The sequence below is a fragment of the Antechinus flavipes genome, chromosome 1 (genome assembly GCF_016432865.1).
Source record: "Antechinus flavipes isolate AdamAnt ecotype Samford, QLD, Australia chromosome 1, AdamAnt_v2, whole genome shotgun sequence".
NCBI classification, from domain to species: Eukaryota; Metazoa; Chordata; class Mammalia; order Dasyuromorphia; family Dasyuridae; genus Antechinus; species Antechinus flavipes.
The window spans coordinates 723,864,717-723,920,773 of NC_067398.1; the positions used below are offsets into that span (position 1 = coordinate 723,864,717).

Here is a 56,057-nt window from a genome sequence, read left to right on the forward strand (position 1 = left end):
GTCATCTCAGGGAGATGGTAAGGCAAGGGGGGAAATTGGAACACAAGGTTTTGCAAGGGTCAATGTTGAAGAATTGCCCATGCATATATTTTTAAAAGTAATGAGCTTTAATAAAGAAAAAAAAAAGAAAGAAAGAAAAAGAAATGCTATTCTATGCTCCCAAACCATCTTGAACCAAGAGCCGACTAAAGAATGAACTCACTTCAGGTTTCACAGCAAATGCTCCAAATTCCTTTAAAATGATGACAAATACATTTTAGGTGTTATTACTGAGAAAAAAAAAAGATGGACTGGAACATTTTTCTAACCTAAAACAACTTGCCATCAGGAAAGGGTTATTGTGAGGTAGGAGCTCAGGTGTGGTATAGATCAAGGCAGCAAAGTCGCAGCCCTGGATTGATGCCAGCAAACAAGGAGCCATAACTCTGAATCCGCTGCTGTCTTGGCAAAAACATAAGATATAATTCGTCCAATGGAAGCTAATGTCTTTATGAGAAATCCAAACACCATCAATCAAACTGTAAATAATGAAAAAGTAGAAAACAATGTGATATATCTCACTGAAAAAATAATGATCCAGCAGAGATCATTTTAAAATTATGGGACTTCCTAGACATCTTCTGGTTAGATATCATTGAGGAAAACTCTCGGTATTCTAGCAGGTAATAGAGAAACGGAATGAACACACTGATCACTGTCTGAAGAATTCAAAAAGGAAACGTCCAGAAATAGGGTTGTCAAATTCCAGAACTTTTAGGTAAACAGGAATTATTGCAAATATCTTTAAAGAAAGAATTCAAGTATAGTGAGAAGACAGGATACACAAGATTTTTGTCACTTTTTCTTTAAAGTATCAGAGTATTTGGAATATGAATTTCTATACAGCAAAGAGCTAGGATTGTAACCAGGAATCACCTGCCCAGTAAAACTGATGATAAACATTTAGGAAAAGGTGGGAGCTCAGGGAAATAGAGGAATTCCAAGTATTTGTTGTGAAAAGACCAGAGCTGAACAGAAAAACTGACTTTCAAATACAGAATTCGGGAGAAGCACAAGTAGTTAATCAGGAAATGGAAATCATAAGGAAATTAACCTGTTTTATCTGTTTAGATTCTTACATGAGAGGATGATCTTTGTATTTCACGAGAAATTTCCTGTTATTAGGGAAGTTAGGAGTATAAACAAACAGAGTGCATAGGTGTGAATTGAATATGGTTTGCAGCAATGGCACATTTCTTTTGAGGGTAAAAACTTTTTTCCTTAAATGTCCACCTGTGAAGATGAATTCTCCTTTTTCCTGTTCCCACTATATATCTGAATGGTGGGAGGCTTCTTTGCAAGTGCAATTTTTTAAAAAAGAATGTTAAGCACCTCTAATTGTGGTGTGACAAAGTTCCTCAAGCTTCCCTTCAGTGTTTCCTTTTGAGCAGGAAGCCCAAAATCTCTGACCAGGAACCCCTAAAGCAAGAGGTCCCCTCTCCTGCAAATCGTGGTAGCCAGCTGCATCCCTGCCCCACTGGCCCTGTACCCACTGCCGGCTGGTTCCTTCTTTCCAGGGCCAGGTCTTCAGGTACTCAGTGGCACCGCTGGGCCCGGCTGCCATCCCAGTCCTGACAGCTCTCAGACTTCAACTTGACAGAGAGTTTGGGAGATAAAACATTCTGTGCTTCTGCTGAGGCTCCAGCCCCTCCCAGCTAGACCAGGAGTCCCCACTTCTTCTGTGGATTTAGCCCGCACATGTTGACACTTCAGACACGTTCATGTCCAGCCCAGGGGCTTTCTTCACTTTTTTGGTTGGTCTGGAGGACCCCTGTGCTACCGCGAATCTTTGATTGAAAGGGGTCTCTTCACACATTTCTTCTCTTTGGGGGGGAGGGGGAAACGGGGAGAGCTGGAACTGGAGTCTAGGCTCCAAGCCCTCCCTATCGTCCTCCAGAGAATAAATTTCTCCAAAAGCCCGGAAAGCGACCTCGGTTTCTACGGCCTTGTCTCTGGGCGCTTGAAGAGGACTGCTCGGGGTCCGTCCTCGGAGATGTTTTGGACTTGGCATCCAAGGCTGGCTGGACTTTGCCTCTCCTTTTCCAGAGCCCTCTGCCTTTGGCGGGGGAAGAGGCTGGGGTCTCTTGTTGGCCTTGAGCATCTTTTCCTAGGGGCCAATTGAAGGAGGGCTCGTAGAGCATTTCCTGGCACGTGGTGCATTCTGTGGGAGGGGCTGGATGCACTTTCTTGCTGCGTGGATCACCAAAGGTCCTTTTGATCGCGATGACTCTGGTTTGTTCTTCCTCGGCTTCAGAAGCGTCCCCTTGGTCCCATTTGGAGGAGGATTCCGAGGTGATCTCGGAGGAGGATGTCTCGGATCTTGTGTCCCGCGTCCTCTTCAGAAGAGACCTGTGGCTTTTGTCAGCCCAGGCCTGGATGGCTTTCTCAGGTTCCCTGGGCAAACCAGGAGGGAATGGTTCCTCCAGAACCAGGGGAACTTCCAGCGAACTAGAAGGAGCCGCCAAAGTTGAACTTGGCCCCCAGGATGAGCCCGGTACCTCCTCCTCCTGCCTTGCTGAGGAGGCAGCCAGGATGCCGTTCTGGCCCTCCAGATCCAGCACTTGCTCATCACTGCTTGAGGAGCAGGGAGTAACACGGTGAGGGGGACCTGGCAAAAGGGATTTTGCCTTCTGGAAAAAGCTCTTCTCCTCCGGGACCAAGTCTCTGAATGAAGAAGGGACCATATGAACAAAGGGGAAGGAATCGGCAAGCAGATTTGGGTGGGGGAAAGATAGGAGCGGCTCACGGTTTATGATTTACCCCCAGTGATCCCTGGCCTTTGGAGGACAACCGGACCCTTGTCAGTGTGCTCTTGCATATGCTCTCCCTCGTTCACATACTTGGAGGAAGCCCAAGAGACAACTTCATTCCTTCCCATTTTTCTGGTAACCCTCTTCTTTGTACAGTTGTTTGTAGGGGCTCACCGCCTTAGACTGGGAGCTCCTCCGGACCAGAGCCCGGCTTGGGCCATTCTTTGCATCCCCCCAGTGCTTACTATGGAGCTTGGCCCACAGCAGATAATGTGGATTGACTCTGGCCTTCATTCATTCTTCCCCCTTTCTCACTTTTCTAAACTCTGCACTGTCATTTCTCACATTCTCATTCAGTTGAGTTTTACTAATTCAAATGCAAAATTACTCTAGAACTTCCAAAGTACAAAAGTGAAGATACTTTTGGCTTTTTATTGAATTTCTTGAATATTGTCCCCTAGTTACATTCACATTTTTTCCTTTTACATTTGTTTTTTTTTAATTTTTAAATTTAATTTTATTTAATAATAACTTTGTATTGACAGAATCCATGCCAGGATACATTTGTTTTTAAGATTTTTGCTTTCTAGCTTCTTTCCTGGATTCCCACCCACAATTAAGAAACCACATTTCAAACTATGCAAACTTTTCCATCAAAGTTGTGAATAAAAACATACATCTCCCACCTTAATGAAAAATAAACACCTCAAGAAAAATTAAGTGAAAAGTAGAGCAATAAAAAGAGAAATAGAGAATGCTTCTATCTGTATTCAGATATAATTATTCCTAATCTGTGAATCGATAGGATTTTTTGTTTGTCTAAGTCCTTCAGAGGAGTTGTAGATGATTGTGCTACTGGGAAAAACCAAATCATTTTCAAATGGTCACCCCAGAACATTGCTGTCACTTCATATATGGCATATTTCACCCTCTTCAAGGAAGACTTTGCAGGGTTTTTTTCCCCCCTGAAAACATTCTGCTCATCATTTCCCAGAGAACAATGATATCTCAACAGAGAAATGGCTTTCAAAAATGGTTTTTCCATTTACCGTTGATAATTGTATTTCCCCCCCATTTATTCTCTTTCTTTTCAGTCTCTTTCCTCAAAAGTGTTTCATTACTGATCAATGACTTGCCCAAAATGACCTGTTCTTTTATCATCTTCCCCTTCCCATATTCCATTCCCCTCCTATTTTCCTGCAGGCTAAGATAGAGTTCCATGTCCCTATTCAGTATTTATGGTGCCTCCTTTTGAACCAATACCACTAAGAATAAGGTTCACTCAACCAACTTCTCCTCTCCCTCTTCCAATCTATGAGAAAACTTTTTTCTAGCCTCTCTTTCTTATGGTAGATCATTTACACCATTCACTTCTCTTTTCCCCTCTTCCTGTACATTCCTATAGCAGTCCTTTCCATCATTTTTAAAAAAGATATTATCCCTTCCTATTCCATTCATACCCCTTACCCTCTGACTATGGATACTCCTTTTACCTATCAGAATATTGATCATGTCCTAAGCAGTTGAAAGCATCCTCCTATGTCGCAATGTTATCACATCAAGCTTAACCACTCCCAGGTGGATTGAACCTGCTTCAGTCTCTCACTTGAGCTCTCTTCCCAAATTCCCACATCATATCTCTTGGACATTTTGTCCCATTTGCCCAACTGCACCAGAAGCTCCAAGTGTCCAAAACAGAATCTGTTCTTTGTCCTGCACTCTCTGCCCTCTTCTGAAATTCCCTTTTCTGTCCACCAGGTGTGCCGGCTCAGTCAGCCACCACTCTTCCCTTTGCTTAGCCCACATAGGATCCATCGAGTTAGGCATCTTTGAATTCCTTACTCAACCTTTTTTCCGCAGAGGTCTTCTTTTCTTCCCTCACGGAGCTAGCAACCAGTTCACCCTGTTCCCCTGTCTCCTAAACTCTTCTGTTAACCTGATTGTTCCATTAGGATCATGCCTTGACACATTACTTTTCTATCCTCTAGATTGATCTGGCATATTCTTGTTTGTGAGCTTTTGGCCTTTCCTCTTAGAATGAATTTTGGGGTATCTCTTCCTCCTTTAATATAGTGACTGATAAAAGAACAAGTATGACTACATGTTTGTTGATTAATTGATTCTCACCGTGGGGCAATATCCGATTTTTCTTCCCCATGTTGAAGCCGAGGGAATTCCTGAGGGAAGAAAATGTCAACAAATTAACACTAAGCTTTGGTTCCAATAACTACCCCATCTTCCCAGCTAAAGGAGCAGCAAGCAGTACAAGAAAGCCCGGACAGCTCACTGGGCACAGCCCAGCTATTGCCTTTCATCATCCTATGTGTTTTTACAGTAGAGCCAGCCTCAACACAATTGATAAAAATCCTTTTTTTTTTTCATTTTATCCAGTTTGATCCATTCCTAAAGGTCCCTTTCCCTGTTTCCCCCTTTCTCCATCCCTTCTTTCCTCTCTCCTCATTATTCAAAGTAATCCAAAGGCAGTAACTGAGAAACTCCCTTCTATGTCAATAGAAAAACAAGAGGATGGAACCTTGTAGGCAAAGTGTCTGTCAGTAGAAAGCAGAACCTGTAAAGTTCATTGGTTTGCTGTGGCGGGTAACTTCTATCAGACTACCCAAAGCACAAAATTTCTGAGAATCATTCCAATTTTCTTTGATTTCACAACATCCTATGGACCTGTCAGGCTTACTGTCCATGGGCTCCCATCCCTGCTGCTGCTTTCCCCAAAGAGTTCTCTCCTATTTGTATTCTCAGATCCACAAGACCTAAGGCCAAAGTCCTAACTACAATGTGGGCCTATCCTGGACTAACCTTTCTTAACCCTTTCAGTGTTTTGAAGCACACAACCTCTCTAAGAAGAAATGACAGATTGGCTCCCCAACTACAGGAGAAAGGGATTTTTTACACCTACACTGGATATTTACAGGTACAATAAATAAACTTGTCCACCTCCTCTAATCAAAAGAAAATGGAAAACATAATACATTTTGAGATTGCAAAGAATTTGTTTATGAATTTGAAATATGGTTTGGAGAAAGATGGAATAGTTGTCAGAATATCAATTGTCAGAACAAGGTGAAGAACTCCTCTCCTTTCCACTCAAGGGGATGCACACGGTTCAGCTTGATTCCCCAATGGATGGAATTGTTTGAATGCTCTAACAATGAGGATTTGGAGGCAGTCTTGAGGTCATCTCAAGGAGAAAAAGAAAGAGAAGAAGCACCTCTCTTCCATTCTTTCCACTGTCCTCAACAGCCTTTCCCAATATACCATCTCGTTGGATCCTTACAACCACCCAGTGAGGAAATGGAGGCAAGCAGGTGAAATGGTTTGCCTCAGCAACACTCAACTCTGTGTGAGGTTGAATTGGAAACACAGGGCCTCCTAAGCCCCAGGCCCATGTCTTTGTTCTACATAAGAACAGAGAAGCTTCTTCAGGATAACAACAAAAGCTATTTTCTTTGGAAGTGAGTCTCTGATGCTTTGAGTTACCGCAACAGAGTCTACAGAAGAAGGTTCTCTCTTATGATCTCAGGTGTATCCTAGTTGCTCCCCCCATTGAGTACAGAGGAACAACCATGTTGTCCATCTCCTATTGCTGGTACAAGGTATGTCTCTCAGATCTCTAGAAACCACGACTTCCCACAAAATTACACACCTCCCCCCCCCAAAAAAAATACAAACTACCTCATTCTTCCTTCTATACATATTTGGCTAACCCCATCCCCAGGATAGTCTATATCGTTCGTAAATCCTCCTACCTCTGAGAGCTTCTCGAAGATGCAAAAAACAAGGCAATCCCTTAGTGGGTGAAGAATCAGGATATGGAACGAACAGACACACACAAACAAAAACACACACACAAACACACACACAGTCTCTCTCTTTCTCTCACTCTCCCTCCTTGTATTCTCTGTCTCACTCTGTCTCTATCACACTCTCTTCTATTTCTACTTTTTCTATTTCTATCTTTTCTCTCAATGTCTATCTACTATCTTCTCTATCTCTATAACTAGTATCTCTAATTTCTCTTTCTCTAAATCTGTCTCTATTTATCGCTATCTTCTCTATATATCTATCTATCTTCTCTATCTCTAGCTCTATCTACTTTATATCTATCTCTATCTATTCTATATCTAACTCTATCTTCTATCTCTATCTATTCTATATTTATCTCTATCTTCTCTATATCTATCTCTATTTCTCTATCTCTATCTCTATCTTCTCTATCTCTATCTACTCTATATCTATCTCTATCTTTGCTATATCTATCTCTATTTCTCTATCTCTATCTTCTCTATCTCTATCTCTATCTTCTCTATATCTATCTCTATCTTGTCTATTATCTATCTCTATCTTCTCTATCTCTATCTCTGTCTACTCTATATCTATCTCTATCTTCTCTATCTCTATCTACTCTATCTCTATCTCTATCTACTCTATATCTATCTCTATCTTCTCTCTATCACCCTTCTCCCTGTCCCAACCCTCTCCTTTCTTTCTCCCACAACACTCTTCCCTCCCACTCCCTCCCTCTCCCTCCCTTTCCCCACCTCCTTCCCCTTCCTCTCCCCCACCCCTCCCCCCTACTCCCTCTCTCCCTCTCTCGCTCCTACCACCTCTCTCCTTCTCTCGCTCCGACCACCTCTCTCCTTCTGTTCTCTCCTCTCCTTCTCCTTCTACCTCTCTCCTTCTCTCCTCCTTCCACCTCTCTCCCACTCGCTCTCCCTGCCTCTGGCTCTGGCGCTCTCTCACTCGCTCTCGCTCTCTCTCGCTCTCTCTCGCTCTCTCACGCTCACTCTCTCTCCCGCACAGAGCACAGCGCTTGAGATTCCTGCTCTTTTATCCTACTAACTCTTTGTGAGGTAGTGATGACCTCACATGGAACCCTTTTTCTGTTCTATCACTTGCCTTCTTCCAATCTCCTCTGTCATTGGAAGGCTGGAATAGATGTGTAGAAACAGGAACCTTGTTGGTTACATAGTTTCATCAACCTATGCCCCTCTGCCTGTATTGGGTTTCAAACTTTATTTCCCACTGATTCTCATTACATACATTGTCATCTTCCATCGAGAGTGTATCTTTACCAAAGATTCAAAAGAGCTCTCAACATTTAACTTTTTCAATCATTGTCTTTGTCTGACTGCCCATTAATAAGGAAAAAACAAAACTACATTTGTATCTGACGTGCAGAGATAAGGGGGATATGATATTCTGCTTTGTAAAACTTCTTTGATTCAGCTTTCGTTTCTTTTCTCTTTCTGGTTCAAGTCCAGAACTGATATTTGGCTGTCTTTATTGTCAGGACAACAGAACTGACTTTTACCTCCTTCTCCTCTTCTCTGTCTTCCCTAATATTCTTTACCTCCGTTCATTCCCTGTTGTCAATCTTCCTTTCATTTATTTTTATTGAAGTTTTTTATTTCCAAAACATAAACAAGGATAATTTTTTCAACATTGATCCTTGAAAAACCCTGCATTCCAATTATTCCCACCTTCCCCGCCTCACCTAGGTAGCATGCAATCCAATATGTGCTCAACATGGCTAAAATACATGTTCCTTCCAAAATAGGCCTGCCAATTTATACAATTACATTGCTGCACAAGAAAAAGGAGATCAAAAAGTAAAACAAACTGGGAAGGAAAAAATTCAAGCAAATCAGATGAAAAAGTGTGAAAAGCCTATATTGTCATCTACCCTCAGTTCCCACAGTCCTCTCCCTGGGTAAGATAACGCTCCTCATCACAAGATCATTGGCATAGGCCTGAATCCCCTCATTGTTGAAGAGAGCCACTTCCATCACATTTGGTCCTCCTACAATCTTGTGTTGCCATGTACAGTGATCTCCTGCTTCTGCTCACTTCACTTAGCACCAGTTCCTATAAGTCTCTCCAGGCTTGTCTGCTACCACCCTGCTGGTCACCAAACTTCCTCTCACACCCTGGATAGAAAGTCTGCCTCTCTTGAAATCATCTTGTGGATTTGACTTAGCCAATTTGCCAAGGCACTGCTAGCTTTGTTGTGAAAGGGTTAATTTCAGGCTCTCTAATAATTCTCCTAATAGTCCTACAAATCAACTCGAAAATAAGATGGAAAAAGGGCTTGATCGAGTGGACAATTTTCTCTAAACTAAAAGTTTGTATCTGAAAAACAAAAAACAAAAACAAAAACAAAACAAAAAAAAACAAAAACCCACACACCCCCAAGACGGATCTGGGTCAGGTTTGCACTTTAAAGCCTGGAGACCTGAGAGTATGCAGCTCTCAATTGGGACAGGTGAAAGAGAGCAAAGAAAGAGGGGATCAGTCAAACAAAGTAATCAGAAAGGGAAGAGGACTCATTTTCTGGAATTCTATAAGTTTTGTTAGGCTTCTTGAAAGTATGTTGTGAGTAAGCTTATTATCCTGACCAATAACTAGTTGCAATTACAAAGATCCCAATGAAGGATGACTTGAATGATAATCTACAGCTTTGCTAAGTAGGAATAATGTCTAGTGTTTGGCTTTTATACCTGGAATGTTGTACTTGAGGCTATCTCCTCAGATATCAAGATGAGTTTTAAATTTTAGATGATGAATCTCTATTAGAGTTGCATGAGACAATCACTAATCTCTGGTACGTGCATTTGTTTACTTTAATCACAAAATCTTCGAAATTTGTGTGCAGACATTGAAACATTACGGAAAATTTAAATCTGTATTCGATATGATTTTGTGGTAAAAAAAAAATAGGTGAATAAAACAAAGTTCTGATAACTTACCTTAATAGATCGCATATTAAATCCCCTAACTAGATGAAATATGTGGCTTTTTAAATGTTTATTGGGTAATTTGTAAAAATTTTGATCTATGCTTTAAAATTTCATTACTTTGCCTAGACATTTGTATAAGTTTTATGAAATTTATGAAATAAATTTTGAAATAACACTACACTTATTTAGATATTAGATATATTATGAATAAGAATGGTTTGAAAAAGAAGGGACAAAAAAGATTGGTTTACAAAAGCAATTGATTGATTGAATGGAACATCTTGTAAGAATACTCCAAGGTAAAATACTGATTTAAAGAAAAAACTTGTCTTAATTGGTGTGTTCCCTAAGAATGTTGCAGTGATTTATGGGCAGGGGCTCCGAAGAGAAGATTCATTTGAGACAAGGGGAAACTGCTTTGCGGATGAGGAGGCGAAATGGGCCGGAGAAGAGGAATCTGTGGATCCGGAGGAGATGAGGGTGATAATTCTGGCATTTCCACCTCCAATGCCTCCACCTTCCTTTACCCAGAAGAGAAGCAAGAAATGCAAAGCCTTGGTGCTCAGGAGGATAAAGCCTTGGCTCCTCCCTGAGGGCAGAGAGCTACTGACCACAGCAGGTATGGAACATGTACTCCCACATTTACATCAGGGCATTCACTGGGGTATCTGAAGCCTGTGTGACGCGGTGCTGACCAAGTTTGTGGCCCCGGCTCGTACACGATTGCAGGCAACTGGCCAGCGAGTGTCCTGTTTGTCAGAAGAAGAATACGGTGGTCTTCCAGCCAAGATGGTGGAGAGGAGGCACACAACTGTGTAACCTCCGTGTCTTTCTCTCACTATCCATTTCATTTCATGCCTCTGAATTAATGCTTGACTGATAAAAAAACATACAATTAGTTACCAAGAGAAACCATCCTTGAGACTCATCAGGAAAGGTCTGTTTTTGCGCAAGGGCGGGGACGGTTATTAGATCGGAAGCAGACTGCGGGCAGCAGCAGCAGCGAGAGCATGGAAGCCGCTCAGAGCTGAGCAGAGTGGAGAGGGGGTGGGGCGTGATCGCAGCCGTCTCTGCGGGGAGAGCTTTGCTACAGGATTAGATACTTTGCTCCGGCAGCGAGTCAGCAGCCCAGCAGAGAAGCTAAAAACACGAGGATGAAGAATACAGCCCCAAACAGCTGGAGTCTCTCGGGACCTGGCCACCCCTCCCCCACAGTATCTTAGCACATTCTCGGATCTTAGAGCACAGGCGCAGCATAGTAGGCACAGCCTCACGGCTACCCCCCCCCCAAAGAAAGCAGCCTCCATTCAAGGGTTTTTTTTCTTCTGTTTCTTTGATAGTTTGTCTTTGATTATTAGACAGAATGAGCAAAAAACTGAAAAAGACTTTAACCCTTGACAGCTTCTATACAGATAAAGAGCAGACTCCAAATCCTGAGGAGACTAAAAACAAACAGTCCCCAGGTGAATCCCCAAAGGAGGAGATCATCTGTTCCTCAGCACAGATGAATCTCATGGAGGAAATTAAAAAGGCTCTCACAAGGGAGCTAGAAGAAAAATGGGAAAAGGAGAGGGAGGCTTTGCAAAAGGAGAGGGAGACTTGGCAAAAGGGGAAGGAGGCTCTGCAAAAGGAGAGGAGGCTTGGCAAAAGGGGAAGGAGGCTCTGCAAAAGGAGAAGGAGTCTTGGCAAAAGGAGAGGGAGGCTTTGCAAAAGGAGAAGGAGGCTTGGCAAAAGGGGAAGGAGGCTCTGCAAAAGGAGAAGGAGGCTTGGCAAAAGGGGAAGGAGGCTCTGCAAAAGGAGAGGGAGGCTTGGCAAAAGAGTCTGGAGAAGTCATCCCACTCAGTTAAAGAGACAGTGGATAAAGAAATCAAATCCTTGAAAAATAGGATTGGTGAACTGGAAACAGAAAATAGCTCTCTAAAAACCAAAATTGGCGAAATGGAAAAAGTTCCACAGAACAAAAGAACTCAAGTGCACAATTAGAAAAAGATCTTTAAAAAGTGAGTGAAGAAAATACTTCACTGAAAATTAGGGTCGAACAAATGGAATTGGATGACTCGAGGAGACAAGAAGAATCAGTCAAGCAAAACCAAAAAAAATCAAACAATGAAAAAGAATGTGAAATACCTTCTGGGGAAGACAACAGACCTGGAAAACAGATCCAGGAGAGACAATCTGAGAATCATCGGACTCCCAGAAAAATATGATGAAAAAAAAAGCCTGGACACTATTTTCCAGGAAATTATCAAAGAGAACTGCCCAGAAGTCACAGAAACAGAGGACAAAATAGACATTGAAAGAATTCATTGATCCCCTACTGAAAGGGATCCTAAAATCAAAACACCAAGAAATACAGTGGCCAAATGCCAGAAGCCTCAGGCGAAGGAAAAAATACTGCAAGCAGCTAGAAAAACCCAATTCAAGTATTGAGGAGCCACAATAAGGATCACCCAGGATCTAGCAGCATCCACATTAAAGGATCGAAGGGCCTGGAATATGATAGTCTGAAAGGCTAAGGAACTTGGTATGCAACCAAAAATAACTTACTCAGCGAGAATGAGCATCTTTTTCCAGGAAGAAGATGGACATTCAACGAAGTAAGCGAATTTCACCTATTTTTGATGAAAAAGCCAAAACTTAACAAAAAATTTGATCTACAAGTACAGAACTCAAGAGAAATCTAAAAAGGTAAAGATTAATCTTGAGAACTATATTTCGGCTATAAAGATGTATAAAGAATACATGTATACCTTGTTCTAGAAACTAGATGTGGAAAGGACATTGTACCAGAAAAAGGGGAAAGTGGGGGTTCTACTTCTCATGAAGAGGCAAAGAAAACCTATTATATCTGAGAGAAAGAATGGAGAGGGATGAATATAATTTAATCTTTCATTTACAATATTCCAGTTCAACTGGAAGTCCAATTTCTAAGTGTCAATGACTAATAAACTGGGAGACTGAAAAGGAAGAACCTAAAAAAAAAAAAAAAAAAGAAGAAGAAGAATAGGGTGGCCCAATGACAAGTCCAGAAAGGAGAAAGGCCCCTGGTATCAGGCCCTTACAAAGAATTCAGGTGGACTTTACTGAGCTGCCATCTGTGGGCGTCTCAAATACCTGTGGGTCATAGCGGATCATCTGCCCTCATGTGTGGAGGCCTTTCCCCTTACCCGGGCAACTGCCTCAGCAGTCGTAAAGGTCCTCCCTAAGAATATCACTCCAGGGCATGGGCTGGTGGAGCAGGTAGATTCAGACCAAGGCACCCGTTTCACAGCTAAGATCCTCCCATCTGTGGCCCGAACTCTAGAAATATCACGGGATTTACACACCCCATGGCATCCACCCTCATCAGGTAAAGTGGAAAGGATGGATAACGACATTAAACAGCAACTGACTAAATTGGCTGAGACACAATTGCCCTGGACCACGGGCCTTCTCCTTGTCCTATTGAGAATTAGAACAAAACCCCAAAGGGATGTGGGATTATCACCTTATGAATTATTGTACGGTCGCCCTTATCCAAAAGGGATTCAAAATTCCTCCTTGGATCCAATATTTGAGACCAAGGATTTGTTTTTAAGGAAATGTGTCAGGTCTTTACTGCAACATCTGAAAACTTTACAGCTAAAAGGGCTTCTTGCTCAGCCTCCTTCCTCAGGATTCACGGTGCACAAGTTCTAGCCTGGAGACTGGGTCCCGGTTCGGACGTGGAAGGAGGACAAGCTGACCCCGACCTGGGAAGGACCGTTCCGGATCCTCCTGACATCAGACACAGCGGGGGAAAGGGGATGGGCTCAGCGCACCAGAATGAAAGGAGCGGGGGAGGCCCCGAGGGAGTGGACTTCCAAACTGCATCCAGAGATCGAGCTGAGACAAACATTGAAGAGGAACCGATGAACTGTGCACGTAAAATCCCGATAGTGGTATCGCTCTGGGGCACCTCCCTGGGGCACTGCCCAAATCAAACAGGGGCAGGGCCATGGATGGGAGAGAGTGAGGGGGAATGGCCTTTACTCCTCACCCAGAGAGGGCAGATATCACAGATTGTGGTGAGCACAGGAACAGAGGGAGCAAGTCAAAGATTGTTTGTGACATGGGTCAGCGCTTCACTGGGTGCACCAGCATTCATTAGGGGGTAATGAGGGATGTTTGGAGGAATTTAGCAAGAAGCCCACTTGTCAAGCAGCCCGTAATCTATTCAAACTGGGGATGCTCATGGGTGGGGAGGTGCCCGGCCCCAGCACAGATTATCAGGGAATATGGACTGGCGACAAGGGCCCAAGATGGTGGTTGGGGGTATCAGACACCAATATATATATGAATCAGAATAATTCGCCTGTAAGCAGTCTTAGAGGTAACAAGTAACCAAAGTGCTCAGGCCCTTAATCTATGAGGCGACCAGGCCCCCAGACAGGAGAAGTGGTTCTAGAACATAGGTTAGCCTTAGATTATCTGTTAGCAGAGGAAGGAGGGGTCTGGGGGGGACAAAACCTGCCCACCTGCTGTATGCACATTGAAGACAAAGGACAAGCAGTAAAAGGAATGACCAAGGGCCCTCGCAGGATAGTTCATGTGCCTGTACAGGTCTGGAAACCCCCCTTCACAAATGGCTGGTGCTCTCGGTTTGATGGTGGCTGGAGAAAACAGCTCTCGTGGTACAGACATCGCAGTCAGGAGTATCATTCTGTTCCCACCATGTTTGCCCTGTATAATTACACTGGTAACAAGAATAGTTCGAGGATCACAGTCAAGGATCTTACAGACAGAGGATGCCATTAAAATGATGATTTGACAGAGAGAGGGATGGGAGGCGGGAGCAGGGGATGGTCCAGGTGAGGAGATTAGCAAACAATGTGTGGGGATGTTAATCGAATTTGGCCACAATGTAAGCTCTTCATGAAGAAAAATCCATATATATTCATGAATAACAGGAGAGGTTGTGTGGAAAGGTGAAGAACTTGCAGATTAAGTACATATAGATCAGGGACTGTGAGCTAAAGGAGACGAGCCTATAGGCCCCCAGTCACGTGATTTTTAGAGAAGGCCTGGACTGAAATCCATCGTCCAAAGAAGGGATTTTGGGCCAAGAAGCTGGAAATCACCTTGTCTGCTGCATCCCACTGACCAAGGAGGGGAATCCAGGCTTATGTGACCAATCACAGCATACAGAGGGCGGGATTTGGGGGGCTCTTTGTCTGAAATGTATGAAAGCTGGGAACATTTCCAAGGGAGTGGCTCTGTCCTGCTGAGCATTCGGCTCACAGACCGGGGGGGATCGGCTACTCAAGATTCTAATAAAGAATTCTGCTTTCTATGAGTCATCTCTGAGGAGTCACTTTGGGTGGGTCTTTTTGTCCTAAACAATGGGTTGAGGCCCCTAAGTACCAGAGAGCCGACTTTCCTGGGATGGCTGCCCCCCTCTCCCTCCCAGGGGCTGCTTCCCCTCATGAGGCCTGGGATAGAGAAACTAGAACCAGGAGCCCCGGTCTGGGGTCTAGAGGCCTGGGGGCCCGGGGAGTCTGACCCCTGCCAGAGCCCAGGAGGGAAATGAAGGGGAAGCACTTGGTCCCCATGAAAGGCCAAAGGATGTGTAAAGAATTGGGGGTTTGGGGTGAGGGCAGGGCCAAGAGGAGGGAACGAGGAGGAGCCAGGCCTTGATGGCCAGCTGGGCCGGACCTGAGAGCTGTCCAGGCTTCCCCTCACTTTGCAGGGGACAGGCCCCGGCTGGGGGGGCTGAAGGGACTTTCTGGGCAAAGTTGCACAGCTGGGAATCCCAGCCAGCCCCCCTGGGCACAGACCACCGGAGCAGGCCCCCGAGGTGACAGGAAAGGGGGACAGGAGCCCCTATTGGGGGCCTGGGAGCTGCTGGGACCTGGGAGGGGGTGTAAGCTCCCACATCCCCAGTAATGAACTGGGACCCTGAGCAAGGAAGCTTCCCTGGGTTCCCTTTGGGGGTCCCTGGTGGGAGGCTCAGCTGCGCGTCCTTTAACTAAGAAAAATATGAAAGTGCAATTTAGGCTCAGGGTGGGAGCTCCAGAGACCCCGGGGAGCCTCCCTGCTCCCTGTTTTCCACCCCCTGCCAGGGGCTTTTTTCTACCTTCAGTCTGAAGAACAAACTTTTCCCTGCTTTGGGAAGAGCTTCTCCCCAGGCTGTTGGAGGGGCCGTTTGTCCAGGCCATCATGGGAGCTTTGGGGAATCCACAGGACCGGAGATGAGGCAGTGAGGGGGGTCAGGTCTGGGGAGGACCCTGGGGTGGAGTCCAGCCCCAGGTCAGCTGCTGACCCCAACCTGTCTCCAAGTGACCTCATCCCCTCAAAGAGAAACGTGGCCCTGGTCACCCGGGAGGGGGCAGAGCATCCACAGGACACGAGCCAGGCCAGGCCAGAGAAGGGCACACGGGCCCTGCTGCCTCCCCCTCCCCAGAGGCCTTAGGGGCAAACTGAGGGCCTGTCTGTGCCCTGTCCGGGCTGGAAGGCTTCTCTCATGGCCTGGATGGCCCCAAATCCTGAGCATTCAGTTAGACCCGTTCGGGGAGAGGGGAAGAAGGCAAAGGGGCAAGTGAAGAGAAAAGGGGGAGATGTGGAGGGCCAGGTGGGCTCCAAGGGAGCTGAGGCCCAGAGCAGGGAAGGTGCTTGTCAAGGTCACACGGGAGCCAAGGATTATCCAGTGTGAAAGCATCCCAGAAAAATGTGGGGGAGGGAGGCAGGAGGAGGGGGAGGGATGGAAAGGGCCCCCAAGGAGACCCAGAAGGGAAAGGGGAGACGGGAAGTGCAAGTGCATCATGTCACAGCCACGGAAACTGAGGCCCGGGTCCCCCAGATTATCCAAAGGTGAGTCAGGATGGGGATCCCAGGCTTCCTAACTCATTGTGCAGAGAACGGGCCGGTCCCCTCCCTGTGGAGCCCAGGGCCAGGGAAGGCCTCTCGTTGGCAAAGGAAGCGGGGCTCTCGCTGAGGGGCATCTACCAAGGAGGGAAGTGGGGGCCCCAAAATGCCCTGGGCCTTCAGCGGGCTCTTTATCCTGGAACTAAAGGAAGGCCCCCAGGGCTCCCTCACCCCCACGTTTGGGGCCTTCCCAGCTCCATTTTCTAGGCCTTCCTTCCCTTCCCAGGCATTGCCCGAGCCCCAGGTCCTGCGGGACCACCGTGTTCTCCCCCTCCTGGCTGCTCCTTCCCAGAAGCCTCTTCTCCCTCTGGTGAGGGGGATGATGGGAATGATTTCCAACCACAACAACAACAATAAATGGTGTTTTTTGGCCCTTTAAGGTGAGGAAAGTCCCCTGTGTGTATATACGTGTCCCTGTACGTGTACGTACTTGTATAAATGCACGTGGACATATGTTCTTACACACACTTTGTTTCCCTTGAGCTCCAGAGGCTTAGCTCAGGAGCCACGTGCTTCCAGGAGACCTCCTCTGCTCCCCAGGTGTGTTCTCTGTCCTGAATACAGGAGGTCCTGGCGCACAGTAGGGGCTTAACAGATGCTTCTTCCATCCCCCTTCCCCTCGTACTTCAATTCTGCTTTGGCTTTATTTTGTTTTTCTTGTTCCGCCATTTTTCAATCACGTCCCACACTTTCTGACACCTTTTCTGATTTTCTTGGCAGTAATCCTGGGGTATTTTGTCATTTCCTTCTCCAGCTCATCTTATACACGAGGAACTGAGGCAAACAGTGACTTGGCCAAGATCACACAGACAGGAAATGTCTGAGGCCGGATTTGATCTTAGAAGATGTTTCCCTGACTCCAGGGCCGGGGCTCTCACCACTGCCCCACCCGCTGCCCCTCCTTCCTTCAGTTCTGTGCATGGTCCATCTCCCCCAGGGGAATGTAACCCAGAGGGGGAGGGCTGTCACTCTTACTCGGTGTCTAATAAATGTGTGAGGGGGGATCGAAGGCCTCTCCAGCTTTGGGGGATACACAGAAGGAATGTCCCAGCCTGAGGAGGCCTCCAGGGCTGGGGAGCGGCTAGAACGAGCCCACGTCCCAGGGAGACCCCGGACCCTTGGAAACGCGAGTGTGGGGGAATGTCCTGGCGCCTCGGGCCTGCTCTCCCGCGCTGCAATAGTAACTGCCGTGTATAAAGTGCCCACTATGTGCCAGGTCCCGTGCTGAGCCATGGGCAGATATTAACTCATTTACTACTAATACTAATAACGACTGTTTATGCAGCACATCCTGTGAGCCAGGCCCTGGGCTAAGGGCTGCACAAGTGCCTCATTTGACCTCACTGCACCCCCAGGAGTTAGATGCTATTATTACCCCATTTTACATCAGGGCAAACTGAGGCAATCAGAGGGGTTTCCCAGGCTCCCACAGGGAGCAGGTGCCTAAGGCTGCAGTGGGACTCGGGTCTCCCTGGCTCCAGGCCTGAGCTCCATGTTCTGCCCCACTGAGCTGCCCCTTCCAGGCCAGGCGTCCCTGGAGCTCCTGACTCAGCCCTTGCCTCCCCCCTTAGCTTGGCTCTCTCCCTTCCCAGCTCAGGGGTCAGACAACAACAGACTTGGGCAGGACCATGGAGAGCCCTGGGCCCTCCCACAGCCCCCCCTGTTCTGCCTGAGGCTGCACCAGATCCTGGACCTGGAGCCAGGAGCCCTCAGAGGGCCTGAGTCTGACCCCTCCTGCTCCAGAAGAGGCCCAGGGAGGTCAGGGATCTCAGCCAGTCACAGGGATCAGCTGGGACCCCCCCGGGGGTAAATGATGGTGATCAAAGGAGCCTGTGCTGAGAACTCCCTCTGGGGGCTCAGTGTGGGAGCCAAAGGCCACAGCAGAGCTCTGAGAGCTCCTGGTCCCGGGTTCTAACGGCAAAGAGGCCCAGGGAGGGGATTCAGCCTCAAGGCCATGAAAAGGGGCTTAGGGAGCCCTGGCAAAGCCGGGGCAACGTGCCCTGTCCTTGTACATTATTCCCATCGATGCAGGGATCTGGGGTTCGGATACGGGCAGCCCTGAGCCCTCGGGAGTCTCCGTTTCCTTCTGTTTTAGGAGCTGGGATCACGGGGGAGGCAGCGCCCGGAAAGTCGTTCCCTGCCAGGGAGGGGGATGGGCCCTGATGAGACGCTCCCCAGATGCCTGGTTCTGAGCCCTTGCCCGCTGGGCCTTCTCTGTGGGGAAGGAAAGGAACAGCTGCCCTGCTGCCCGTCCCCCTGGGCGTCGTGTGCTCCCCTTTAGAGCCAGAATGGCCGAGGTCTCCTCACTGTTCTGGATGGGCCGCAATGGTCCCCTCAGAACCCGGAGGTTCAGTCCCACCTTGTCTCTCCCAGAAATTCATCCCAACATCCCCAGCTAAAAGGGGGGCCTGAGGAGGGTCAGAGTGAAAGGGAACAAAGTCCTGGGCAGTTCCAGGAGTTCCCTGCCAGAGGGGGAGGGCTGCCTGAAGTCTCCTTGCCCAAAGGGCTCCCAGCAGGATCCCGGATTAATCCTGGAAACAAAGTCCTTCAAAACCACTGGTCTCTGCCATAGCATCTTTATTCACAAATGTCCCAGGCAATGTTTGCTTCCTTGTGTGTGTGTGTGTCTGTGTGTCTGTGTGTGTGTGTGTGTGTCTGTGTCTGTGTGTCTGTGTGTGTGTGTGTGTCTGTGTGTCTGTGTGTCTGTGTGTCTGTGTCTGTGTGTCTGTGTGTGTGTGTGTCTGTGTGTCTGTGTGTCTGTGTGTCTGTGTGTCTGTGTGTGTGTGTGTGTGTGTGTGTGTATCTGTGTGTGTGAGTGTGTGTGTCTGTGTGTCTGTGCATCACTGTGTGTGTGTCTGTGTGTATCTGTGTGTCTGTGTGTCTGTGTGTCTCTGTGTGTGTGTCTGGGTGTGTGTGTGTGAGTGTGTGTTTGTGTGTAACTGAAGCCCCCCTCATTCCCCCAATTTCCTCTGCTGGGAGCACTTAAGGAGACCCTACTTCATAAAAAAGCTTTGTTTTAACATTCTTTTTCCCTGAGATTTATTCCAAAGTGGGAAGAATGAGCCCCTGAGAGGACCCTGACCTCCCCATGTGAGGGGCAAGTTCCCTGAAGAGCCAAAAGTGGATCTTCCATGGGAAGGGTCTCAGATGGGACAGGGACAGTCAGGAGACAGGAGGCAAGTTCGAATCTGGCCTCAGGCACTTACTGGAATCACTTTGTGACCCAAGGTAAGTCCTTCACCTTATTTACTTCAGTTACTTCATCAATCAAAGGAGGTGCAGGGGGAGCTGCAAAGCCCTCTAGGAAAACCTCAACATGGGGTCACTGAAGATTAGACCTGACTAAAATGCCTGAACCTTGTCGGGCCCATTTCCAAGATGCAGAGAAGGAAGGGACCAAACCAACATACCAAGGTCTCTGAGGTCCCTGCCAGGTCTGGCTATAGGATCCTTTGCCTTCTTGTAGTTAATCAAGGTGAGAAGATGGCCTGGGATCCAATAGGCAAAGGCAGATATACCAAAGTATTTCATGTTTGGTTCTCTTCCTTTTTCTCCCACAGCTCTGACTGGTTTTCGCTGCAAGGAGCAGCATCTCTTCCCCCAGGACTAAACTAATCTCTTCAACTGGAATCACAGTGCAAAGGGCCCCATCTCAGCCACTGGGTGCCTCTCCCTCAGACTGGAGGGCTCAAAGATGGAACTATAAGCTTTGGTCCAAAGAGTTTCTGACTGCATGAACTCTGCCTGGGAACATATCTAAGGGCAGTGGTTGGCAGTAGGAAGGGAATTAGCTTTGGGGTAAAATCTCAGGATTGTTCTGCTCTGAATAGTATAAAGGCAGAGGAGTCATTCTTATCTCCTGGGAGTCATTTCTCATCAGTAAAGTGGAGATTTCAGGAAAGATTTCCTCCAAATGTTCCTGGAACTTCATAACTCATTGCTCCCAATGCCCTGAGTACAAAGATTTATCTGTAGATCCTGTGATTTCTGCCTTCTCAGGTGGGGAAGATGGGCCTGCAGGTGTCTCTGTTCTAGTGGTTGGAGAGTGGAAATCTGTCATCAAAATCCTGGACTGAGGAAGCTCTGAGGTTCCTTTCTTCTCTAACTGATGGATGCTATAATCCTCCATAAAGAGTGAGACCCACCAGCAGAGGAAAACTGTGAGCACTGGACTTTCTCTAATGACTCTTCCAAATGGATGACACTGCGCCCTGAGCAGGAGACCTGGCTCACACGGACCCTGGTGCAGGGAACTGGATGAGCAACAAGGCCACATATTTACAGTTTTTCATGGAAATTCTCATCTGTGAAGGATTTAGTAAATCTTGTGACCTACAATAGAATATTTCAGGAGGTTTCTCCATCACAGGTGATTGATTGAATTCAGGTCACAAAACTATTTTCCTACAAAAGGCACCTCTGGGATGGAGCCTGACTTGGAACAAGGGAAAGAGAGATCAAAATATAATTTCGCACTTATGATTTCCCCTGGACGCAGGGACTCAGCTGGAGATGCCGCAGGCAGTCTGGTCCCCGGAATTCTTCTGAGACTGAGACTTCTCTGTGGAAAATGGAATAAGAGGAATGGAGCCCATCATTATCTAAAAATAAATGTACCGGGAGACAGAGAGAAAGTACATAACGGTCACTCATCTCCCACCATTGTCCTTGTCCTGCACATGGACCTGGCTAATGTCCCTGTTTCCTCCAGTGTGACCTGAGATCAGAGCCCGGGCTTCTGTAGAGAGACGGGTCGTGGCTGGTGGGGAAAAGTCCCTCCTCAGTCCCTGACTCAAGCAGCTGACTCGGCTGTAGCATGAGCAGTCGCTCCACTTCCTCAGAGTTAAAGCTCTGGTTACTGTTCAGGGGGATGTGGCCCTGTGTTGTGAGAAGCATTTCTCACCTCATTCCTTCCCTTGCTGTGTGTCTGTTGCTGCAGCTTCCAGGTTCTGGGCAGACTTGCTTCGAAGACCTTCAACACAAGGATTACATCCTTGGAGATGTGGAGATTGGCTTCTTTCTCCCCCTATCCTTACCTAAATCCAGCAACACAACAGGAGCAGCGCAATTTCAGAGACCTCCTTACAATGGTTGTAGGGCTTTTCGGTAAGTGTCTCTCTGTCTGCCTGTGCTCATTTTCACTGGGAGGATGTGGGAAAAGTCCTCATTGCTCAGTCTGAGTCGGGCCGCTCCCCTCTCCCTGTCTCTTACTGTTTGTTTCTTCTTGGCAGCTTTCATTCTGTCTCCTTAATGTCAGAGTTGAAGAAAGAAAACCCTTTCCCCTCCTTTCCCTTCCCATTCCCCATCAAACAGGCCGTGCCCAGGCTTCTCCCTCCCTACCAGGCTCAGTCTCTTGTCTCCCTCCCTTCCCGGCCATCCTGACTTCATGTAAATAGTGAAGGGTTAATGGCCTGAAGTAGCAGAAGTGCTTGGGCCTGGCTGCCTTTCTACCCTAGGACAGAGTCATTGCTGAGTGTGCAGATCCTGAGCAAAGGGAAATCTGCCCCGTTCCCAGGAAGGGAAGCTGTGTCTCCTCCCCAGCTTTGCCTATCTGCCAACAGGAGAGCAACCCTTGTTAGGAAGCCATGGGACCCCTTCTTCAGGAAATTTAGGGTTAGGGATAATTCTAGTCCGCCCACCTCATTTATGAGCGGGAAATACGATTTTATGTTTACTCCTTCCTTTGGGTAAGTGAATTTATCATTATTTTCTTTTTTTTTATTTTGCCATGAAGTAATGTCATCATGAAAATTAGCGTGTCCCAGCTTAGGGAATCTCAAAGCTACTGAGTACATTGGGACTGATGGAGCCTGGAACTGAGGGCTGGGAAATTTGACTTTATTTAGGAAAGACAGAATTGTGCAGGATGGAGCACTAGCAAGAACTCAGACTTGCAAATGGCTTTAGGAAATGCCTGTTCCCTCTCAGTGATGTCTGGAGAATTCTGTTTTCTCCAAGGGGTGTGAGAGGGGCTGCTTTTACTTTCTCAAGCTAATTCTTCCTTAACTGCATGAACCAGGGACAGGTGGGCGTGTTTACTTTCTGGGATTTTGACAAGGCATCCAGACCTTCCTGCTACTGCAAAGGTCTTAGTTTTATGGTTTGTCACTATCAACTCTCTTTGCAAAACCCTCCTTTACATGGCAGGATCTCAGTATATAGCCATGTGACACTCAAATATAACCTTTTGTAAGTCTGCGCTGTAGTAAAAAAAATTCAGTTTCCTCCACCGATTTCTGGATCATTTTCCTCCATCACATCAGAGAAGCTGATCAGCTATTTACTCTGCCCTCTGCTTGTTGAAGACACACCATGAGTTTCACTGAATGGTTCTCTGGCAGAGAAGAATTCTTTTCTGAAACTTGTTGTAGCCTTGTGTCATTATTGAATCCCTCTGGATTCTTTTTTGACTTGAATTTTTCTTTGTAGTTACAAATAAAAATTCTCTATGAATCAACACTCATAAATTATAAATATTTTATAACAATTGTGTATATTTTTGTCTAAGAAACAAGGCCATCAAATGATATGATTTACTCGTTATTCTTTTATTGCCTCAGTATGCTTCTTTTTATTCTATTTGTTGTTCATCATCTAGGAAAAGTGGGAAGTTTGACCTAAAGGGAGAAGTTTCACCAACCATTTTGAAACATTAAATTACAATCCTGTTCTAAATCAAATGCCCTTTTATCTTTTATGAATTATTTGATTTTTATCTTGAGAATGGCACTCCATGCAGAAGGTAAGGCCTCCATCTTGTCAGCACTGATGATAATTTGATGCAAATTGAATATAAGTCACAGTACCTTATTTCTTCCTCCCATCATACTCTAAAGCTTCTAGAGTCAACAACTATCCATGTCTTCTTGTGGAATGAGTGAATGGCTCAAGCAAGCAGAGTTACCTGAGGACAGAGAGCCAGTAGTCCTCACATTACAAATTACAAAAAGAAAAGAATATTGGAACAATGTGTATGGATAGAGGCTAGATTGAATTCAAATGGAAGGAGCTAAACAGCTATTAGAATCCTTCATTTTAACTAAATGTTGGGAAAGTCCCTCTTCTGAAATGAATTATTTGTGAAGGTTGTATTAATGTTTTTTAACGTTTACCATTAATTCAGCAGAACTATTGAAACCAATTACCAGCAACTCTTCATGCCCGCCTTCACTCTACATGAGATTAACAGAAATCCCAAACTGTTGCCCAACATTACCCTGGGATACAATATGTACAACATCTATTCCACTGAAGAAAGGACCTTGGAGAGCTACCTGTGGTGGCTGTCTGGAACAAACCAGAGCATCCCTAATTACAACTGCAGAAAGGGAGGAAAGGTTGTGGCTGTCATTGGAGGAGCCACGTTAGCTCTCTCTGTTCAGATGGGGACCCTGTTTGACCTCTACCATTTACCCCAGGTGAATGAGATAGAACCTAATAGATTGTCTCTTCTTCTGTACAACCTATTAGTCAGAGCAGTAGTATTGGAAGTAGATGTAGCAGGAGCAGCAGCAGTAAAATAAAATGCATCTCTGTGTACCTTTAAAAATTAAAAAATTGTTTTACATATGCATTGCTTTTGATCTTCACAATAAACTCAAAATGAAGATATTATTGTAACTCCCCTTTACAGTGGAGACTACTGTGAATGAGAAAACTTAAATTGTTATCATGTAGCTAGTGATTGACTGTGATACTAATTAATTCAGGTCTTCTTAGAACACTTTAACTCTCTAATGACTGAACAAAGCCGCTGTTTTCATCCTCAAGGAAATTGAATAACTCCTGCAATATCAACTCTATTGTAAGACAAGAAGCCAGTTAGTTTTCAACCCAAGAAAGTATCTGAAAGCAAAACTAGTTATATTTGCCCATTACACAGATAACTTCAATAATGATTGGAGAAGTTAAAGTGTTTACTCAACACTACACAATTCACTAGTGGAAAAAAACTGATTAGATCTTACCATTCTTGACTTTAAGTTGAATGATCTTTCAGGCTTTTTCATCTCATTCTAGGAGCTTCATTTTTCATAATCATAATATTATTAGTCCAGAGATTATTGAGATGAGAATTATTTATAAAAGGAAACTGAGCATGAGCACTGATGTATACAGTGCTTGTTTTGGGGGAGCCCTGGGAAGCCTGTCCACACAGCTGCCCTAAGAACTCCATGAGTACATTTATGAATGTACAAGAGTTTGAAAACATTCCTGACATTGTTCTCAAAGAGGAACCTAACAATGAATGGGCACAGAAGGAAAGCAGAAACATACGGTGGGAGGAACGACATTTCAGAAAGCACCTCATGTTTTCTAAACTGAAAAGCGACCTCTCTGAGCACTGTAGTTTCAGCTGGCTGCTTAGTGAACTTTGTCACTGGTCAGTCAGAGGAGTGACTGCTTTGTGTGTTCAGAAACAAGAAGAAAATTAGGGATGATTTCATGGAAGAGAAACAATGAAAATTTAGATCGTTTCATTTAAAGGAAACGGAGGTCCGTTTGGAATATGGAACTATGCATATAAAGGGTGAAGGACTGGAAGCCTCTCTCCATTTATATCCACATTTCTTATTTTTTTTTTGAACCTAAGATTATTTAACTACAATTTAACATTATTTAACTATAATTTGTTTAATGTCCAATATTTCAGATTCTATATGTAAGGTCTTTGGAGAAAAACCCATTGGGATCTTTGGTGTCTCACTCACATTGAAACTATAAATAGTCCTGACCATATACTTGGAGAATAGTAAAAACAAAAACTTACAGGTTCAAAGAGCATAGGAATTAACTCTAGATGTCCTTGTGGAAACATGCCTGAACTCTCTAATTGAGGGAATCATGAGAAAGAGTTCTTCTAGCATCTTTGTTGCCAGATAATAAAATAGAAGGAAGTCTGGTCTAGAGTTCCATATGGAATTATTTTCCTTTGATTCTGATCAGAGAGAACATGGCAGGATAAGTTGAATAAGTCTCCTTGGCCAAACAGGCAGCTTCTTTCCTACTGTGATGTGTGGGTATATATCTGACCTTCAGATCTGAAACACTATTTGTCATAAATAATTTGAATTTTCATCAACCTCTAATGAAGTCCATGAATATCTGTTTTTTGTCAACGAGATAAATGTTCTTGCCAAAGATTGTGGTCATGGTTAACAAATTTGGGGGCAGATGTTTTGATGTCTCGTGGAGAATAAACAATACATTTCAAGAGATAAATGGAGAGACTTTCAGAGAGAAATTGTCATCGATGATAAACTTTACAATAAAATCTAAAACTTTCTTCAAACAATAAATATGCCAGTTTGAAGAAGTATATTTTACTTTAGCTCTCTCAGCAGCAGCGTGCACCTGCTCATCCGTATTTTTTTTCTCATCCAGATTACTTATGGTCCATTTGATCCCAGTCTTGCTGACAAAGTCCAGTTTCCTTCCCTCTATCAGATGGCCCCCAAATCCTCTTCTCTTCACCGAGCAATTGTCCGCTTATTGGTATATTTTCAATGGAACTGGATAGGCCTGGTTGTCTTTGATGATATGAGAGGGGAGGAATTCCTCAGGGCAATGAGAGAAGAAATGAAAAAGAATAGAGTTTGTGTGTCCTTCACAGAGAAGATCCCTCTAAGTGACAGAAAACAGAGTGAAACCTCTGAGGCCTCCAAGTCCAGGATCCTAATTTCAGAAGTCAAAGTCATTGTCATCCATGCTGACACAGAATCATTTACGATTATGAGAACCTCACCAGGATTCTTATTTCCAACCAAGAAGGTGTGGATTGCCACATTTCATTCAGACACTACAACAAGAGCCTTGTACCATTATGGTTTTACTTTCCATGCTTCTCTCTTCTTTGCACACTTGGTTACTCCAATACCTGGGTTTGAGAGTTTTATCTCGGATTTTTTATCTCCTTTAAAGAAGAGGTTTTGTCTTCTTACAGAATATAGGCCATCACCTTTGAAATGCTCAGATCAACCAGATATCCCAGAGCAAGATTTATATTTACCAAATGCCTCCATGAAATATTCACCTTTTTACCCTGTGCGAATGTCAACATCCACCTTGAGTTACAACATCTACAATGCTTTTTATGCTGTGGCGTGGGCTCTCCATGAAATACTGATGAAAAGATCCCTGGGAAATGAAGAATCTGCATTGCCTCATCCATGGCAGGTAACAGGGAAAGTATGGTGCCTTTTTAGTGATGATTTTTTGAGTATTTATTTTAGCAAGAAGTGGGACACGGGAGACATTGAAGACTTTTCAATTTCTAAAATGATTCTGATTGTATATTCCTCAATGATTTTATTGTTGGTTTCCAATATTTGTCAAATTGCATATAAAACTAAAATTAAACTTCTTTCCTAGAGTCTTAGAGATGTAAATAAGCTTACATTTTATATTTCCAATTCAGTTCTGGACGTTTCTTTATCATAAATATTTGAAGGCCCTTTATTTCATTGGGAACCCCTTTTTTTTCCTGAAGGACTGAACTCAGGTTTTCTGGGTAGGTGATTCTTAGTTTTAAGTCAGATCCTTTTTTTTTTTTGCAAATTTATCCTATTCCAAGCATTCTGATCTTTCAATTAAGAAAATGAGGGCTCTTTTGTCATCCTGACTGTAGCTCCAACATATAGATGTGCTTCTTTCTGCATCCTTGCACTATTTGCACCTTTACTTTGGAGACCTAGAATTGGGCTAAAATGTCCCTGGTGATTTCCTCTGGGGATCTTTTTCAGTAGATGATCTGTGGCTTCTTTCATACTCTATTTTATGTTCATTTTCTAGAATACAAGAGAAATTTACTTGATATTTTCTTGAAAGATAGAATCCATGTTCTTTTTCATTGTAGAACTCATGTAATCTCATAGTGTTAAATGCTCTCTCTTCTCTCTGTTTTCCAGTTGAGCATTTTCTATGGGGATATTGCATATTGTTTTCCATTCTTTTTCTTTTTGGCTTTTTCCTTTATTTCTCAAGGTGTCATTAAGCTCTACCTTCTTAGTTCTAATTTTTAAGGAGATATTCTCTTCAGTGGTCCTCTATATTTTCTGTTCAATTTATATAATTCTGATTTTTAAAGCATTTTTCCCCTATTGTCTTATTCTGCTTTCTTTTACATCTCCCTCATTTCTCTTCATAATTATGTCTGTACCTCCCTTTTGAAAAATTTTAAGCCTTCTGTGACTTTAGACCAATTCTTACTTATGTTGCAGATTTAGTTGATAAAAGAGTTTTGACTTTGTTATTTTCTTCTGAGTGTGGATTTTTCATCTTCCTGTTCATCACAGTATTTTTCTATGATCAGACCATTTTCTGTTGTTTACCAATTTCCCCAGGCGATTATTTGACTTTACCTGTTTACTAGAGTAGTGCCCTGTTTCCAGGGTAAAAGAGCCAATGGCCCAAGCTTCAGGAGTTTGTACAGCTATTTTCAGAGATTCTTCAAGGGAGCTGGATATTTCACTTCTTCCAAGGTTGTCTGATCTTAGAAGAAATGTGTTTATTAATGTCCCGACCTCTATTCTGTTCTGTGAGTTACCAGAAGCACTTTTTCCTGCCCTGCAATTGTGAGGAGATCCATATTCCGCTGTTGCTAAATGTTGTCATGTGCTAGTTCTCTTCCTCACTCTCAAACTGTGAGCCAGGAAGGTGTGCTCGATCTGGGTCCTAGCAAAGCAACTGAGTTCTAGCCCAGTGCTTTAAAAGAGACCCTTGTAATGCCTTCTGACAAGCTCTTCAACCTCTTACCATGTGTGGTCCAAGAACTCCTGCAATGGCTGCCACTTCTGCTATTTCTTGGAGTGTTGTGTATTCAGTGGCTGCTGAATTGAGCTCCTGCTTTACACCAAGTGCCTTTAATGTCACACAAATGGTTTGATAGTTAATCCTGCAGATGGGAGAAAACCACTTCAGATTATCAAGGATGGGAGAGCCATGGTCTGGCCTGAACATCAGAACAATCTCTTCCAAGGCAGGAGGGAGGGCAGAACAGGAGAGGTTTAGTCAGAGACATCCATCAGGAGGCTGTTGCAATAATCCGGGTGTGAAGTCATAAGGATGTTCCAGGAGCAGAGAACAGGAGGGGAACATACTAGAGAGACGTCAATAAATAAAATAAAGGGGGTGAGAAACAATGAGGACTTGAGTGTGAAACTGAAACTACAAACCTAGGAGATGCAGGCAACCCTGCGGGTGTCAGAGGGTCATTTCTCTGTCCCACAAGAAATTCAGATTTGATCCCACCTGAAAATAAGAGCACGAGACTCCATAAAATCTCGTGTACAATTGCCTTTCCCTAGGGTACCGCTCATGGATGAGCATTTCTCCTCTTTTTCAGCTGCACTCCTACCTCAAGAACATCCAGTTTGAGAATATTGTTGGTGAGCAGGTGTTTGTGGATGAGAACAGACGCACAGAGGCTCACTATGCCCTTATGAACTACATATACTTCGATTATCGTAATGGTCATGTTCTCTATGTGGGGGACTTTATCCCAGAAGCTCAGCTCGGTCAAGATTTTACAATTTGTGCAAATGTCATAGTGTGGGACGCATGGAGTTCAAAGGTCAGACACATTGTTAATGTTACTTTATGCTCCTAAACAGAGGAACAATCCTTGACTTATGTGGTGTACTCTCCAGTACTGACAGGTGCAGCTGGCTGGGAAAATGGATAGACTGTAAGCCCTGGTTCTGTTTCACTTGTCATAAATTCATGCATGTTTTACCTGTTTTCTCTGTAGCTTTCCTCTTTATCATTTTTTACAGCATTATTATGCTTTATTATATTTATATATGTCTACATATGTATATTCTTAAACACAGAGAAATTTTGTTGCATATATACATATATATGTAAATTTATATCTATGTATTCACATAGATATCTATAAATATAATACCATTTTATATTCCCATTTTTTGCCATTTCCAAAGCAGGCATGAATATATTTTAATTTGTCTTTCTTTTCAACTAATATAGGAAAGAATGCAAAAGCCTTTAGCTTATATGCAGCACAATATAGAGGATTGAATATATAACCATAACTTTCCATTTCTCATTGCTTACTTTTTCCCTAAAAAATGTATCTGTGTATCTGTCTATCTGTGTGTGTGAATGTGTGTGTGTGTGTGTAAAACAAAAGTATCCATGTTCTATCTTTTTTGGGAGGTAAATTGTTTATACTTGCATCTGTCCTTTGTCATTGATTTTAGAAGTGATAGCACACAAAATGACTTAGACTTCAAAAGTGTTCTTGGAAAACCATCGCTGTTACTGTGAACAGTATTTTCCTAGTTCAACTCATTTTACTTTTTGTTATTTCATGCTATTTTTACCCTGTTTTTCTAAAACCAACCAGTTCATCATGTCTAATAGCACATCGCTATTCTCTCACTATTATATACACCACATCTTGTTTAGTCACAGTGAATAGAGCACCGATCCTGGAGCCAGGGGGAGCTGAGTTTACATCCAGTCTTAGACACTGAACACTGTGACCCTGAGCAAGTCACTTAATCTCAATTCACACACACACACAGACACACACACACACACACACACACACACACACAACCAAGACCAAAGTCTATTAGAATTATGTTCTGCCATCTCATTGTTGAAATGAAACAAGTCCATCCCAGCTGACCCTCTTATAATCTCATTACTTTGTAAAATGTTCACCGGGTTCTATTCATTAGTATTAATATTACCTCTTTATCTCTGGTACTCCTCAGTAAGAGTTTGTTTTCTTCCTTATTGCTTTAAATTGTATCTATTTTTGGTTTTACTTGATCTAAGATCAGGACCATTATTCCTGCTTTTATTTTTACTTCAGCTGAAGAATAATATATTCTGTTCTACTCTTTACCTTTAATCTGTATGTATGTTTTTGCTTCGCATTTGTTTGTTGCAAACAATATATTGAAGATTCGGGCCTTAAATCCATTCTGCTCTCTACTTTTCTTTTCTGGGAGTTCTCATCCCATTCATATTCTCACTTAAAATTACTAACTCTCTATTTCCCAGCAATTGATGTTTTTCCCATTATACTTTTCTCTCTCCTTTCACCCTTTCATTCCTCATCAGTGTTTTGCTTCTGATCCTCACATCCCGCAATATGCCCTCCCCCTTTTCAATCACTTCCCAGTTTCTTTATCCCTTCCCTTTCTACTTCTGGCTTTCCTTCTAATAACTTTCTTTTTTTTTTTCTTTCCCAGTCCCATTTCTACTTCTATAGACAGTGAAAAAAGTTTCAGTATGTAATAAAATATGTAGGATTTTCCCTCTGTGAGTCCAAACCCAGGAGATTAAGAGTCCACCAATGCTCATACTTCTCCCTCTTTTCCCTATATTGTAATAGGCCATGTGTGCCTCTTTGAATTTAGCTCATTTTACTTCCCCTTTTTCTTTTCCCATTGCAATTGTTTTCCAGCTTTAATTTCTTTCTTATATCATCACATTGATGTTAACTTATTCCTACACCTTGTGCCTAACATTCTTGCACATACAGGTCCCTTTCCCTTCTTGAAAATTTCTTGGGGATATAAGCCCAGTCGCAACACTGCTGGGTCAAAGGGTATACACAGTTTGATAGCTTTTTGAACATAATTCCTAATTGCTCTCCACAATGGCTGGATGTATCCACAATTCCACCAACAATATATCAGTGTCCCAGTTTTGCCCTCCAACATTCCGCATTATCTTTCCCTGTCATTCTAGCCAATCTGACAGGTGTGTAGTGATATATCAGAGTTGTCTTAATTTGCATTTCTCTGATGAATAATGACTTGCAGCCTCTTTTCATATGGCTAGTTTCAATTTCTTCATCTGAGAATTGTCTGTTCGTATCCTTTGACCATTTATCAATTGGAGAATGGCTTGATTTATAAATTACAGTCATATAATATTATATATTAGAGTCAATTCCCTATACATATATTGGAAATGAGGCCTCTATCAGAACTTTTGACTATTAAAATGTTTTCCCAGTTTATTGCTTCCCTTCTAATCTTATCTGCATTAGTTTTGTTTGTACAAAAACTTTTCAACTTGATATAATCAAATTTTTCTATTTTGTGATCAATAGTGATCTCTAGTTCTTCTTTGGTCATAAATTCCTTCCTCTTCCACAGGTCTGAGAAGTAAACTATCCAATGCTCTTCCAATTTCTTTATAATCTGATTCTTTATAACTAGGTCATGAACCTATTTTGATCTTATTTTGGTGTATGGTCTTAAGTGCGGGTCAATCCCTAGTTTCTGCCATATTAATTTCCAAATTTCCCAGCAATTTTTGTCAAACACTGAATTCTTCTCCCAAAAGCTGGGGTCTTTGGATTTGTCAAACACTAGATTATTAAAGTTACTGGCTATTTTGTCCTTTGAACCTAACCTATTCCATTGATCAACGAGTCTATTTCCTAACCAATACCAAATGGTTTTGGTAACCGCTGCTTTATGGTATAATTTTAGATCTGATACAGCTAGGCCACCTTCATTTGATTTTTTAAATTCCCTTGAAATTCTTGACCTTTTGTTTTTCTTATGAACTTTGTTGTTATTTTTTCTAGGTCATTAAAATAGTTTTTTTTTTGGAAGTCTAATTGGTATAGTGCTAAATAAATAGATTAGTTTAGAAAGTTTTGTCATCTTCATTATATTTGCTCGCCCAATCCAAGAGCATTTAATATTTTTCCAATTGGTTAGATCTGACTTTATTTGTGTGGAAAGAGTTTTGTACTTTTACACATATAGTTTCTGATTTTCCCTTGGCAGATAGATTCCTAAATATTTTATACTGTCAGTAGTTACTTTAAATGGAATTTCTCTTTGTAACTCTAACTGGTGAATTTTTTTTAGTACTATATAAGAATGGGACTTCCGGTTAAGATGGCGGAGAGGAGGCACACAGCTGCATAAGTTCCACGCTTTCTCTCACTAACCATTTCATTACAAGCCTCTGAATTAATGCTTGACTGAAAAAAAAACCCACAAATAGTTACCAAGAGAAGCCATCCTTGAAATTCACCAAGAAAGGTCTGTCTTTACTGGAGGGCTGGAACGGTTTTCGATGGTGGGCGCAGGCGGCGGGCAGTGGCAGTGAGAGCACGGGAGCAGACGGGAGAGGGGGTAGAGAGTGATCGCAGCCGTCTCTGCGGGGAGAGCTTTGCTACAGGTTTGGATACTTTGCCCTGGCAGCAAGTCAGCAGCCCAGCAGAGAAGCTAAAAACACCGGGGGTGAAGAATACAACCCCAAACAGCTGATTTCTCTCAGGATGTGGCCGCCCTCTCCCCTTCCACCCCACAGTGACTCAGCACGCTCTGGGATCTCAGAGCGCAGGCGCAGCACAGTCCTACTAGTGCCTCACTGCTGCCCCCTGCAGTCTGGAGAGGAAGCTCGATAACACACCCAGCCCCTCCCCCAAAGAAAGACTCCAGTTTTTTCTGTTTTTCTTTGCTAGTTTGTCTTTGATTATTAGACAGAATGAGCTAGAAACTGAAGAGGACTTTAACCCTTGACAGCTTCTATACAGATAGAGAGCAGACTCTAAATCCTGAGGAGACTAAAAACAGACTGTCTCCAGGTGAATCCCCAAAGGAGGAGATCATCTGTTCCTCAGCACAGATGAACCTCATAGAAGTAATTAAAAAGGCTCTCACAAGGGAGCTAGAAGAAAAATGGGAAAAGGAGAGGGAGGCTTGGCAAAAGAGCCTGGAGAAGTCAGTTAAAGAGAGAATGGATAAAGAAGTAAAATCCTTGAAAAATAGGATTGGTGAACTGGAAAACAAAATTGGCGAAATGGAAAAAAATTCCACAGAACAAAAGAACTCAATGGGACAACTAGAAAAAGATTTTTAAAAAGTGAGTGAAGAAAATACTTCACTGAAAATCAGAATTGAACAATTGGAATTGAATGACTCGAGGAGACAAGAAGAATCAGTCAAGCAAATCCAAAAGAATCAAACAATGGAAAAGGATGTGAAATACCTTCTGGGGAAGACAACAGACCTGGAAAACAGATCCAGGAGAGACAATCTGAGAATCATTGGACTCCCAGAAAAATATGATGAAAAAAAGAGCCAGGACACTATTTTCCAGGAAATTATCAAAGAGAACTGCCCAGAAGTCCCATAGGAACAGAGGAAAAAATAAACATTGAAAGGATTCATCAATCACCCACTGAAAGGGATTCTAAAATCAAAACACCAAGGAATATAGTGGCCAAATGCCAGAACCCTCAGACGAAGGAAAAAATATTGCAAGCGGCTAGAAAAACCCAAATCAAGTATCAAGGAGCCACAATAAGGATCCCCCAGGATCTGGCAGCATCCACATTAAAAGATCGAAGGTCCTGGAATATGATATTCCGAAAGGCTAAGGAACTTGGTATGCAACCAAAAATAACTTACCCAGCGAGAATGAGCATCTTTTTCCAGGGAAGAAGATGGACATTCAACGAAGTAAGCAAATTTCATCTATTCCTGATGAAAAAGCCAGAACTTAACAAAAAGGTGATCTACAAATATAGAACTCAAGAGAAATTTAAAAAGGTAAAGATTAATCTTGGGAAGTATATTTCGACTATATAGATGTATAAAGAATACATGTATACCTTGTTCTAGAAATTGATGTGGAAAGGACATTGTACCAGAAAACGGGTAAAGTGGGGGTACTACATCTCATGAAGAGGCATAGAAAACCTATTATATCTGAGAGAAAGAATGGAGGGGGATGAATATAGTGGGTATCTTACTGCCTTCAGAATTGGCTTTAAGTGAAAAATCTTAAGACATATTCAATCTATGGTGAAACTTCTCCCACCTCATTGAAAAGTGAGAAGGGAAAAGTGAAAAGGGAAGGAATAAGCTAAGAGGAAGGGAATACGGAAACTGGGAGGGAAAGGGGTAAGATAGGGGGAGGAACTCTAAGGCGGGGGGAGGGATACTAAAAAGGGAGAGCTGTGAGAAGCAAGTGGTGCTCACAAGCTTAATACTGGGAAGGGGGGAAAGGGGAAAGAAGGGAGAAAAGCATAAACAGGGGTTAACAAGATGGCAAGTAATACAGAACTGGTCATTCTAACCATAAATGTGAACGGGGTAAACTCCCCCATAAAGAGGAAGCGGTTAGCAGAATGGATTAAAAGCCAGAATCCTACAATATGTTGTTTACAGGAAACACACCTGAAGCGGGGAGATACATGCAGGTTAAAGGTAAAAGGTTGGAGCAAAATCTACTATGCTTCAGGTGAAGTCAAAAAAGCACGGGTAGCCATCCTGATCTCAGATCAAGCTAAAGCAAAAATTGATCTAATTAAAAGAGATAAGGAAGGGCACTATATCTTGCTAAAGGGTAGCATGGATAATGAAGCACTATCTATATTAAACATATATGCACCAAGTGGGGTAGCATCTAAATTCTTAAAAGAGAAATTAAGAGAGCTGCAAGAAGAAATAGACAGCAAAACTATAATAGTGGGAGATCTCAACCTTGCACTCTCAGAATTAGATAAATCAAACCACAAAATAAATAAGAAAGAAGTCAAAGAGGTAAATAGAATACTAGAAAAGTTAGATATGATAGATCTCTGGAGAAAATGTAATGGAGACAGAAAGGAATACACTTTCTTTTCAGCAGTTCATGGAACCTATACAAAAATTGACCATATATTAGGACATAAAAACCTCAAACTCAAATGCAGTAAGGCAGAAATAGTAAATGCATCCTTCTCAGACCACGATGCAATGAAAATTACATTCAACAAAAAACCAGGGAGAAGTAGACCAAAAAATAATTGGAAACTAAATAATCTCATACTAAAGAATGATTGGGTGAAACAGCAAATCATAGACATAATTAATAACTTCACCCAAGAAAACGATAATAATGAGACATCATACCAAAATGTATGGGATGCAGCCAAAGCGGTAATAAGGGGAAATTTCATATCTCTAGAGGCCTATTTGTATAAAATAGAGAAAGAGAAGGTCAATGAATTGGGTTTGCAACTAAAAATGCTAGAAAAGGAACAAATTAAAAACCCCCAGTCAAACACTAAACTTGAAATTCTAAAAATAAAAGGAGAGTTCAATAAAATTGAAAGTAAAAAAACTATTGAATTAATTAATAAAACTAAGAGTTGGTTCTATGAAAAAACCAACAAAATAGACAAACCCTTAGTAAATCTGATTTAAAAAAGGAAAGAGGAAAATCAAATTGTTAGTCTTAAAAATGAAAAGGGAGAACTCGCCACTAACAAAGAGGAAATTAGAGCAATAATTAGGAGTTACTTTGCCCAACTTTATGCCAATAAATTCGACAACTTAAATGAAATAGAAAAATACCTCCAAAAATATAGCTTGCCCAAACTAACAGAGGAAGAAGTAAATATCCTAAACAGTCCCATCTCAGAAAAAGAAATAGAACAAACTATCAATCAACTCCCTAAGAAAAAATCCCCAGGACCAGATGGATTTACATGTGAATTCTATCAAACATTTAAAGAACAATTAACTCCAATGCTAAATAAACTATTTGAAAAAATAGGGATTGAAGGAGTCCTACCAAACTCCTTTTATGACACACACATGGTACTGAAAACTAAACCAGGTAGGCTGAAAACAGAGAAAGAAAATTATAGACCAATCTCCCTAATGAATATTGATGCTAAAATCTTAAATAAAATATTAGCAAAAAGATTACAGAAAATCGTCACCAGGATAATACACTATGACCAAGTAGGATTTATACCAGGAATGCAGGGCTGGTTCAATATTAGGAAAACTATTAGCATAATTGACTATATCAATAACCAAACAAACAAAAACCATATGATCATCTCAATAGATGCAGAAAAAGCATTTGATAAAATCCAACATCCATTCCTAATAAAAACACTTGAGAGCATAGGAATAAATGGACTTTTCCTTAAAATAGTCAGGAGCACATATTTAAAACCATCAGTAAGCATCATATGCAATGGGGAATAATTGGAACCTTTCCCAGTAAGATCTGGAGTGAAGCAAGGTTGCCCACTATCACCATTATTATTTAATATCGTATTAGAAACACTAGCCTCGGCAATAAGAGTCGAGAAAGATATTAAAGGAATTAGAGTAGGCAATGAGGAAACCAAACTATCACTCTTTGCAGATGATATGATGGTATACCTAGAGAACCCCAGAGATTCTACTAAAAAGCTATTAGAAATAATTCATAATTTTAGCAAAGTAGCTGGCTACAAAATAAATCCCCATAAATCCTCAGCATTTTTATACATCACCAACAAAACCCAACAGCAAGAGATACAAAGAGAAATTCCATTCAGAATAACTGTTGATACCATAAAATATTTGGGAATCTATCTACCAAAGGAAAGTCAGGAATTATATGAGCAAAATTATAAAAAAGTCTCCACACAAATAAAGTCAGACTTAAATAATTGAAAAAATATTAAGTGCTCTTGGATCGGCCGAGCGAACATAATAAAGATGACAATACTCCCTAAACTAATCAATTTATTTAGTGCTATACCAATCAGACTTCCAAGAAAATATTTTAATGATCTAGAAAAAATAACAACAAAATTCATATGGAACAATAAAAAGTCGAGAATCTCAAGAAAATTAATGAAAAAAAAATCAAATGAAGGTGGCCTAGCTGTACCTGATCTAAAATTATATTATAAAGCAGCAGTCACCAAAACCATTTGGTATTGACTAAGAAATAGATTAGTGGATCAGTGGAAAAGGTTAGGTTCACAAGACAGAATAATCAACTATAGCAATCTAGTGTTTGACAAACCCAAAGCCCCTAACTTCTGGGAAAAGAATTCATTATTTGATAAAAACTGCTGGGATAATTGGAAATTAGTATGGCAGAAATTAGGCATGGACCCACACTTAACACCATATACCAAGATAAGATCAAAATGGGTCCAAGACCTAGGCATAAAGAACGAGATTATAAATAAATTAGAGGAACATAGAATAGTTTATCTCTCAGACTTGTGGAGGAGAAAGAAATTTGTGACCAAAGATGAACTAGAGACCATTACTGTTCACAAAATAGAAAATTTTGATTACATCAAATTAAAAAGCCTTTGTACAAACAAAACTAATGCAAACAAGATTAGAAGGGAAGCAACAAACTGGGAAAACATCTTCACAGTTAAAGGTTCTGATAAAGGCCTCATTTCCAAAATATATAGAGAACTGACTCAAATTTATAAGAAATCAAGCCATTCTCCAATTGATCAATGGTCAAAGGATATGAACAGACAATTTTCAGAGGATGAAATTGAAACTATTACCACTCATATGAAAGAGTGTTCCAAATCATTATTGCTCAGAGAAATGCAAATTAAGACAACTCTGAGATACCACTACACACCTGTCAGATTGGCTAAGATGACAGGAAAAAATAATGATGAATGTTGGAGGGGATGCGGGAAAACTGGGACACTAATGCATTGTTGGTGGAGTTGTGAACGAATCCAACCATTCTGGAGAGCAATCTGGAATTATGCCCAAAAAATTATCAAATTGTGCATACCCTTTGATCCAGCAGTGTTTCTATTGGGCTTATATCCCAAAGAAATACTAAAGAAGGGAAAGGGACCTGTATGTGCCAAAATGTTTGTAGCAGCCCCGTTTGTAGTGGCTAGAAACTGGAAAATGAATGGATGCCCATCAATTGGAGAATGGCTGGGTAAACTGTGGTATACGAATGTTAGGGAATAGTATTGTTCTGTAAGAAATGACCAGCAGGATGAATACAGAGAGGACTGGCGAGACTTACATGAACTGATGCTGAGTGAAATGAGCAGAACCAGGAGATCATTATACACTTCGACAACGATATTGTATGAGGACATATTTTGATGGAAGTGGATTTCTTTGACAAAGAGACCTAACTGAGTTTCAATTGATAAATGACGGACAAAAGCAGCTACACCCAGAGAAAGAACACTGGGAAACGAATGTGAACTATCTGCATTTTTGTTTTTCTTAACGGGTTATTTATACCTTCTGAATCCAATTCTCCCTATTCAACAAGAGAACTGTTCGGTTCTGCAAACATATATTGTATCTAGGATATACTGCAACATATCCAACATATAAAGGACTGCTTGCCATCTAGGGGAGGGGGTAGAGGGAGGGAAGGGAAAAAAATTGGAACAGAAACGAGTGCAAGGGATAATGTTATAAAAAAAATTACCCTGGCATGGATTCTGTCAATATAAAGTAATTATTAAATAAAAATTTAAAATTAAAAAAAAAGTAATATATAAGAATGCTGAGGACTTATGTGGGCTTGTTTTGTATCCTGCAACTTGCTCAAGGTGTGGATTATTGGTAATAGCTTTTAAGTAGAATCTCTGGGATTTTCTAAGTATACTATCATATCATCAGCAAAGAGTGATAGTTTGGTTTCCTCATTACCTACTCTAATTCCATTAATCTCTTTCTCAGCTCTTATGGCCAAAGTGACTGAGTGTTACAGAAGAGTGGGTGACAAATGGAAAGAATAAGTTGGAAAGAATGACATAAAAGACATAAGTTGGAAAGAATGTGATCATTCATATATATTCCTAATTATGTACCTGTGGAGGTGGTTATCCAAACCAGAATGTCAAAAAACAAACATAAATAGCTGTCAGTTAAAAATGTTTATTCCAGTCTCCTGTCACTGTCTTAGGTACCCTCTGCCGTATGTAGTGCCAGTTGTCCTGCTGGATTCAGGAAGTTGCCTTTGGAGGGGAAGCCTCCTTGTTGCTTTAGTTGCTCCCCATGCTCAGAAGGAGAAATCTCCAATTATATAGGTGAGTTACTGCAAGGAGGTCGCATCTCATGGTTCCTGCTAGTAAAAAAAAAAAAAAGAAAAAAGAAAAAAACTAAGAGCATATTCTTTGTCTCAATTTTACAGAAATGTCGTGGCCTCTGTAAATAATTATATGAGCCTGAGAAAGAGCAGAAACTAGAAACTTTTCCAATAAGATAAAGAGTGAAAACAAGATTCCTATTATCACCACTATTAAGAATCTCTGTACTAGAAATGTTACTTTTAACAATAAGAGACCAAAGTGAAATGAAAATAATTCATGTATGCAATGAAAAACACTAGTATCACTCTTTGCAGGAGATATGGTATGTTTAGAGAATCCTTGAAAATGAACTAAAACTACTTGAAATAATGAACATTTTCAAGACAATTGGTGGATAGAAAACAAACCCACATATATCACTGCCATTTGCATGTTATCAACAAAGTGCCAGGCATGAGAAATAGAAAGAGAAATCCCAGGTAAGTGTAAACAAGACAAAATATATGGAAGTCTCCTTGCCAAGAAAAAGCCAAGAACTGTACAAACACAATGACATGGCAAAATTTTCCTGCTGCATAATGAGAAAAATAATATATAGGAAGAAATTATTCATCATCTTATTTCTTTGACGAACTGCAATCACTTGCCCTTTTACTCCAAGATAGTGTGTCATGGATATACACAAAGGTAAAAATTAAAAACAATATATACAAGTGTCTATATATTTATATGTATATATGTAGAAGTAGAGGTGTCCATATTTATGTATGCACATACATGTAAATATATATGTTTATAGATTAGGGAGTAAGACAGATGTCTTTGCAAGAAATAGAAAGGGAGAAACAGATAGATATTGAGAGACAAAGGCAGAGATAGAAATAAAAAGAAATGAATAGACAGGAATAAAAACAAAAATATTGAAATGGAGAAGGCAAAAGTAAAGAAAGTTACCTAATGGGGAGTTGTATTCCATACATTAGAGACTGCAGACCTTTCTCTAACTTAGGGGTCTGGTTTCAGTGGAAAATTTCCCCAACACTGACCAAGAGCTGAAAAGTAGCAGGGTCTTTCAGAGATCGTGGTTCATGTCCCATAAGAAACCCAGAGCCATGACCTGACTCTGTAAGCTCCATAGGAGCCATCCAAATGCTGTTGTCCCTTTCTACTGATGATCCAGTATTGCCTTTCCCTATTTCATTGTTCTAATGCTTCATGGTATTGAACAATATAGAAACAAAAAAGTCAGACATAGTGAGGAATGCTAACCAAACTGGCCTTTTCCCCCTGACATTGTAACCAACACAGTTGAAAGCAGAGATAGCCCTGAGACTGAACCTGTGTCTTGACTGTTAGAGGGAACTCCTGCCGCAGGATCAATCTCTACTAAGAAGGTCAGGTATTTAGCTGGGCCTTGTTTTCTGGGAGATACCAAAACCATTGTGGAGCAGAGTGACTTCCACAGTATTAAAAGTGCATCTGCCCCTTCATGGCCATCACCTGTTTTCATCACACTGCACATGGAGTGACATCAGATAATTAATCGGCTCAGGAGGTTAAGAAATGAGACATGGGATAAGGAAATCACCACGTGGGTCACAGGGTTTGAGGAGTCAACACTGCATCCCAAGCTCCAAGCAGAATGGATGCTGCCATAGCTTATTCTAGCATTGCATTTGAGCCTGGCTTTACGTGGTTTGGAATCTAAGAGAGAAAGCAAAAGAGGAAACCAGAGAACAGGCTGCTTCTATGAGAAGATCCTCCAATTTGTACAAAATTTAGATGATCCCTTAATCTCATCTGCTGCTTTAGTGGGGCACACATGGTTCTCTCCCCTGCAATGAGGGCAAACTCTTGATTTAGTGATGAGAAGGATGAGGATGATGGTGATAAAGTTATAAGAATCCTGTAAATCGAGGGTCAATTGTTTGCTACATATGTTCTCTCTCATTTGATGCTCATAAAGATGGTGTAATTATTTTCCTTATTTTTCTGAAAGGAAGAAAAAGACAGATTCAAGGATATTATTTGCCCAGTAAACTCTGACTTCAAGTCCTATTCGCATTCAAGTAGCCATTTACTTCCTGATAGAGCACAGTCAGATTGAAACAGTTGAGGGTAATTTGTGACATAGCTGGCATGTCACTTCGGGTTTTCACTGCAAATGTGTCAGGGGCAATAAAAGATTTGTGAAGATTACAGAGAATGTGGGAGAATAAATGAGGAGGAAAAAATAATTTTTAGGCATCAGAGAGACTGCTGATAGCAAGAATGGTTCTAGTGTGTCATTGAAGAATTCTAGATGCTAAATTCAGGTCTCATGGATCTGAAAGCCAGGGTTAAAATAAGGTCAATCCAATATTCCAAATATAGTGAAAAAATCCAACTGAGCATCCAAAGAGAATTTTTCTTTAAATTAATTGATAAAATGAAGGTATTAACGGGTTATCATTGAACATATTGAACATTGAACATTGAACACTATTGAACATATCTAGGAAAGGCTTCATTTCTCTTGGGATGAATAAAAGCAACACTTCCAAAATAAAAGAAACAGGTTTTCTATAAGAAACTTGCCATTATTTAATAAGTCATTAATCAGTCAATCAATAGTCATTTAGTGTGAGAAGAACTTGGTCATAAATAAAGGGGTAGAGTAATAAAAAGAAAATGAATCCTTCATTCAGGGAGATTCTATTCCAACAGAGGAGACAAGAATACACACATTCCCTGTATCTACCAAGGAAATGTTTAAAATTCATATAAATCGGTTGTGGAAAGGTATAAACAGGAACCTAGAAAGAATGAGGAAGTATTGATACAGGTAGCTCTTAAATTTGAGTTGTTGCCCAACACAACACAGAAATAATCTGGATATTTGATACAAAAAGGCTCTGCTGTCTAAGCTTATTGTCCTTAGTGATTAGGTTAAGAAGAAAAGGTGACATCACTTACATAAAAGGAATAAAGAGAACTTGAACCAAAGCCAACAGTGATCAAGGGCATGAATACATTTGATCTGGCCAGTGTAGCAAGTAACTTACCAGTGACTATGTCATTCAGTAAAGAGTGAATGGGGTTTTGCATCCTGTGGAAGCAGAAGGAATTGCTGCAGGTCTCATGACTATTTCCTACCGTGGGAATGAAGAGAAATATTTTAATCTAAATGTTAAGTCCTTGTTTGTCTTCTGCAGATGCTGAGCAGTGTAAGAAGTGCCCAGAGGATGAATATCCCAATGAGCAGAGAGATCGCTGCCTCCCCAAGACTGTGACCTTCCTGGATGTGAATGAACCTTGGGGGAAGGCAGTGATAGCTGTAGCTGTTTCACTCTCATTGCTCACGGCCCTGGTTCTGTGGGTCTTTGTGAAGTTCCAAGACACTCCCATAGTCCAAGCCAATAACAGGAACCTCAGCTACCTGCTCCTCACCTCCCTTTCCTCCTGCTTCTTCTGCTCCTTGCTCTTCGTAGGCCGTCCTACCACTGCTTCCTGCCTTTTCCGACAAACAGTATTTGCAATTGTGTTCACAGTGGCTGTTTCCTGCATTTTGGCCAAAACCATCATCGTGGTTCTGGCTTTCAGGGTGACAGGGCCAGGGAGCAAGATGCGGATGTTCCTTCATCCCAGAGTGCCCTACTGTGTGGTTCTCATCTGCTCCGGAATCCAAGCGCTTTTCTGTGCCATCTGGTTGGGGACCCATCCCCCCTTTCCAGAGGCAGACACACGCTCTGAATCCAGGCACATTATCCTCACGTGTAACGAGGGCTCCGCCTTTGCATTTTACTGTGTCCTGGGCTACATGGGCTTTCTGGCCCTGGGCAGCTTCACCATAGCCTTCCTGGCCAGGAACCTGCCCGATGCCTTCAACGAAGCCAAGCTCATCACGTTCAGCATGCTGGTGTTTTGTAGCGTCTGGGTCTCTTTCCTCCCCACATATCAGAGCTCCAAAGGGAAAGCCGTGATGATCGTGGAGATCTTCTCCATCTTGGCCTCCAGCGCCGGGTTACTGGGCTGCATTTTTATTCCCAAATGTTTTGGGATTCTCCTGACATCGTGGGAAAATAACACAAAACAGAAGAAGAATCAAAGGAGTTCCAGGAGCATGAATTCTTCTTCTTCTTTTTTTTTAATGTGATATCTTTATTTTCCCCTTTCCATGTAAAACAATATTTGTAACTTTTTTAAAAGTTTTGCCTTCCACATTCTCTCCCTTCTTCCCCAACCCCAGAACCACTGAGATACCACATGTGCAGTTACACAAAATATTTATATAAATGCCTTCTTGAGAAATATACATGCATCATTCCTTGGGTTAATAAAAAGAACTCCTAAAAATAAAATTTTTACAAACTGTGTAGCATCCAATTGTTTCATCATAAAGACCTTCAGAGCAGTTTTGGACCATTTTGTTGTTGAAAAAGCAAAGTTATTCACAGGTGACCAATCCACTCTATTGCTTGACTTTGTACACATTACATTTCAGTTTTCATATGTTCATGTATCTTTCCAGATTTTTCTGGTCATCGTAGTTACGAATCATCAAAGTATTCCATCATAATTACATAGCAAAATTTCTTCAGCCATTCTGCATTTCATGAGAATTCCCTCAATTTCCAATTCTTTCCCCAAGAACAGAGGTCACATCAATATTTTTGTACGTATATTTCCTTTTCCTTTTTTTCTTTTTTTATTATTTTATTTTATTTTTTGGTCTCTTTATTATTTTTTTTACAAAATATGCATATTTTATACAAAAACACATATATACATACATATATGCAAAATACAAAATAAAAATTACAAAATATGCACATTGCAAATAGAGAAACTCAAACAATAGAATCTCTGTTCCCATTTTTTCCCCTCCCTCTCTCCACCCCCTCCCCTAGATGGCAAGCAGTCCTTTATATGTTGGATATGTTGCAGTATATCCTAGATACAATATATGTTTGCAGAACCGAACAGTTCTCTTGTTGCATAGGGAGAATTGGATTCAGAAGGTAAAAATAACCCATGAAGAAAAACAAAAATGCAGATAGTTCACATTCGTTTCCCAGTGTTCTTTCTTTGGGTGTAGCTGCTTTTGTCTGTCATTTATCAATTGAAACTCAATTAGGTCTCTTTGTCAAAGAAATCCACTTCCATCAAAATATGTCCTCATACAATATCGTTGTTGAAGTGTATAATGATCTCCTGGTTCTGCTCATTTCACTTAGCATCAGTTCATGTAAGTCTCGCCAGTCCTCTCTGTATTCATCCTGCTGGTCATTTCTTACAGAACAATAATATTCCATAACATTCATATACCACAATTTACCCAGCCATTCTCCAATTGATGGGCATCCATTCATTTTCCAGTTTCTAGCCACTACAAATAGGGCTGCTACAAACATTTTGGCACATACAGGTCCCTTTCCCTTCTTTAGTATTTCTTTGGGATATAAGCCCAATAGAAACACTGCTGGATTAAAGGGTATGCACAATTTGATAATTTTTTGGGCATAATTCCAGATTGCTCTCCAGAATGGTTGGATTCGTTCACAACTCCACCAACAATGCATTAGTGTCCCAGTTTTCCCGCATCCCCTCCAACATTCATCATTTTTTCCTGTCATCTTAGCCAATCTGACAAGTGTGTAGTGGTATCTCAGAGTTGTCTTAATTTGCATTTCTCTGATCAATAATGATTTGGAACACTCTTTCATATGAGTGGTAATAGTTTCAATTTCATCCTCTGAAAATTGTCTGTTCATATCCTTTGACCATTTATCAATTGGAGAATGGCTTGATGTCTTATAAATTTGAGTCAGTTCTCTATATATTTTGGAAATGAGGCCTTTATCAGAACCTTTAACTGTGAAGATGTTTTCCCAGTTTGTTGCTTCCCTTCTAATCTTGTTTGCATTAGTTTTGTTTGTACAAAGGCTTTTTAATTTGATGTAATCAAAATTTTCTATTTTGTGATCAATAATGGTCTCTAGTTCATCTTTGGTCACAAATTTCTTTCTCCTCCACAAGTCTGAGAGATAAACTATTCTATGTTCCTGTAATTTATTTATAATCTCTTTCTTTATGCCTAGGTCTTGGACCCATTTTGATCTTATCTTGGTATATGGTGTTAAGTGTGGGTCTATGCCTAATTTCTGCCATACTAATTTCCAATTATCCCAGCAGTTTTTATCAAATAATGAATTTTTTCCCAGAAGTTAGGGGCTTTGGGTTTGTCAAACACTAGATTGCTATAGTTGACTATTCGGTCTTGTGAACCTAACCTTTTCCACTGATCCACTAATCTATTTCTTAGCCAATACCAAATGGTTTTGGTGACTGCTGCTTTATAATATAATTTTAGATCAGGTACAGCTAGGCCACCTTCATTTGATTTTTTTTTTTCATTAATTCCCTTGAGATTCTCTACTTTTTATTGTTCCATATGAATTTTGTTGTTATTTTTTCTAGATCATTAAAATATTTTCTTGGAAGTCTGATTGGTATAGCACTAAATAAATTGATTAGTTTAGGGAGTATTGTCATCTTTATTATGTTCGCTCGGCCGATCCAAGAACACTTAATATTTTTCCAATGATTTAAGTCTGACTTTGTGTGGAGACTTTTTTTATAATTTTGCTCATATAATTCCTGACTTTCCTTTAGTAGATAGATTCCCAAATATTTTATGGTATCAACAGTTATTCTGAATGGAATTTCTCTTTGTATCTCTTGCTGTTGGGTTTTGTTGGTGATGTATAAAAATGCTGAGGATTTATGGGGATTTATTTTGTAGCCAGCTACTTTGCTAAAATTATGAATTATTTCTAATAGCTTTTTAGTAGAATCTCTGGGGTTCTCTAGGTATACTATCCTATCATCTGCAAAGAGTGATAGTTTGGTTTCCTCATTGCCTACTCTAATTCCTTTAATATCTTTCTCGACTCTTATTGCCGAGGCTAGTGTTTCTAATACGATATTAAATAATAATGGTGATAGTGGGCAACCTTGCTTCACTCCAGATCTTACTGGGAAAGGTTCCAGTTTTTCCCCATTGCATATGATGCTTACTGATGGTTTTGAATATATGCTCCTGACTATTTTAAGGAAAAGTCCATTTATTCCTATGCTCTCAAGTGTTTTTATTAGGAATGGATGTTGGATTTTATCAAATGCTTTTTCTGCATCTATTGAGATGATCATATGGTTTTTGTTTGTTTGGTTATTGATATAGTCAATTATGCTAATAGTTTTCCTAATATTGAACCAGTCCTGCATTCCTGGTATAAATCCTAATTGGTCATAGTGTATTATCCTGGTGACGATTTTCTGTAATCTTTTTACTAATATTTTATTTAAGATTTTAGCATCAATATTCATTAGGGAGATTGGTCTATAATTTTCTTTCTCTGTTTTCAGCCTACCTGGTTTAGGTATCAGTACCATGTCTGTGTCATAAAAGGAGTTTGGTAGGACTCCTTCAATCCCTATTTTTTCAAATAGTTTATTTAGCATTGGAGTTAATTGTTCTTTAAATGTTTGATAGAATTCACATGTAAATCCATCTGGTCCTGGGGATTTTTTCTTAGGGAGTTGATTGATAGTTTGTTCTATTTCTTTTTCTGAGATGGGACTGTTTAGGATATTTACTTCTTCCTCTGTTAGTTTGGGCAAGCTATAATTTTGGAGGTATTTTTCTATTTCATTTAAGTTGTCGAATTTATTGGCATAAAGTTGGGCAAAGTAACTCCTAATTATTGCTCTAATTTCCTCTTCGTTAGTGGCAAGTTCTCCCTTTTCATTTTTAAGACTAACAATTTGATTTTCCTCTTTCCTTTTTTTAATCAGATTTACTAAGGGTTTGTCTATTTTGTTGGTTTTTTCATAGAACCAACTCTTAGTTTTATTAATCAATTCAATAGTTTTTTTTACTTTCAATTTTATTGATCACTCCTTTTATTTTTAGAATTTCAAGTTTAGTGTTTGACTGGGGGTTTTTAATTTGTTCCTTTTCTAGCATTTTTAGTTGCAAACCCAATTCATTGACCTTCTCTTTCTCTATTTTATACAAATAGGCCTCTAGAGATATGAAATTTCCCCTTATTACCGCTTTGGCTGCATCCCATACATTTTGGTATGATGTCTCATTATTATCGTTTTCTTGGGTGAAGTTATTAATTATGTCTATGATTTGCTGTTTCACCCAATCATTCTTTAGTATGAGATTATTTAGTTTCCAATTATTTTTTGGTCTACTTCCCCCTGGTTTTTTGTTGAATGTAATTTTCATTGCATCGTGGTCTGAGAAGGATGCATTTACTATTTCTGCCTTACTGCATTTGAGTTTGAGGTTTTTATGTCCTAATATATGGTCAATTTTTGTATAGGTTCCATGAACTGCTGAAAAGAAAGTGTATTCCTTTCTGTCTCCATTACATTTTCTCCAGAGATCTATCATATCTAACTTTTCTAGTATTCTATTTACCTCTTTGACTTCTTTCTTATTTATTTTGTGGTTTGATTTATCTAATTCTGAGAGTGCAAGGTTAAGATCTCCCACTATTATAGTTTTACTGTCTATTTCTTCTTGCAGCTCTCTTAATTTCTCTTTTAAGAATTTAGATGCTACCCCACTTGGTGCATATATGTTTAATATAGATAGTGCTTCATTATCCATGCTACCCTTTAGCAAGATATAGTGCCCTTCCTTATCTCTTTTAATTAGATCAATTTTTGCTTTAGCTTGATCTGAGATCAGGATGGCTACCCGTGCTTTTTTGACTTCACCTGAAGCATAGTAGATTTTGCTCCAACCTTTTACCTTTAACCTGCATGTATCTCCCCGCTTCAGGTGTGTTTCCTGTAAACAACATATTGTAGGATTCTGGCTTTTAATCCATTCTGCTAACCGCTTCCTCTTTATGGGGGAGTTTACCCCGTTCACATTTATGGTTAGAATGACCAATTCTGTATTACTTGCCATCTTGTTAACCCCTGTTTATGCTTTTCTCCCTTCTTTCCCCTTTACCCCCCTTCCCAGTATTAAGCTTGTGAGCACCACTTGCTTCTCACAGCCTTCCCTTTTTAGTATCCCTCCCCCCGCCTTAGAGTCCCTCCCCCTATCTTACCCCTTTCCCTCCCAGTTTCCGTATTCCCTTCCTCTTAGCTTATTCCTTCCCTTTTCACTTTTCCTTTCTCACTTTTCAATGAGGTGGGAGAAGTTTCACAATAGATTGAATATGTCTTAAGATTTTTCACGTAAAGCCAATTCTGAAGGCAGTAAGATACCCACTATATTCATCCCCCTCCATTCTTTCTCTCAGATATAATAGGTTTCCTATGCCTCTTCATGAGATGTAGTACCCCCACTTTACCCTTTTTCTGGTACAATGTCCTTTCCACATCAGTTTCTAGAACAAGGTATACATGTATTCTTTATACATCTATATAGCCGAAATATAGTTCCCAAGATTAATCTTTACCTTTTTAGATTTCTCTTGAGTTCTATATTTGTAGATCAAACTTTTTGTTAAGTTCTGGCTTTTTCATCAAAAATAGGTGAAATTCGCTTACTTCGTTGAATGTCCATCTTCTTCCCTGGAAAAAGATGCTCATTCTAGCTGGGTAAGTTATTTTTGGTTGCATACCAAGTTCCTTAGCCTTTTGGAATATCATATTCCAGGCCCTTCGATCTTTTAATGTGGATGCTGCCAGATCCTGGGGGATCCTTATTGTGGCTCCTTGATACTTGAATTGGGTTTTTCTAGCTGCTTGCAATATTTTTTCCTTCGTCTGAGGGTTCTGGCATTTGGCCACTATATTCCTTGGTGTTTTGATTTTAGGATCCCTTTCAGTGGGTGATCGATGAATCCTTTCAATGTTTATTTTGTCCTCTGTTCCTATGACTTCTGGGCAGTTCTCTTTGATAATTTCCTGGAAAATAGTGTCCAGGCTCTTTTTTTCATCATGCTTTTCTGGGAGTCCAATGATTCTCAGATTGTCTCTCCTGGATCTGTTTTCCAGGTCTGTTGTCTTCCCCAGGAGGTATTTCACATTATTTTCCATTGATTTTTTTGGATTTGCTTGACTGATTCTTCTTGTCTCCTTGAGTCATTCAAGTCCATTTGTTCAACCCTGATTTTCAGTGAAGCTACACCCAAAGAAAGAACACGAAATGAATGTGAACTATCTGCATTTTTGTTTTTCTTCCTGGGTTATTTATACCTTCTGAATCCAATTCTCCCTGTGCAACAAGAGAACTGTTCGGTTCTGCAAACATATATTGTATCTAGGATATACTGCAACATATCCAACATATATAGGACTGCTTGCCATCTAGGGGAGGGGGTGGAGGGAGGGAGGGGAAAAATCGGAACAGAAGCGAGTGCAAGGGATAATGTTGTTAAAAAATACCCTGGCATGGATTCTGTCAATATAAAGTAATTATTAAATAAAAATTTAAAAAAAGAAGAAGAAAAAAAGGTGTCATCATTTATGTAAAAGGAATAAAGAGAATTTGAACCCAAGCCAACAGTGATCAAGGGCATGAATAGATTTGATCTGGCCAGGGTACCAAGTAACTTACCAGTGACTGTGTCATCCAGTAAAGAGGGAATAGGATTTTGCATCCAGTGGAAGCAGAAGGAATTGCTGCAGGTCTCGTGACCATTTCCTACTGTGGGAATGAAGAGAAATGTTTTCATCTAAATGTTAAGTTCTTGTTTGTCTCCTGCAGATGCCGAGCAGTGTAAGAAGTGCCCAGAGGATGAGTATCCCAATGAGCAGAGAGATCGCTGCCTCCCCAAGACTGTGACCTTCCTGGATGTGAATGAACCTTGGGGGAAGGCAGTGACAGCTGTAGCTGTTTCACTCTCATTGCTCACGGCCCTGGTTCTGTGGGTCTTTGTGAAGTTCCAAGACACTCCCATAGTCCAAGCCAATAACAGGAACCTCAGCTACCTGCTCCTCACCTCCCTTTCCTCCTGCTTCCTCTGCTCCTTGCTCTTCATTGGCCATCCTACAAAGGCTTCCTGCCTTTTCCGACAAACAGTGTTTGCAGTTGTGTTCACAGTGGCTGTTTCCTCCATTCTGGCCAAAACCATCATAGTAGTTCTGGCTTTCAGGATTACAAGGCCAGGGAGCAGGATGCGGATGTTCCTTCATCCCAGAGTGCCCTACTATGTGGTTCTCATCTGCTCTGGAATCCAAGGGCTTTTCTGTGCCATCTGGTTGGGGACCCATCCCCCCTTTCCAGAGGCAGACACAAGCTCTGAATCCAGGCACATCATCCTCACATGTAACGAGGGCTCCGCCTTTGCATTTTACTGTGTCCTGGGCTACATGGGCTTTCTGGCCCTGGGCAGCTTCACCATAGCCTTCCTGGCCAGGAACCTGCCCGATGCCTTCAACGAAGCCAAGTTCATCACGTTCAGCATGCTGGTGTTTTGCAGTGTCTGGGTCTCTTTCCTCCCCACATATCAGAGCTCCAAAGGAAAAGCCATGCTGATCGTGGAGATCTTCTCTATCTTGGCCTCCAGTGCTGGGTTACTGGGCTGCATTTTTATTCCCAAATGTCTTGTGATTCTCCTGACATCATGGGAAAATAACACAAAACATAACAAGAATCAAAGGAGTTCCAGAAATAAGAATTCTTCTTTTTTAAAAAATATTGATATCTTTATTTTCCCTCGTTCCATGTAAAACAACATTTTCAAATTTTTTTTAATGCTTTGACTTCCACATTCTCTCCCTTCTTTCCCAACCCCAGAACCATTGCGATCTCACACGTGCAGTTACACAAAATATTTATAGAAATGTCTTGTTGAGAAATATATGTGCATCATTCCTTGGATTAATAAAAAGAATCCTTAAAATAATATTTTTACAAAGTATGTAACATCAACAGTTTCATCATAAGACCTTCAGAGTAGTTTTAGATTATTGTGTTGTTGCAAAAGCAAAGTTATTTGCAGGTGACCACTCCACACTATTGCTTGACTTTGTGCACATTACATTTCAGTTTTCTTATGTTCATGTATATCCTTCCAGATTTTCTGGTCATCATAGTTACAGAATCATCAAAGTATTCCATCCCAATTACATACCACACTTTCTTCAGCGATTCCACATTTGATGGGAATTCCCTCAATTTCTAATTCTTTCCCCAAGAACAGAGGTGATATCAATATTTTTGTACGTATATTTCCCTTTTCTTTTTTTCTCAATCCCTTTTGGGTTTCAAGCCATGTAGTGTTTGTTTTAGGTGGATGAATTTGTCTAACTTTAATGCCTTTTCAACATTATATCATATATTTTAAGCAAAATCTATTGGGGACTGGCTCATATTTTAATATATTTCATTCCTTTATCTATACATTTGAGAAAAGCTGGCTGCAGCAAAGAAAGTTGCTTCAAAATTTTGTTCACAATAACTATTGCTAACTATATATTTCCCCATTTATTTATTATTTTTTTTCAGTTTATCCCTCATGAAAGGGTTTTACTTTTCACCACACAGTTCACAATATTCCCTCTTCCCCCTTTCTTTTGTTTTAGATTATAGGGTGGTCATGACCTCCCTGACTTCTCAAGGAGGTGAGAACCCCCCCAAAAAGGTGATCACGCCTTCCCTGACACCTCAGGAAGGGAGATGAAAACACCAATGGAAATAGGAATTCAAATCAGATTAGCAGGTTTCTGAAGGGGCTCACTTGAAACAGGTACACATAAATGCATCAATATGGTATAGAACTTTGAAACAGATATACATGGTATACATAAATCCATCAATATGGGAGACATTATACATAATTTACATAAGCACATAGCAATATAACACAGGCTAGTAGTAATGTAACAAATAACAAGAATCAACATGAAAATTTAAGTACTGCAATAGTCTCATCAACAATTTTTCATCTCAAGAAATCCAATGATTCTTGCAATTACATAAAATACATAAGTGCATAGCAATATAACACAGGCTAGTAGTAATGTAACAAATAACATGAATCAACCTGAGAATTTACACATGTCCACAAGTCCTAGAAATAGTCCATAAAGAATCCATTATCCATTAGTTCATGTGCCAGGAATCCAGTAGTCCCTGTAAGCTCTGAAGTACTGCAAAAAGTCTCATCAACAATTTTTCATCTCAAGGAATCCAATGATTCTTGCTGGTTTTTCAAGAACTAAAACAGTTTCATCTTGTGTTAGGAAATCCAATGATTTCTGAAGATTTTAAAAGTCCTTTTAACAGTCTCCATGTCAGCCATCTGATTCCTTCTCTATAAGCAGACCCTCTTCCCCAAGCAGTTAACCTATCTAATTCCCTTCTATTTACCACTTTTGGGATTTCTCATCATCTGGTAATTACATTGGAGTTGTTTGCACTGTATACTGCCCATTTGGGTTAAAAAAAATCTATATTCTCCCCAACTGTAGTCCTGATTGCTTTTCTGTTGATTGATGACATCAGAGTCCTGAATTTCTAAAGTTTCTCTGGGTGTAACCTCAGCTGCTATCATGCCCCACTTACCTTTTGATTGATACTTTGAAGCTGGGCCCTTCCTCTCATTCCTCTGGGTCAATCTACATTTAGAGGCCCAGTGAAAGCCTCGGTTACATTTTGGACATGGGGTTTTGGGTTTTCTCTCATCCTGTCTTCTCATTCTGTCTCCATTTCTACATTGGGCTCTTAATTGTCCCAACTTTTCTACATTGAAAACATGTACGAGTTTCTCTAGAATTCCTTTGCCAAGAGGGACCCTGTCTTTCCATGTTCATCATAGTCTGGGCATAATAAGCATTTGTGCCCACTGTGGCACACCGTCTTATGATCTCCTCTAAAGGAGCATCTTTGTCTAGCCCCCATATAATTCTTTTGCAAACCTCATTGGCATTTTCCTTAGCCAAATGTCTAGTCATTATTTCTGTGGCAGCATTATCTCCAATGGTTCTTATTACAGCTGTTTGCAAACGTCCCACAAAATCTGCAAAAGGTTCATTGGGACCTTGCTCTATTTTTGTGAAAGCATTATTTCCATCTTTCTGTCCAGGGAGAGAATTCCAAACTTTTATTGCAGCCTTAGGAATTTGCTCATACACTGTTATGGGATTAAAAAATCTGTTTTGAACTCTCTGCATACTGACCTTGACCAACTAGTTGGTCAAAAGTGATTTGTCCAATAGCTCCTGTTTGTCTATAGCATCAGGCTTGAATCCTACATGATTCATAACACTCCGAAAGCCAAATAAATCTTGTCCCAGGTCTAGACATGTCTTAGCTATGGATTTCCAGTCATTCAGGGTTAAGATTTCATAAGACAAATTATCTAGTAACATCTTCAATAAGAGGATGTAGCCCCATAAAGAGTGCAACCCTTTTTAAATCTTTAATTTTTTCCAAATTAAATGGAGTGTATTTTCTCTCTTTTTGACCTGAAGAGTCAAGCTTTTCAATAACAGGATATGCATTTATAAAATCAGACTTTAACAGCCCTGCGGCCACATCCTGCAGTTCGGGGCTTTTTCGGGGGGGGGGGGCAGTTACAAATCTGCATAGCAGGGGGGCACAGCCGGGCAGCCTCTAATAGGCACAGTGAGGGGCTCAGCCTGGGGCAATAGAACTTCCCCAGCAGACTGTGCTTCCCAGGCAGACAATTCTGGTCCCTGCAAATCCATTCACTGCTCAACCGCTAACACCCACAGCCCCAGGGCAGGCTTTGGCTTGGGGTAGTGAAACTCTCACTGCTCAGCATCTAGTCCCAGGGCAGTCGTTATCTCACACAGCGGAGGTTCTTTGCAGGGCACTTTCCCAGCTGCGCCATTCAGGCCTGAGTTACTCTCGGGTGGGGAACTCTTTCCCAGAGCACTCCAGTACCTCCCTGCTTTTTGTATCCAGCTGGCAGGACAGCTACCTGTTCATATACCTTTCACTGCTCTGAAGAGAAAGCTGGTAACCTCCTGGCTCTGAAGGCAGACCTTACAGGCTTTAACAAAATGAGTAAAAAAAAAATCAAAAGAATGATTGATAGTTTCCATACAGAAAGAGAACAGCTTTTCAACCCTGAAGAGACTAATAGCAGACAATCTCCAATTATTGGTCCCCAATACAAAAGGCTCTCTTAGAGGAGACTATTAAAAACCTTAAAAGAGAGCTAGAAGAGAAATGGGGAAAGGAAAGAGAAGCTATGCAAGAGAGTACAGAAAAGGCACACAATTCACTAAAAGAAAAATTTGACAAAGTGGAAAAAGAAAACAATTTAGTGAAATGTGAATTGGAAAAGATAAAAAAAAAATTCCCAAGAAGTGCAGTGAAACAGAATTTATGAATTGGAAAAAGAAAACAACTCACTTAAAAAAAAATTAGTGAAATGGAAAAAAATTCTATAGAGCAAAACAACTCACTTGGACATATACAAAAAAAGTTTAAAAAGCTAATGAAAATAACTCACTAAAAATCAGAACTGAACAAATAGAAATGACTGATTCATTGAGACATCAAGAATCAGTCAAGCAAAACCAAAAAAAAAAAAAAATGAAAGATTGGAAAAAATGTCAAATATTTACTTGGGGGAAAAACAACAGAGCTGGAAAATAGATCTAGGAGAGGTAACCTGAGAATCATTGGATTACCCGAAAATTATGATGAAAAAAAGAGCCTAGATACTATTTTATAGGAAATCATCAAAGAAAACTGCCCAGAAGTTGTAATGACCGCGTATTTAAAATCAGCCGGAGTCAGAAATTCAGGTTAAGGGGAAAATCTTCAATATTTATTGAAGTGAAGAGGTGAATAAAGATTGCAATAGCAAATATAGGCAAGAAAGATTGAGATAGCAAATATAGGCAGTTGCGACAGGAAGCCAGCTAAGAGAGAAAGACACGAGCCGAGCCAACCATGGCAATGGCAATCCCAAAAGTCTCTCCTCCCCTTCCTTTTCCACTCCCCTGCCTCCACCCACCAAAATCGTCATTTCCTATACAACACATCAGGACTTGCACAAAGAGTGGGTGGGGGCCATTCTTTCTCCAAGCTTATATATTAATAGAGTATGATCCAATTACTATTTAGCCTCATGTGCTTGGGACCTCAGTGCATCAACTCAAGCCTCAGCCCATTACATCTCCCGCTTTCTTTTGTTTTAGAACACAGGTGATCATGCCATCCCTGACTCCTCAGGGAGGTCAGAGCCCCCAAGGGGAGGTGATCACATCCTCCCTGATTTCTCAGGAAAGGAGGTGAAAGCACCGAAAAGGAGGTGATCACGACCCCCCTGACTTCTCAGGAAGGGAGGTGAAAGCACTAAAAAGGAGATAATCAAGCCCTCCCTGACATCTCAGGAAGGGAGATGAAAAGCACCAAAGGGAAGTGGGGGGTTTTCTTTCTCCAAGCTTATATATTAATAGAGTATGGTCCAATTACTATTTAGCCTCATGTGCTTGGGACCTCAGTGCATCAACTCAAGCCTCAGCCCATTACAAGAAGTAATAGAACTGGAAGGGAAAATAGGCATTGAAAGAATTCATCGAACACCTTCTGAAAAAGACCCTAAAATAAAGACTCCGAGGAATATTATGGCCAAACTTCAGAATTTTCAGACTAAAGAAAAAATTTTACAAGCAGACAGGAAAAAACAGTTCAAAGATGCCACAATAAGGGTCACACAAGATCTGGCTGCCTCAACATTAAAGGATCAAAGGGCCTGGAATCAGATATTCCAAAAGGCAAAAGAGCTTGGAATGCAGCCAAGAATAAACTACCCAGCCAAGCTGAGTATTTTTTCCATGGAAGAAGATGATCATTTAATG

The 56,057-nt window shown here is 41.2% G+C and overlaps 1 protein-coding gene and 1 long non-coding RNA gene across 3 annotated transcripts in view; one reads left to right on the plus strand and one right to left on the minus strand.

Annotated features, from left to right (window-relative positions):
- The window catches only part of LOC127546162 (uncharacterized), a 20,797-nt gene extending 13,864 nt beyond the window's left edge, over nucleotides 1-6,933 (minus strand). Inside the window, exons 1-3 of one of the 2 annotated variants that reach the window (XR_007950022.1) lie at nucleotides 6,554-6,933; nucleotides 4,917-4,966; nucleotides 2,573-2,701 (exon numbers count right to left, since the gene is read on the minus strand). This is a non-coding gene — a long non-coding RNA (uncharacterized LOC127546162). Of the gene's footprint in view, nucleotides 1-2,572; nucleotides 2,702-4,916; nucleotides 4,967-6,553 lie in introns of those variants that run through there. The other variant, XR_007950020.1, reaches the window with a different exon arrangement.
- Nucleotides 6,934-17,468: 10,535 nt separating this feature from the next.
- Nucleotides 17,469-43,604, plus strand: LOC127549035 (vomeronasal type-2 receptor 26-like). The gene is made up of 6 exons (XM_051976786.1): nucleotides 17,469-17,606; nucleotides 21,366-21,532; nucleotides 23,553-23,844; nucleotides 28,770-28,997; nucleotides 39,131-39,254; nucleotides 42,452-43,604. The coding sequence occupies exons 1-6, from the start codon at nucleotides 17,469-17,471 to the stop codon at nucleotides 43,390-43,392; spliced, it is 1,890 nt and encodes a 629-aa protein (XP_051832746.1). The 3' UTR covers nucleotides 43,393-43,604.
- Nucleotides 43,605-56,057: the final 12,453 nt, after the last annotated feature.

Excerpts from the sequence above, each read along its gene's own strand:
- LOC127549035 (XM_051976786.1), top strand. The coding sequence starts at position 17,469 with ATGTCCCAGCCTGAGGAGGCCTCCAGGGCTGGGGAGCGGCTAGAACGA. Across the intron at positions 21,533-23,552 it reads AATGGTTGTAGGGCTTTTCG|AACTATTGAAACCAATTACC; the intron begins GTAAGTGTCTCT and ends TTAATTCAGCAG. Across the intron at positions 23,845-28,769 it reads ACCTCTACCATTTACCCCAG|CTGCACTCCTACCTCAAGAA; the intron begins GTGAATGAGATA and ends CCTCTTTTTCAG.